Below are 72,089 nucleotides of genomic sequence, written 5' to 3'. Positions count from 1 at the left end.
CCCCAAGCAGCCTATGGTATTGGGTTGACCAAAAATTTAGTTTGGTTTTTTTCCATAAGATATTATGGAAAAACCCAAATGAATATTTTGTTATGGCAGCCCAAGCAGAGTAATGCAGAGACACAAAGGACTGATCCACAAGCTCCTCCATTTGCAAGTACCAAGAGAAAACTGAGATTCCATGGGGGAAGAGAAAATATAAAAAGTCAGAAAAGACAATTTCCCTGACTCAAGGAAAGGCTCAAAACTTCTTAGGGTTTGCCAAGTGTCGGGCAAGGTAAATTTTTAAACATCCTTACTTAGACAAATAATAGGATGGTTTCAGAGCCAAGGGAACAAAGAGAAAATCCTAAAGGAATTCAGAGAAGAAAAACAGGTTTTCTACAAGGAACAAAAATGAGATTGGCTTTCAGACTTACAGAAGGTAACTGAATGCTGAGCAGCAAGGAAGTAATAATTTCAAAATTTGAAAGAAAATCATTCTGAGGCTAGAATTATGTACCACACTAACCAAACCAGCATTCTAATGAGATAGCCAAATAAAGACATTTTTTATTTACCCTTCAGTTTGTCAAAAATTGGTAAACCTGATTAAATCCAGCATTATCAAGGTTTCAGAGGAAATGGTACTCTCAAACTCTGTGGAAATGTCCATTGGTACAACCAGTTTTAGAGGGCTACTTAGAAGTCTGTGTCAAATTTTTCCATTTCCAGCTATCTAATCCAGAGAAAAACTGTGCAAATGCATGAGAGGCTTACACTGACAGTGAGGTTGAGAGTGCAGACCCTGGAGTCAGAGTGTTGGGGTTCAAATCCCAGCTCAGTCACTTATTAGTCATGGGGCCTTGGGGGAGATTACTCTACTTGCCTCAGCAGTGAAATCAGGGTGATACTATATGGTACCTATGTCACAGGTATACCTTTCCTTTTCTCCTTTGCCTTTAGCTTCTCTTCTTTTCTCAGCTATTTGTAAGTGTTATGCACCAAGCCTGTATCTCAAAACTGACCGAGAGAGCGAATAAGTCCACCACAGTAATGCAAAGGCAAGAAGGGAATTTTATTTCTACCGCGCTAGGGCTCAAGCCTCATCCGACGCAGCGGAATCAGTTGAGAGCCCCGAACAAAGGAATATGGTGGATTATATACAGGCAGTTCTTTGTCTCAGTTACAGGAGTAGCTGGCGTTACATGATTGGCTAGGCAGGATGAGCGCATGTCCTGTCTCTTTCTGGTTGGTGTGTACGGGAAGTCTTCCTAATTTGGTGAAGGAATGCTGTTTTTTCCCAGCTAACAGGAAACATGACTCAGGTCCCTGGTGCTATGCACCTCACTGAGCCGTCCGGCCTGCCTGACAATAAGGCCTCCTCAGACAACCATTTTGCCTTTTTGCATTTCTTTTTCTTGGGGATGGTCTTGATCACTGCCTCCTGTACAATGTCACAAACTTCCATCTATAGTTCTTCAGGACTCTATAAGATCTACTCCCTTGAATCTATTTGTCACTTCCACTGTATAATCATAAGGGATTTGATTTAGGTCATACCTGAATGATCTAGTGGTTTTCCCTACTTTTTTCAATTTCAGTCTGAATTTTGCAATAAGGAGTTCATGATCTGAGCCACAGTCAGCTCCCGGTCTTGTTTTTTGCCGACTGTATAGAGCTTCTCCATCTTTGGTGCAAAGAATATAATCAATCTGATTTCAGTCCTGATGGTGATATACATGTGTAGAGTCATCTCTTGTGTTGTTGGGAGAGAGTGCTATGACCAGTGCCTTCTCTTGACAAAACTCTGTTAGCATTTGAACAGCTTCATTCTGTACTCTAAGGCCAAACTCGCCTCCAGGTATATCTTGACTTCCTACTTTTGCATTCCAGTCCCCTATGATGAAAAAGACATTTATTTTGGTGTTACTTCTAGAAGGTCTTGTAGGTCATCATAGAACCGTTCAACTTCAGCTTCTTCAGAGTTAGTGGTTGGGGCATAGACTTGAATTACTGTGATATTGAACGGTTTGCCTTGAAAGTGAACAGAGATCATTCTGTCTTTTTTAAGATTGCCCCCAAGTACTGCATTTCAGACTCTTTTGTTGAATATGAGGGCTACTCCATTTCTTCTAAGGGAGTCTTACCCACAGTAGTAGATATAATGGTCATCTGAATTAAATTTGCCCATTCCAGTACATTTTAGTTCACTGATTCCTAAAATGTTGATGTTCACTCTTGCTATCTCCTGTTTAACCTCTTCTAATTTGCCTTGGAAATAGGTAAAGGAGTACCTATATCTACAATAAGTACAAATAGGAAAAGGAGTAAGTCAAGGCTGTATATTGTCACCCTGCTTATTTAACTTATATGCAGAGTACATCATGAGAAACATTGGGCTGGAGGAAGCACAAGCTGGAATCAAGATTGCCGGGAGAAATATCAATAACCTCAGATATGCAGATGACACCACCCTTATGGCAGAAAGTGAAGAAGAACTAAAAAGCCCCTTGATGAAAATGAAAGAGGAGAGTGAAAAAGTTAGCTTAAAGCTCAACATTCAGAAAACGAAGATCATGGCATTTAGTCCCATCACTTCATGGCAAATAGATGTGGAAACCATGGCAACAGTGGAAACAGTGGCTGACTTTATTTTTCTGGGCTCCAAAATCACTGTGGATGGTGACTGTAGCCATGAAATTAAAAGATGCTTGCTCCTTGGAAGGAAAGTTATGACCAACCTAGACAGCATATTAAAGAGCAGAGAGACATTACTTTGTCAACATAGGTCTGTCTAGTCAAGGTGATGGTTTTTCCAGTAGTCATGTATGGATGTGAGAGTTGGACTATAAAGAAAACTGAGCACTGAAGAACTGATACTTTTGAACTGTGGTATTGGAGAAGACTCTTGAGAGTCCCTTGGACTGCAAGGAGATCCAACCAGTCCATCCTAAAAGAGATCAGTCCTGGGTGTTCATTGGAGGGACTGATGTTGAAGCTGAAACTCCAATATTTTGGCCACTTGATGCGAACAGCTGACTCATTTGAAAAGACCCTGATGCTGGGAAAGATTGAGGCAGGAGGAGAAGGGGATGCCAGAGGATGAGATGGTTGGATGGCATCACCAACACAATGGACATGGGTTTCAGTGGACTCTGGGAGTTGGTGATAGACAGGGAGGCCTGGCATGCTGCAGTTCATGAGGTCGCAAAGAGTCGGACACTACTGAGTGACTAATCTGAACTGAACTGAATTTACCTTAATTCATGGACCTAACATTCCAGGTTCCTATGCAATATTGTTCTTTACAGCATTGGACTTTACTTCCATCACCAGTCACATCCACAACTGGTCGATGTTTTTACTTTGGCTCTGTCTCTTCATTCTTTCTGGAGTTATTTCTCCGCTCTTCTCTAGTAGCATATGGGGCACCTAACAACCTGGAGAGTTCATCATTCAGTGTCATAGTCCTCAGTGATAGATGCAAAAAAATAGAGGAAAATAATAAAGTAGGAAAGACTAGAGATCTCTTAAAGAAAATTAGAGATACTAAGGGAACATTTCATGCAACAGTGGGTTCGATGAAGGACAGAAATGGTATGGACCTAACAGAAGCAGAAGATATTAAGAAGAAGTGGCAAGAATACACAGAAGAACTACACAAAAAAATCTTAATGACCCAGATAACCACGATGGTGGGATCACTCACCTACAGCCAGACATTCTGGAGTCTGAAGTCAAGGAAGGGCCTTAGGAAGCATCACTATGAACAAAGCTAGTACAGGTGATGGAATTCCAGCTGAACTATTTCAAATTCTAAAAGACAATGCTGTGAAAGTGCTGCACTCTATATGCCAGCAAATTCGAAAAACTCAGCAGTGGCCACAGGACTAGAAAATGTCAGTTTTCATTCCAATCCCAAAGAAAGGCAATGCCAAAGAGTGTTCAAACTACCACACAATTGCACTCATCTCACATACTACCAAGTAACGGTCAAAATTCTCCAAGCTAGACTTCAATAGTACATGAACCATGAACTTCCAGATATTAAATTTGGATTTAGACAAAGCAGAGGAACCAGAGATCCAATTGCCAACATCCGTTGGATCATGGGAAAAGCAAAAGAGTTCCAGAAAAACATCTACTTTATTGACTACGCCAAAGCCTTTGACTGTGTGGATCACAACAAACTGTGGAAAATTCTTATTTTTTAAAATATAAATATGTTTATTTTAATTGGAGGTTAATTAATTTACAATATTATATTGGTTTTGCCACACATCAACATGAATCCACCACAGGTATACACGTGTTCCCCATCCTGAAACCCCCTCCCTCCTCCCTCCCCGTACCATACCTCTGGGTCATCCCAGTGCAGCAGCCCCAAGCATCCTGTATCCTGCATCAAACCCGGACTGGAGATTCATTTCGTATATAATACTATACATGTTTCAGTGCCATTCTCCCAAATCATCCCACCCTCTCCATCTCCCTCTGAGTCCAAAAGACTGTTCTATACATCTGTGTCTCTTTTGCTGTCTCACATACAGGGTTATTGTTACCATCTTTCTAAATTCCATATATATGCATTAGTATACTGTATTGGTGTTTTTCTTTCTGGCTTACTTCACTCTGTATAGTAGGCTCCAGTTTCATCCACCTCATTAGAACTGATTCAAATGAATTCTTTTTAACGGCTGAGTAATACTCCATTGTGTATATGTACCACAGCTTTCTTATCCATTCATCTGCTGATGGACATCTGGGTTGCTTCCATGTCCTGGCTATTATAAACAGTGCTGCGATGAACATTGGGGTACATGTGTCTCTTTAAACTCTGATTTCCTCATTGTGTATGCCCAGCAGTGGGATTGCTGTGTCATAAGGCAGTTCTAGTTCCAGTTTTTTAAGGAATCTCCGCACTGTTCTCCATAGTGGCTGTACTAGTTTGCATTCACACCAACAGTGTAGGAGGGTTCCCTTTTCTCCACATCCTCTCCAGCATTTATTGCTTGTAGACTTTTGGATCACAGCCATTCTGACTGGTGTGAAATGGTACCTCATTGTGGTCTTGATTTGCATTTCTCTGATAATGAGTGATGCTGAGCATCTTTTCATGTGTTTGTTAGCCATCTGTATGTCTTCTTTGGAGAAATGTCTATTTAGTTCTTTGGCCCAGTTTTTGATTGGGTCGTTTATTTTTCTGGAATTGAGCTGCAGGAGTTGCTTCTATATTTTTGAGATGAGTTGTTTGTCATTTGCTTCATTTGCTATTATATTCTCCCATTCTGAAGGCTGTCTTTTCACCTTGCTTATAGTTTCCTTTGTTGTGCAGAAGCTTTTAAGTTTAATAAGGTCCCATTTGTTTATTTTTGCTTTTATTTCCAGTATTCTGGGAGGTGGGTCATAGAGGATCCTGCTGTGATGTATGTCAGAGAGTGTTTTGCCTATGTTCTCCCCTAGGAGTTTTATCGTTTCTGGTCTTACGTTTAGATCTTTAATCCATTTTGAGTTTATTTTTGTGTATGGTGTTCGAAAGTGATCTAGTTTCATTCTTTTACAACTGGTTGACCAGTTTTCCCAGCACCACTTGTTAAAGAGATTGTCTTTAATCCATTGTATATTCTTGCCTCCTTTGTCAAAGATAAGGTGTCCATAGGTCTGTAGATTTATCTCTGGGCTTTCTATTTTGTTCCATTGATCTATATTTCTGTCTTTGTGCCACTACCATACTGTGTTGATGACTGTGGCTTTGTAGCAGAGCCTGAAGTCAGGCAGGTTGATTCTTCCAGTTCCATTCTTCTTTCTCAAGCTTGCTTTGGCTATTCGAGGTTTTTTGTATTTTCATACAAATTGTGAAATTATTTGTTCTAGCTCTGTGAAAAATACCACTGGTAGCTTGATAGGGAGTGCACTGAATCTGTAGATTGCTTTGGGTAGTATACTCATTTTCACTATATTGATTCTTCTGATCGATGAACATGGTATATTTCTCCATCTATTAGTGTCCTCTTTGATTTCTTTCACCAGTCTTTTATAGTTTTCTATATATAGGTCTTTAGTTTCTTTAGGTAGATATATTCCTAAGTATTTTATTCTTTTCATTGCAATGGTGAATGGAATTGTTTCCTTAATTTCTCTTTCTATTTTCTTGTTATTAGTGTATAGGAATGCAAGGGATTTCTGAGTGTTGATTTTATGTCCTGCAACTTTACTATATTCATTGATTAGCTCTAGTAATTTTCTGGTGGAGTCTTTAGGGTTTTCTATGTAGAGGATCCTGTCATCTGCAAACAGTGAGAGTTTTACTTCTTTTCCAATTTGGATTCCTTTTATTTCTTTTTCTGCTCTGATTGCTGTGGCCAAAACTTCCAGAACTATGTTGAATAGTAGTGGTGAAAGTGGGCGCCCTTGTCTTGTTCCTGACTTTAGAGGAAATGCTTTCAATTTTTCACCATTGAGGGTAATGTTTGCTGTGGGTTTGTCATATACAACTTTTATCATGTTGAGGTATGTTCCTTCTATTCCTACTTTCTGGAGAGTTTTTATCATAAATGGATGTTGAATTTTGTCAAAGGCTTTCTCTGCATCTCTTGAGATAATCATATGGCTTCTATTTCTCAGTTTGTTAATGTGGTGTATTACATTGATTGATTTGTGGATATTGAAGAATCCTTGCATCCCTGGGATAAAGCCCACTTGGTCATGGTGTATGATCTTTTTAATGTGTTGTTGGATTCTGACTGCTAGAATTTTGTTAAGGATTTTTGCATCTATGTTCATCAGTGATATTGGCCTGTAGTTTTCTTTTTTTTTTGTGGCATCTTTGTCAGGTTTTGGTATTTGGGTGATGGTGGCCTCATAGAATGAGTTTGGAAGTTGACCTTCCTCTGCAATTTTCTGGAAGAGTTTCAGTAGGATAAGTGTTAGCTCTTCTCGAAATTTTTGGTAGAATTCAGCTGTGAAGCCGTCTGGACCTGGGCTTTTGTTTGCTGGAAGATTTCTGATTACAGTTTCAATTTCCGTGCTTGTGATGGGTCTGTTAAGATTTTCTATTTCTTCCTGGTTCAGTTTTGGAAAGTTGGACTTTTCTAAGAATTTGTCCATTTCTTCCACGTTGTCCATTTTATTGGCATATAATTGCTGATAGTAGTCTCTTATGATCCTCTGTATTTCTGTGTTGTCTGTTGTGATCTCTCCATTTTCATTTCTAATTTTATTGATTTGATTTTTCTCCCTTTGTTTCTTGATGATTCTGGCTGATGGTTTGTCCATTTTATTTATCCTTTCAAAGAACTGGCTTTTGGCTTTGTTGATTTTTGCTATGATCTCTTTTGTTTCTTTTGCATTTATTTCTGCCCTAATTTTTAAGATTTCTTTCCTTCTACTAACCCTGGGGTTCTCCATTTCTTCCTTTTCTAGTTGCTTTAGGTGTAGAGTTAGGTTATTTATTTGACTTTTTTCTTGTTTCTTGAGGTATGCCTTTATTGCTATGAACTTTCCCCTTAGCACTGCTTTTATAGTGTCCCACACATTTTGGGTTTTTGTGTTTTCATTTTCATTCGTTTCTATGCATATTTTGATTTCTTCTGTGATTTGTTGGTTATTCAGCAGCGTGTTGTTCAGCCTCCATATGTTGGAATTTTTAATAGTTTTTCTCCTGTAATTGAGATCTAATCTTACTGCACTGTGGTCAGAAAAGATGCTTGGAATGATTTCAATTTTTTTTAATTTACCAAGGCTAGATTTATGGCTCAGGATGTGATCTATCCTGGAGAAGGTTCCGTGTACGCTTGAGAAAAAGGTGAAATTCATTGTTTTGGGGCGAAATGTTCTATAGATATCAGTTAGGTCTAACTGGTCTATTGTATCATTTAAAGTTTGTGTTTCCACCTAGATGTCCATCAGCAGATGAATGGATAAGAAAGCTGTGGTACATGTACACAATGGAGTATTACTCAGCCATTAAAAAGAATACATTTGAATCAGTTCTGATGAGATGGATGAAACTGGAGCCGATTATACAGAGTGAAGTAAGCCAGAAAGAAAAACACCAATGCAGTATACTAACATATATATATGGAATTTAGAAAGATGGCAATGACGACCCTGTATGCAAGACAGCAAAAAAGACACAGATGTGTATAATGGACTTTTGGACTCAGAGGGAGAGGGTGGGATGATTTGGGATTATGGCATTGAAACATGTGTACTATCATGTAAGAATCGAATCGCCAGTCTATGTCCAATGCAGGATACAGCATGCTTGGGGCTGGTGCATGGTGATGACCCAGAGAGATGTTGTGGGGAGGGAGGTGGGAGGGGGGTTCATGTTTGGGAACGCATGTACACCCATGGTGGATTCATCTCAAAGTATGGCAAAACCAATACAGTATTGTAAAGTAAAATAAAGTAAAAATTAAAAAAAATAAAATAAAATAAAAAAATAAAAAGAAATAAAGTTTGTGTTTCCTTGTTAATTTTCTGTTTAGTTGATCTATCCATAGGTGTGAGTGGGGTATTAAAGTCTCCCACTATTATTGTTATTGTTAATTTCCCCTTTCATACTTGTTAGCATTTGTCTTACATATTGCGTTGCTCCTATGTTGGGTGCATATATATTTATAATTGTTATATCTTCTTCTTGGATTGATCATTATGTAGTGTCCTTCTTTGTCTCTTTCCACAGTCTTTGTTTTAAAGCCTATTTTATCTGATATGAGTATTGCTACTCCTGCTTTCTTTTGGTCTCTATTTGCATGGAAAGTCTTTTTCCAGGCCTTCACTTTTAGTCTGTATGTGTCCCCTGTTTTGAGGTGTGTCTCTTTTAGACAACATATATAAGAGATGAGAATACCAGAGCACCCGATCTGCCTCCCGAGAAATCTGTATGCAGGTCAAGAAGCAACAGTTAGAACCAGACACAGAACAATGGATTTGTGAAAACTGGGAAAGGAGTATGTCAAGGCTGCATATTGTCACCTTGCTTATTTAACTTTTATGCAGAGTACATCATGTGAAATGCTGGGCTGGATGAAGCGCAAGCTGGAATCAAGATTGCTGGGAGAAATATCAACACCACCCTTATGGCAGAAAGCGAAGAGGAACTACAGAACCTCTTAATGAAAGTGAAAGAGGAGAGTGAAAAAGTTGGCTCAGAACTAACATTCAGAAAACTAAGATCATGGCATCCAGTCCCATCACTTCATGGCATATAGATGGAGAAACAATGGAAACAGCGAGGGACTTTATTTTCTTGGGCTCCAAAATCACCGCAGATGCTGACTGTAGCCATGAGACTCTTGCTCCCTGGAAGAAAAGCTATGACCAACCTAGACAGCATATTAAAAAGCAGAGACACTACTTTGCAAGAAAGGTCCATCTAGTCAAAGGTATGGTTTTTCCAGTAATCATATATGGATGTGAGAGTTGGAGCATAAAGAAAGCTGAGCACTGAACTGATTTCACAAGAATTGTTGTTGCTGCTATTTCCATTTGATTCATTTTGTTTTTAAGAATTGAATGAATTACTATGTGCAAAGTGCTTGGAACAGATCCTGGTACTGTCACCACCCCTTACCAGTGGCTCAGTCAGTTCAGTTGCGCAGTCATGTCTAACTCTTCAATCCTTGGACTGCAGCACACCAGGCTTCCCTGCTCATTACCAACTCCCAGAGTTTGCTCAAACACATGTCTACTGAGTCAGTGATGCCATCCAACCATCTCATCCTCTGTCATCCCCTTCTCCTCCTGCCAGTGGCTGCCTGAAACCTAATCCTGATATACTATGCTTTTTCCCTTATATACCTATGATAATATTTAATTTATAAATTGGACACAGTAAGAGATTAACAATAGCTAATAATAAAATAAAACAATGTTACAATAGAGAGTTGACTTTTGAAAAATATGGGCATTAGAGATACTGATCCCCACTACAGTCAAAAATCTGCATACAAGTTTACAGTTAGCCCTGCCAGTCTATGATTCTGCATCAAGACTCAACAGATTGTGTCCACAGATTGTGGAATACTGTAGTGTGTATTTACTGGGAAAGATAATACATGTATAAGTAGATCTGCACAGTTCAAACCTGTGTCATTAAGGGTCCACTGTTCTAAGATAAAAGTTATGTGAATGTTGTCTTTCTCTTCCAAAGTAGTTTTTGTTGTACAAATTTAATGCCCTTTTTGTCTTAACTAAACACTGTGGCCGTAACTTTTGCAGTTTGAGGTTCAGCAGTGAAACTAGCACGCGTTTATTTTTCCTTCACAATTTCATGGCTAGACGATCCATTCTTACTGTATATCTTAGCAACCTCAGTATACAATTTTTTTCTTTCCTTTTGAGTCAAGAACTTTTACGTTTTCATATAGAGGAAGCATTTAATGGCTTTTCTTTGGCATATCCGAATTGCCAGCATCACTATTCTTGCCCTTTTAAACCATATTAAATAAAATGAGGGTGATTTGAACACAAGCGCTTTGATACTGTGACAATCTGATAACCGAGATGGCTACTAAGTGACTAAAGGGCAGGATACATCAGACAAAAGGATGACTCACATCCCAGGTGGGACAGTTAGAAATTTCACTGTGCTCCCCAGAACAGTGAGCAAGTTATTAATTTCCAAGGGGAGAGAGGGAGTAGGAGAAATTGGGAGATTGGGATTGACATATATACCCTATGGACAGTATGTATAAAATTGATAACTGATGAGAACATATTGTATAGCACAGGGAACTCTACTGAATGCACTGTGATGACCTGAACTGGAAAAAGTCCAAAGGGAGGGGATATATGGCTGATTCGTTTTGCAGTACAGTAGAAGTTTACACAATGTTGTAAAGCAACTATAGTCCAATAAAAATTAATTTTAAAAATAAAACATGAATTGCTTATTTCTGGAATTTTCCATTTAATATTACAAATCATGGTTGACCATGGCTAACTGAAGCTGCAGATAAGGGGGACTACTATACAGACAAAGCACTCAATAAGTGAATACTATTATTATAAAGTGTATGCATGGATATTAGATGTCAGGAAAGGATATCAGGTATTAGATTGCTTCCAATTTTCAGCTCCTGGGGTATTTGCAGTGACACAAAATTGGATGACCTAATAGGGTTTCCCTGGTGGCTCAGATGGTAAACAATCTGCCTGCGATGCAGGAGACCTGAGTTAGATCTCTGGGTGGGGAAGATCCCCTGGAGAAGGGAATGGCAACCCACTCCGGTATCCTTGCCTGGAGAATTCCATGGACAGAAGAGCATTGTGTGCTATAGTCTATGCAGTCACAAAGAATCAGACACGATTCAGTGACTAACATGTTCACTTTTACAATATCTATTAATAAGACAATGGTACAGCCACAGTATGGACTACTACACAGCTGTGAATAAAAAGGTGATAGAACACCATCTCCAGGGGCAGAGCTGGCTCTGCAACCACCATCCCTGTCTGCTCCCCATGGACACCATCAACACCTCCCCTTTACAGGAAATTGACTTCCTTTCCCCGAGCTTGTTTTCTTTTGGTTTGTTTGCAATTATATTTGTTTCCTTTTTTTAAAAAAAGGTGATAGAATTATACTGATTTTATGTGTAGCACAGAAAGGTCCCAAAGACATATTGTTAAATGGAGGTGAAGGAGAGAAAGCAGCTTATAATATGTAATGGATACAGATTATCTCACTAAAATGTGTATGCTAGGTCATTATTTTAGTCATGTCCAACTCTTTGCATCCTTGTGAACTGTAGCCTGCCAGACTCCTCTATCCATGGGATTCTCCAGGCAAGAATACTTTAGTGGGTTGCCATTTCCTACTGCAGACTCATGCGTGTTATATTGGATGTGTTCAGTGACATACCACAGGGGGGCAAAGCAGGAGGAACTGTGCCCTGGATGTAGGCAGTAAGTGGATACTTCAGCTGAAGATAACAAGAAATGATAATTTTAAACAATAACTTGAAAATAATAATGTGTGTGTGTGTTAGTCATTCAGTTGTGTCCCACTGTTTGCGACTCTGTGGATTGTAGCCTGCCAGGTTCCTCTGTCCATGGGATTCTCCAGGCAAGAATACTGCAATGAGCTGCCATTTGCTTTTCCAGGGTATCTTCCTGACCCGGGTTCAAACCCGGGTCTCCTGCATTGCAGGCAGATTCTTTACCATCTGTGCCACCAGCGAAGCCCCGAAAATAATGATAAATAATAGTAAAATCTACTTGGTATGCTTTTTATTATTGCCAAGAACTGTGGAAATAAACAATGTCAGTGATAAAATGCTACTCTCTGCCAGGAGAACCTCCTTCTCCCCCAACCTGTAACCCTGTATGCTCCTGTATCTCCCTAAATTCTTAGAAAAACTTAGAGCAGGAATTTACTTACAGTACTTACTAAGTAGGAGGATAATTTACACAAGGAAGTGGAGTGGAGTAGGGGTGTGTAAGATTTTTTTACCTTTTAATTGTTTCTAAATTTTTTTTGCAAAAAAATATATTTATTTATGATTACTGGCATGTGCCATTAAAACATTTTTAATTTGTAAAAGAAATAACATGGTAGGCCAAAGGACTTTTTCTAGGAAGTCAGAAAAATGGAATATAATGATGGTAGCATATAACCATTTTACCAAATATTTCAGTTCATGGACTATGGGGTTAAGTACAATGATTGCATTTTCAGAACTAAAAATCAGAAGCCAGAATCTGCAAAAGAATTTTTGGTGGAACTTCTGAGTAGGAGAGGCAGCCTGGGACATTCAATCTGGATGCCAAAATAATAGAATTTTCAAGACAGTCTAATGGTTTATTATCTCAAATAGACTGCTTGAACTGGGCCTGTCTATAAATCCCCAATCCCACTCTGTTTTTGGATCCTGTTGGAGCTGAACTCCTGACGTGATACCAGCTTAAAACCTAGCATTCAGCCTGCCTTACCCTAATTCTCCTAAATCCCAGGCCTCACAGACCTTGCTCCCCCTGAGAACTGCCAAGAGCCCTGACAGAGCATTGCTAATGCCTGAGCAGCAGGCCTACTATCTGCCCTCACCTAAGAGGGTAGCTGTTTTCCAGACTCTTTGCCCCACCTCTTTCCCTACTGGCCTCCTGGACACCCAGCTTGATCTCCTTCCGAAGCCCTACTCTCCCAACTATCCCTCCAACTTCCCTGTCCCCCTTTGCGTGCAACTGAGCCAGTCTGGCATGAGCTACTGACAGCAATCCCACTGGGGCTCCTGCAGACAGTCACAGGCACACGGGCCGCTGAGGCCGTGGAAATGAGATCGCTAAGTACAGAAAGGAGGAGGGGGAAAGACCCAGAGAAACAGGCAATAGTGCCAAGAGAGCAGGCTGAGTGGAAAAGAGAAGTTAGAGCAGGACTCTCAGAACATCTGGGCTTCCCTGGTGGCTCAGCTGGTGAAGAATCCACATGAAATGTGGGAGACTTGGGTTCGATCCCTGGGTTGGGAAGATCCCTTGGAGAAGGGAAAGGCTCCCCACTCCAGTATTCTGGCCTGGAGAATCCCATGGACTGTATAGTCCATGGGGTCACAAAGAGTCGGACACGACTGAGTGACTTCCACTTCACTTCACAGAACATCTTGGAGGTCAGTAAAGAAGTGGGAGAGAGGTGAGAGCTGCATGCAGACAGCAGTTTCAGTTCTAAGCGTGAACAATGGTGTCAAGGCAAGTGCATGGATTCATCACTGAGAAGGACAAAAGGGAAAGGTTCCAGGGGACCCCCAGAGGGCTGTGCTAGGGAACAGGGTAAGAACACGTATCAGGGAGACCTGTTCCCTATCCAGGCTGCGTGATTTCGAGACAGTTCTTTAATCTCCTGAGATTCACCTGAAAGTTGGGAGTCCTTTTTTTTGGCTGCACTGGGTCTTCATTTTCATGCATGGGCTCTTTGTTGCCACGTGTGGGCCTTCTCTAGTTGCAACATATGGGCTCTTGAGTGCGTGGGCTCAGTAGTTTTGGCTGGGGGCTTAGTTGCCCTGTGGTGGATGAGAGCTTGGCTCCATGACCAGGGATCGACCCTGTCTCCCCTGCATTGGAGGATGTGATGAAAAAGTCTCTCAATCCTGTCCAACTCTTTGTGACCCCATGGACTCTGCAGTCCATGAAATTCTCTAGGCCAGAATACTGGAGTGGGTAGCTGTTCCCTTCTCCAGGGGATCTTCCTAACCCAGGGATCAAACCCAGGTCTCCCTCATTGCAGGCAGATTCTTTACCAACTGAGCCACAAGTGGATTCTTTATCACTGGACCACCAGGCAAGTCCTGGGGGTCCTTTTAAATATGAAATAATTTCAGGTAAGTAAAGCTCTTGGGCCACCATCCAGTAAATCTGGATTTCATTCTCCTTCCCTCAGCATCTCACTACCCACTCCAGCCCCAGTTTTGAGCAGTGGACACAAAAAACAATCACTATTTAAGATAGATAGTGTGATAGCGGAAGAGAAGTGATTGTGATAATAGGTTATATTTGTCACTTATATTTATATAACATAGCAATGTTATATTTAATAACTTTAAGGAAGTCTCATGAGGTTTAGCTTTATAGTTACTTAAGCTATATATTTTTGTTTTATTCTATGCATAGTTCGTCCTATGCATAGGGCTTCCCTGGTAGCTCAGCTGGTAAAGAATCCACTTGCAATACAGGAGACCCCAGTTCCATTCCTGGGTCAAGAAGATTGGCTGGAGACAGAATAGGCTATATACTCCAGTATTCTTGGGCTTCCCATGTGGCTCAGCTGGTAAAGAATCTACCTGCAATGCGGGAGACCTGGGTTCGATCCCTGGGTTAGGAAGATCCCCTAGAGAAGGGAACCGCTACCCACTCCAGTATTCTGGCCTGGAGAACTCCATGGACTGTATGGTCCTGGGGGTCACAAAGAGTCTGATGTGACTGAACGACTTTCACTATGGATAGTTGTGCATGTTGTATGTGTATCATATTTCATAATACAAGACATGAAGAAATCAAGGGAGCATGAAGATGAGTCACAGTTCTAGATTTATGTAAAGAAATGAGTTGAAAAATGAATCATGTTTCAATCTTCTGTATGTTGTATGTTAGTTGCTCAGTCACATCCGACTGTTTGCAACCCCATGGACTGTAGCCTGCCAGACTCCTCTGTCCATGGAATTCTCCAGGCAAGAATACTGGAGTGGGTTGCCATTCCCTTTTCCAGGGAATCTTTCTGACCCAGGGATCAAATCCAGGTCTCCTGCATTGTGGTCAGATTCTTTACCGTCTGAGTCACTAGGGAAACCCAGCACAAGTGGGCGAGGGGGGGTAGGGGTGGGGGTGGGGGAAGACAGTTACTATGGATGGAGGGCATTTTATTTGCAGCTTCTATTCTAAACCCTGTGCAGCATTAACTCCATCCTCACAACTACTCTATGAAGTAGATACTATTAATTTTAATTTATATGTGAGAAAATTAAGGCTGAAAAAATTTAAGTGATTTTCCCAAGAGATATACCTAATAAGAAGCAAAACTAAAATAAAAATTGAGCTGTAATTGCAAAACCCCTGCTCTTTAACACTGCATCAGCTACCTTCCAGTAGAAAGGCAGATAACAGAGAGAAGGTTAAACAAGGAGAGGTCCCATCAGAGGCCTCCAGGGAGATAAGCAGGAGGGCTTCTGTTGTCCTGTGTCCCTGTGTGGAGGATTCCTAGAGTCCTCCCATTTGATAGTGGAATCTGGGGAAACGCTACTGCTGAGATGAAGTCATTACCCCCGCCCCTTCTGCCACAGATGGGTGATAGCATCTGAGCGGAAGTCAAGCACATATGTACCTAGAGCAGATAAAGCTGTAGACAGAGGTATTGCTTCATGTTGTGAAAGGATCTTGCAATAAGAGGTGGGGCAATAAGTCCAAAGGGAAGGGTGATGAGTTGGCAGGCAGTCTAGAATAAGCTGACTCAAAGTTTGCCTATGTGAGTACTGCTCTGTCCACTCTAATTCCAAACGTTCCATCCTGGCTCTCTAGGCTTTGCCTAGAGAAACCTTGTGGTGAAGGAGATGCCGCCCAAATAATGTCAACTACTTGACGAGTAATGTCTATCTTGTAATGCCAAAGATATGCGGGGTTCTGTTGTGGCTGTTGCTAACTTTGGCTGCATCGAGTCTTTGTTGTGGTGTGCATGGGCTTCCTTAGCGGTGCATGTGGGCTTTCTCTAGCTGTGGTGCAAGAGCTTAGCTGCTCCACGGCATGTGGGAGCTTAGCTCCCTGGCCAGGGGTTGAACTTGCATCCCCTGGCACTGGAAGGCGGATTCTTAACCACTGGACCACCAGGGAAGTCCCTGAGGTTTTTATTAAGGCTATAATCATTACCACCACTTCATTTACTCACTCATATAATATGTTATGAGTTACATAATATGACATATTTATATGTATACCCAGGCAATATTTATAGAGAACCTCCCATGCTCCAGGCCCTGTGCTACATGTAAGAGGTCCCTAGGAGCTTAAGGGTAGTTGAGAAATGGTAGCTAGCAGGCTCTTTCAGCACAGCTAGGTAAAAGTTCTGCTATCAGTGAGGGCCTGCCACGTGCTACATCAACCTTCCCTGCAAGCAGGTGATTGTGCCCTTAGGGAGCAAAGAAATGCCTCCAATAACATGCAAGCCAGAAAGGGGCTTTGAGAAGCAGTCCAGCTCCCTCCATGATTAGAGAAGGAAGCCATGGACTTGAGCTACAAAAAGGATAAACTGAAAATTAAGACTACTAATGGTCAATTGGGAAGGGAACTTGGGGGAGCATTGATAAACATATATATATGGCTGAGTCCCTTTGCTGTTTATCCGAAACTATCACAATATTGTTAACTGGCTATACCTCGATTCATTTTATAACACAAAATAAAAAGTTTTTAAAAATAAAGAAAAAAATATATTTGGAGCTGAAGTATATACACATAGAAAAGACTACATATGATATCAGCTGAGTGGCACTATCACAAATGTTCCAGGAGTTTAAGGGAGGCAAGTGTCACTGTGAGTCAAGAAGTCTTCCTGGAAGAGGTAGGACATAAGCTGGGCTTTCCTGGAAAAAGAAAGGATGTGTGTGTGTGTGTGTGTGTGTGTGTGTGTGTGTGTGTGAAGGGGAGAAGCCAGGTTACAGATATTGATTGATTATTCCTTCAGTTTGTCTAATTTTCTTTTATCTGGTTTATTATCCACCCGAAGTCCTTCAGATCTGCAATTTTTTTGTTTGTTCTTTTGTTTGAGAAGATGATGCCACCAGATATGATATGATGAGTTGCACAGGCTTTGGAGTCTGACAGACTTGAAGTCACACTCAGGCTCTGCCATTTTCTGACTGTGTGACCTCAGTTTCCTCATCTGTTAAGGGGGAATTGTAATAGAGTTGTTATGAGTATTAAATGAAATAATACACGTAAAGCATGTAGCATAGGGCCAGACACTCAGGAAACACCTGGCATAGTTGTTTAAATGTTGTAATTATTACTCACCTGCGTGGACTGTTTGACAAATACAGTGCATTCATTCACTTTCCATTAATTATTTCATAAAACATTTAGTCATAGGGCCAGGCACCATACTAGATATTGAACATAACCATGTACCAGACAGACATTTTCCCTGCCTGCTCAGTGCAGTCTAGAGGGATGTCAGACATATGAACACATGCTTGAACACAATGTGAGTTGCACTGTTAATAGTGCATGGTGAGCAGTAGCTCCTGATGATCCGTTCTGGGTAGGCTAGGAATTTGAAAGGCCAGACCAGGGCCCATAGGGCCTGACTTCACCCTGTTGCAACTGCCCTGGAGACCGAGCTGAAAGAAGCCCTCACTAGCAAGGTTAGTACCACTTCTTGACAGCTCTGTGCTCCTGCATGTCCCACCCTTATGAATTCCCCTCCTGCATTGTACCATGGTTAGTTTTTGTGACCAGCAGAAAATGCCAGAAGTGATAGCATGGCACTTCTAAGGTTCGGTTATAACCTCCCTCTCATACACGCTTTCTCTCTCGGATGACTTGGTTTAGGGGAAGTCGTGTCTTGAGCAGATTCGTGGAGAAGCTCACATGGCAAGGAAGTGAAGCCTCCTACCAACAGCCACATGAGTGAGCTTGGAGGTGGATTCTCCAGCCACAAATGAGTTTTCAGAGATGACGTCTGTGGCCAACAGTTTGACCCTATGAAAGGCCCTGAGCCAGAACCAGACAGCGAAGCCATTCCCAGGTTCCTTATTCTTAGTATACAGATGAGATAAATGCTTGCTGCAAGCTACTAAGTTTCAAGGTAACATGATTTGCAGCAATAGATGACTAATACAGTGCCCCTCCTCTGGCACTTACCACACTGTGTTGTAATTACCTGTTTACATGTCTGTCTCTTCCTCAGGCTGTGAGCTTAATGGAGATCATGTCTTATTTTCTTTGTACCCTCATCACCTGGCACATGTCTGGCCCATAGCAGATGGTAAAAAAAACTGAGTTGGATGAATAACTTGCATTTGTATGTAGTATATTAGAATTGACAAAGGATTGATATCAAGTGATAACTTGTAATGGAAACTAATCCAAGGGGGGGGGAATATACATATATATATATATATATATATATATGAACTGAATCACTTTTCTATATACCTGAAACTAACACAATATTGTAAATCAACTATATTTCAATTTAAAAAAAGGAAATGACAAACATTGGTGCACTCATTCTCTCATATAGTCTTCATGACAACTCTAGAAGGTAAGTATTAATATCATCCCCATTCAGTGACCTCCCTGGTAGGTCAATGGTTAAGAATCTGCCTTTCAATGCAGGGGATGTAGGTTCAATCCCTGGTTGGAAAGCTAAGCACTGGAAAATTAATCCTGCGCACTGCAACTTCTGAGCCTGAGCACTCTAGAGCCCGTGGGCCACAAGAGAGAAGCCCACGCAGCTCAGTGCAGAACCTGAGTGCCGCAACAAAGACCCAGCTTAGCCGAAAATAAATGCATAACACATACACCCAAGACGACACACTAAGAGTGCCTGGTGCCTACTGAGCGTTTAATAAACATTGTTTTTTTTTTTTTTTAAATACTATCCCCATTCCATAGGTAGGGAAATTATGGCTTAGTGCTTTGCTTGATTACTCAAGCAATTAATTACTAAAATCAGGATTCAGATCCAAGCTCATCCAATTCTTAGTCTGTTTCCTCCTCTACACCAAATGGCTCTTCATTTAGCTTGAGGGGTGGGTGAGGGGTGGGAGAAAAATTAATCTGGAGAATGGAGTGCTGTTCAGCCAAGGATGGAACTTCACAGAAGGGACAGCGGACAAGAACACAGCTCGTTTACGAACAGACCTGCTCTCTGTGGGCCGTCCCTACACCGCAAGTTCAACATTTCATTTAGTCCTCAGAAAAATCCTAAGTTAGAAAATCAATTCTTTTCTGCCCACTTTACAGATGAGAAAACTAAGGCAAGAGCTTACATATGTTAGGTCATAAAAGCTGGGACTCAAGAAAATGTATTCAGATTCCTAGTTCAAGCTGCTTGTTGTAAAACTCCAACTTCCTCCTTTCCCCAGCACTGGACAAATGGGTTTGGAGTCCAAATAGAATTCCTGATTCCAGGCAGGGTCACACGGGGTGAGATTTTATAGTGTCAGACTGGACTCACTGGATCCTACATGTGCAGCCGTGTCCCACCTCACCCCCACGCTGAGCTCCATCACGAATTCTCAGGCCCAAGGTCAAAGGCCTCACAGTATCCCTTTTGCCAACAAAAGGAAACATGCTGTTGTGCTTAGAGACAGTTTCAGTTTGCGCATATTTAAAACGGGAAAAGAATGACAGTGATGATGAAATGAGTTGATGTGTGTAAAATGGTTGGCCTGTAATAGGTATTCACAAGCATGTAAATACTCTGCTCTGCCCTGGCTCACTCCTGTATCTTTAGAGACATTTTAAAGATTATGAAACACATCTTCCTGTGAGACTCTCTTCGCCCCCTAAGCTGAAGGCTCAGCAGTGGCAGCGGAAAGTGGAGGGAACACAGGGCACTTTTGAGGATTCTGTGCAGAGTCGCCAGTGTGGAGGAAGCTTGCAGTGGGTTTCTGCTTTGTGTCTGCTGTGCAGTGGGGCTGGAAATCGTCCATCCTCCGGGGCAGGTATCATGCTGAGAAGGAGAAGCCGCAGCTGTTGTGGGCTCCCCTAACGGAATATGGCTCAGGGCACTGACGCCTCGCTGGGCTGGGTAAACTTGGCTTGTTTGCTTCCATCCAAGAGACCTTTCACCTCCAGGGCTTAGGGACCAGAAAAACATTGCAGAAGCCAACAATTTCCCATTCTCCAGGGAACCAGGGAACAGAGAGTTTCTGGGCTGGACATCAAGGGCAAACCCATGAACTGTGAGAGGGCCTTTGGTCTGAAGGCTCCATCTGATCCCTGGAAAGGGAGGGCTGGTTCCCTGTGCAAGAAGACACCATTTCCTGCTGGGAGGGGATCTGGGCTTTGTCCCCACGTGTGCTTGCACTGAGATGTAGCTGTCTAGGCTTTCATGGGTGAGTTGTGGGGTTGGCCAGACTCCAGCAGTGAGCCTGACTCTTGCAGTCCTCGTCAATGCAGCTCAGAGCAATGAAACGACCAAGTGAACACCCCGGTGCAGGCCTGGGAGGAAGTAGGTGATATCGTAGAAAGGCCATGGGCTTTGGAAGGGCCTCAGATGGTAAAGAATCTGCCTTCAATGTGGGAGACCTGGGTTCAACCCCTGGGTCTGTTAGGGGAAACACCCTGACTGAAACTGCCCACCCTGGCCGGGCACCGTCATAGCGGTTTGTGTGAGTTGTTTTTTGACAGGAGGTGCTGGTAAGGAACAATGAACTAATAAGCTACCACCAATGGGAAGAGTTCAAGAAAGGCCAAAAGGAGGCGCCATGTGTCCGGCCACCTCCCAGAATCCTCCTTGCTGGCATCCATCTTGGCTGAACAATGTGCGCGCCACCAGGAAGGACCCTGAGTCAGAATGATTGGCCATGCGCGCCACCAGGAAGGACCCTGAGTCAGAATGATTGGCCAAAGACAAGCCAGAAACTAATCCTATCACCATAAGACCCAAGACCATGAGTCATGTGGCACAGCAGTCCTCCTGGGTTCCCTCACCCTCCCGCTCTCCACCCAGGTGCCCCTTCTCAGTAAGGCCTCTTGCTTTGTCTGCATCTGTGTCTCCTCGGACAGTTCATTTCTGAGTGTTAGACAAGAGCCCACTCTCGGGCCCTGAAAGGGGTCCCCCTTCCTGCAACAGGTCGGAAAGATCCCCTGGAGAAGAAAATGGCAACCCACTCCAGTATTCTTGACTGGAGAACCCCATGGACAGAGGAGCCTGGTGGGCTACCATGGGGGTCTCAAAGAACTGGACGTGATGGCGTGACTAACACTTCACTTCACACGGGCTTTGAAATTCGAGGGACTTCAGTTTTGATCCTAGCTCTGTGACCTACTAACCAGGACTCAGGAAAGATCCTTAACCTTTTGGGCCTCAGTTTCTTTATATGTAAAGTAATAGTAATGTCTCCTTTGTAGGGTGGAGATAAGGATTAAATTAAATTGTCCCACGTAAAAGGTAAAACATAACACCTGCTGTCTGATCAGTGCTCAGCAGACTATTTAAAGATTAGGTTTCTTGGGGAGATGGAGCAGAGGGGAGTAGCAGTCACAGTTAGGAAGACAGGACAAGTGAAATGCAATAGAGTGCATATTTTTGTTTTCTAACAACATATATTGGAGAACCTCTTCAGTGCTAGCAACAAAAGAGAAGATGTAAAAGTTATGACTCTTGACCTAGAGGAACTCAGTTTTGCAACTGAGATGGATGAGTAAGCAAATCATTTCTATCAGGGTTATAAGGAGTCTGAGATAAACAAATGAAAATGCCATGGAAGAAGGTGTTTATGTTGTCTGGAGTTGAAAAAGGCCTTGCTGAGGAAGCAACTCTTGGGCTCCGTTGGCTGAGTCTTAGAAGATGAACAAACAGGAACTCACCAGGTGAAGTGAGAATGGAAAGTTACTGCTGATATCAGAGACAGCGAATAGAAAAGACACAGGGGCACAAAAGAGCTTGATTAGGGCAATGGGGCTTCCCTAGTAGCTCAGTTGGTAAAGAATCTGCCTGCAGTGCAGGAGACTCAGGTTTGATCCCTGGGTTGGGAAGATCCTCTGGAGAAAGAAGTGGCAACCCACTCCAGTATTCTTGCCTGGGAAATCTAATGGACAGAGGATCCTGGCGGGCTATAGTCCATGGGGTCTCAAGAGTTGCACACGACTTAGTGACTAAACCACTAACCAAGAAAAGTGGGAACCGTGGAGTTAACTGGATATAAGCATATGGATAAAGGACCATCAGTCTTGAGAGATATTGAAAAGACCTTTCTCACGTGCTAAGGAGTTGAGGCTTTGCTCTGGACTTTGCTTTGGAGACTAAGGGGTTGAGACTTTGCTCTGGAAGGCAACAAGGTTTTTACAATATGATTAATTTGTTTTCAGGAAACGGTGGAGGAGGGAGCGCTAAGGGGGAAGACTGGAGGCTGGAGGCTGGAAGCACGTGCAGATAAGAAGCCCATCTGTGTGACATGATTAGGAAGTTGGTGGGGGGTCAGGAAGAGAGGCTAGACCTCCTGGCTCCTGGTTCAAGCTTTTTTGATGAGACTGCTCCTCCCAGTACATCTTTGAAACCTGCTTACTAAGCAGACCTTGACTTCAAATTACAGTGCTCATACGAACAGGAAAATAAAGCCCAAAAAATTGCAACTAGGTTTGAATTGACTGAAGCACCTGCTTTTCATCTTTGGTTTCAGTTCAGTCGCTCAGTCATGTCCAACTCTTTGAGACCCATGGACTGCAACATTCCCTGTCCATCACCAATTCCTGGAGATTGCTCAAACTCATGTGCATCCAGTCAATGATGCCATCCAACCATCTCATCCCCTTCTCCTCCTGCCTTCAATCCTCAGGGTCTTTTCCAATGAGTCAGTCCTTCACATCAGGTGGCGACAGTATTGGAGCTTCAGCTTCAGCATCAGTCCTTCCAATGAATATTCAGGACTGATTTCCTTTAGGATGGACTGGTTTGATCTCCTTGCAGTCTGCCACTGGATTAAAATATGTTCAGCATTTTTCTGAGCATCTCCACCATGAGGTATGTATTCCCAAGAAGAATACAAATCCTTGATGATTTGGGCCAATCATTCATCCACTTAGTCCATTTACCCACCTGCCAATGCAGGTATGATCCCTGCATCAGGAAGATTCTCCTGGAGGATGGCATGGCAACCCACTCCAGTATTCTGGAGAATCCTATGGACAGAGGAACCTGGTGTTGGTCCATGGGGTTGCAAAGAGTTGGATATGACTGAAGTGACTTAGCATGCACATGTTCTAATCTGAGGCTGTGTTCCCGGGGTTGTGGAGATGGAAGGCAACCTTGTCCCTAAGAGAGCTCACAGTTTAGTGGAGGGGGGAGACAAAGGTAAACAGACAGGACAGTCCATTGTGATGAGCACCATTCTGATGGGAGGGAGTGCTAATTGCTCTGGGAGCTTGAAGCAGGCACTCTTATAGACTAAGCCACCAGGGGAGGAGACCCTGGTGCCAAGTCTTGAATGGCAAAGAAGAGGCCACAGAGGTGCTTCAGTAGATAGAAGAACACATGTAGTTTGGGGTTATGGTACAGTGATAAGAATTTGAAAACTCAACAGTCTTCCTAGTCCTGAAACCAACCGCATGGTTTGCCCATTTTAACTACATTGTTGTCATTGTTTGGTCACTAAATTGTGTCCAGCTCTTTTTGATAGCATGGACTGTAGCCCACCAGGCTCCTCTACCCATAGGATATCCCAGGCAAGAATGCTGGAATGGGTTGCCATTATTTGACTACATAAACCACACTAATTCTTTTTTTTAATATAAATTTATTTATTTTAATTGGAGGTTAATTACTTTACGATATTGTATTGGTTTTGCCATGTATCAATATGAATCCACCACAGGTATACACTTGTTCCCCATCCTGAACCTCCCTCCCTCCTCCCTCCCTGTACCATCCCTCTGGGTCTTCCCAGTGCACCAGCCCCAAGCATCCTGTATCATGCATTGAACCTGGACTGGTGATTCGTTGCATATATAATATTATACATGTTTCAACGCCATTCTCCCAAATCATCCCACCCTCTCCCACAGAGTCCAAAAGACTGTTCTATACATCTGTGTCTCTTTTGCTGTCTCGTATACAAGATTATCATTACCATCTTTCTAAATTTCATATATATGCGTTAGTGTGAAAGTAAAAGAGGAGAGTGAAAAAGTTGGCTTAAAGCTCAACATTCAGAAAATGAAGATCATGGCATCCAGTCCCATCACTCCATGGGAAATAGATGGATAAACAGTGGAAACAGTGTCAGACTTTATTTTTTTGGGCTCCAAAATCACGGCAGATGGTGATTGCAGCCATGAAATTAAAAGCCGCTTACTCCTTGGAAGAAAAGTTATGACCAGCCTAGATAGCACATTCAAAAGCAGAGACATTACATTGCCGACTAAGGTCCGTCTAGTCAAGGCTATGGTTTTTCCAGTAGTCCTGTATGGATGTGAGAGTTGGACTGTGAAGAAGGTTGAGCGCCGAAGAATTGATGTTTTTGAACTGTGGTGTTGGAGAAGACTCTTGAGAGTCCTTTGAACTGCAAGGAGATCCAACCAGTCCATTCTGAAGGAGATCAACCCTGGGATTTCTTTGGAAGGAATGATGCTGAAGCTGAAACTCCAGTACTTTGGGCACCTCATGTGAAGAGTTGACTCACTGAAAAAGACTTTGATGCTGGGAGGGATTGGGGGCAGGAGAAGAAGGGGACGACCGAGGATAAGATGGCGAGATGGCATCACTGACTCGGTGAACGTGAGTCTGAGTGAACTCCGGGAGTTGGTGATGGACAGGGAGGCTTGGTGTGCTGCAATTCATGGGGTCGCAGAGTCAGACACGACTGAGCGACTGAACTGAACTGAACTGAACTGAAACTGTATTGGTGTTTTTCTTTCTGGCTTACTTCACTCTGTATAGTTGGCTCCAGTTTCATCCACCTCATTAGACCTGATTCAAATGTATTCTTTTTAATGGCTGAGTAATACTGCATTGTGTATATGTACCACAGCTTTCTTATCCATTCATCTGCTGATGGACATCTACATTGCTTCCATGTCCTGGCTATTATAAACAGTGCTACGATGAACATTGGGGTACACATGTCTCTTTCAATTCTTGTTTCCTTGGTGTGTATGCCCAGAAGTGGGATTGCTGTGTCATAAGGCAGTTCTAGTTCCAGTTTTTAAGGAATCTCCACACTGTTCTCCATAGTGGCTGTACTAGTTTGCATTCACACCAACAGTGTAGGAGGGTTCCCTTTTCTCCACATCCTCTCCAGCATTTATTGCTTGTAGACTTTTGGATCACAGCCATTCTGACTGGTGTGAAATGGTACCTCATTGTGGTCTTGATTTGCATTTCTCTGATAATGAGTGATGCTGAGCATCTTTTCATGTGTTTGTTAGCCATCTGTATGTCTTCTTTGGAGAAATGTCTATTTAGTTCTTTGGCCCAGTTTTTGATTGGGTCGTTTATTTTTCTGGAATTGAGCTGCAGGAGTTGCTTCTATATTTTTGAGATGAGTTGTTTGTCATTTGCTTCATTTGCTATTATATTCTCCCATTCTGAAGGCTGTCTTTTCACCTTGCTTATAGTTTCCTTTGTTGTGCAGAAGCTTTTAAGTTTAATAAGGTCCCATTTGTTTATTTTTGCTTTTATTTCCAGTATTCTGGGAGGTGGGTCATAGAGGATCCTGCTGTGATGTATGTCAGAGAGTGTTTTGCCTATGTTCTCCCCTAGGAGTTTTATCGTTTCTGGTCTTACGTTTAGATCTTTAATCCATTTTGAGTTTATTTTTGTGTATGGTGTTCGAAAGTGATCTAGTTTCATTCTTTTACAACTGGTTGACCAGTTTTCCCAGCACCACTTGTTAAAGAGATTGTCTTTAATCCATTGTATATTCTTGCCTCCTTTGTCAAAGATAAGGTGTCCATAGGTCTGTAGACTTATCTCTGGGCTTTCTATTTTGTTCCATTGATCTATATTTCTGTCTTTGTGCCACTACCATACTGTGTTGATGACTGTGGCTTTGTAGCAGAGCCTGAAGTCAGGCAGGTTGATTCTTCCAGTTCCATTCTTCTTTCTCAAGCTTGCTTTGGCTATTCGAGGTTTTTTGTTTCCATACAAATTGTGAAATTATTTGTGGTAGTTCTGTGAAAAATACCACTGGTAGCTTGATAGGGATTGCATGGAATCTGTAGATTGCTTTGGGTAGTATACTCATTTTCACTATATTGATTCTTCTGATCGATGAACATGGTATATTTCTCCATCTATTAGTGTCCTCTTTGATTTCTTTCACCAGTCTTTTATAGTTTCCTATATATAGGTCTTTAGTATCTTTAGGTAGATATATTCCTAAGTGTTTTATTCTTTTCATTGCAATGGTGAATGGAATTGTTTCCTTAATTTCTTTTTCTACTTTCTCATTATTCGTGTATAGGAATGCAAGGGATTTCTGAGTGTTGATTTTATATCCTGCAACTTTACTATATTCATTAGTTAGCTTTAGTAATTTTCTGGTGGAGTCTTTAGGGTTTTCTATGTAGAGGATCATGTCATCTGCAAACAGTGAGAGTTTTACTTCTTCTTTTCCAATTTGGATTCCTTTTATTTCTTTTTCTGCTCTGATTGCTATGGCCAAAACTTCCAGAACTATGTTGAATAGTAGTGGTGAAAGTGGCCGCCCTTGTCTTGTTTCTGACTTTAGGGGAAATGCTTTCAATCTTTCACCATTGAGGATAATGTTTGCTGTGGGTTTGTCATATACAGCTTTTATTATGTTGAGATATGTTCCTTCTATTCCTGCTTTCTGGAGAGTTTTTAAAATCATAAATGGATGTTGAATTTTGTCAAAGGCTTTCTCTGCATCTCTTGAGATAATCATATGGCTTCTATTTCTCAGTTTGTTAATGTGGTGTATTACATTGATTGATTTGTGGATATTGAAGAATCCTTGCATCCCTGGGATAAAGCCCACTTGGTCATGGTGTATGATCTTTTGAACACGCTGTTAGATTCTGATTGCTAGAATATTGTTAAGGATTTTTGCATCTATGTTCATCAGTGATATTGGCCTGTAGTTTTCTTTTTTTGTGGCATCTTTGTCAGGTTTTGGTATTCGGGTGATGGTGGCCTCATAGAATGAGTTTGGAAGTTGACCTTCCTCTGCAATTTTCTGGAAGAGTTTCAGTAGGATAGGTGTTAGCTCTTCTCGAAATTTATGGTAGAATTCAGCTGTGAAGCCGTCTGGACCTGGGCTTTTGTTTGCTGGAAGGTTTCTGATTACAGTTTCAATTTCCGTGCTTCTGATGGGTCTGTTAAGATTTTCTATTTCTTCCTGGTTCAGTTTTGGAAAGTTGGACTTTTCTAAGAATTTGTCCATTTCTTCCACGTTGTCCATTTTATTGGCATATAATTGCTGATAGTAGTCTCTTATGATCCTCTGTATTTCTGTGTTGTCTGTTGTGATCTCTCCATTTTCATTTCTAATTTTATTGATTTGATTTTTCTCCCTTTGTTTCTTGATGATTCCGGCTGATGGTTTGTCCATTTTATTTATCCTTTCAAAGAACTGGCTTTTGGCTTTGTTGATTTTTGCTATGGTCTCTTTTGTTTCTTTTGCATTTATTTCTGCCCTAATTTTTAAGATTTCTTTCCTTCTACTAACTCTGGGGTTCTTCATTTCCTTTCCTAGTTGCTTTAGGTGTAGAGTTAGGTTATTTATTTGACTTTTTTCTTGTTTCTTGAGGTATGCCTGTATTGAACTTTCCCCTCAGCACTGCTTTTACAGTGTCCCACACGTTTTGGGGTTTGGGTTGTGTTTTCATTTTCATTCGTTTCTATGCGTATTTTGATTTCTTCTGTGATTTGTTGGTTATTCAGCAGCGTGCTGTTCAGCCTCCATATGTTGGAATTTTTAATAGTTTTTCTCCTGTAATTGAGATCTAATCTTACTGCACTGTGGTCAGAAAAGATGCTTGGAATGATTTCAATTTTTTTTAATTTACCAAGGCTAGATTTATGGCCCAGGATGTGATCTATCCTGGAGAAGGTTCCGTGTGCACTTGAGAAAAAGGTGAAATTCATTATTTTGGGGTGAAATGTCCTATAGATATCAATTAGGTCTAACTGGTCTATTGTATCATTTAAAGTTTGTGTTTCCTTGTTAATTTTCTGTTTAGTTGATCTATCCATAGGTGTGAGTGGGGTATTAAAGTCTTCCACTATTATTGTGTTAGTTAATTTCCGTTTCATACTTGTTAGCATTTGTCTCACATATTGCGGTGCTCCTGTGTTGGGTGCATATATATTTATAATTGTTATATCTTCTTCTTGGATTGATCCTTTGATCATTATGTAGTGTCCTTCTTTGTCTCTTTCCACAGCCTTTGTTTTAAAGTCTATTTTATCTGATATGAGTATTGCTACTCCTGCTTTCTTTTGATCTCTCTTTGCATGGAATATCTTTTTCCAGCCCTTCACGTTCAGTCTGTATGTGTCCCCTGTTTTTAGGTGGGTCTTTTGTAGGCAACATATATAGAGGTCTTGTTTTTGTATCCATTCAGCCAGTCTTTGTCTTTTGGTTGGGGAATTCAACCCAGTTACATTTAAGGTAATTACTGATAAGTATGATCCTGTTGCCATTTACTTTATTGTTTTGGGTTCGAGTTTATATATCCTTTTTGTGTTTCCTGTCTAGAGAATATCCTTTAGCATTTGTTGGAGAGCTGGTTTGGTGGAGCTGAATTTTCTCAGCTTTTGCTTGTGTGTAAAGCTTTTGATTTCTCCTTCATATTTGAATGAGATCCTTGCTGGGTACAGTAATCTGGGCTGTAGGTTAGTTTCCTTCATCACTTTAAGTATGTCCTGCCATTCCCTGCTGGCCTGAAGAGTTTCTATTGAAAGATCAGCTGTTATCCTTACGGGAATCCCCTTGTGTGTTATTTGTTGTTTTTCCCTTGCTGCTTTTAATATTTGTTCCTTGTGTTTGATCTTTGTTAATTCGATTAATATGTGTCTTGGGGTGTTTCACCTTGAGTATATCCTGTTTGGGACTCTCTGGGTTTCTTGGACTTGGGTGATTATTTCCTTCCCCATTTTAGGGAAGTTTTCAACTATTATCTCCTCAAGTATTTTCTCATGGTCTTTCTTTTGGTCTACTTCTTCTGGGACTTCTATGATTCAAATGTTGGGGCGGTTAACACTGTCCTGGAGGTCTCTGAGATTGTCCTCATTTCTTTTAATTCGTTTTTCTTTTTCCCTCTCTGATTCATTTATTTCTACCATTCTATCTTCTACTTCACTAATCCTATCTTCTGCCTCTGTTATTCTACAATTTGTTGCCTCCAGAGTGTTTTTTATATCATTTATTGCATTATTCATTATATATTGACTCTTTTTTATTTCTTCTAGGTCCTTGTTAAACCTTTCTTGCATCTTCTCAATCCTTGTCTCCAGGCTATTTATCTGTGATTCCATTTTGATTTCAAGATTTTGGATCATTTTCACTATCATTATTCAGAATTCTTTATCAGGTAGATTCCCTATCTCTTCCTCTTTTGTTTGGTTTGGTGGGCATTTCTCCTGTTCCTTTACCTGCTGGATATTCCTCTGTCTCTTCATCTTTTTTATATCGCTGAGTTTGGGGTGGCCTTTCTGTATTCTAGCAGTTTATGGAGTTCTCTTTATTGTGGAGTTTCCTCGCTGTGGGTGGGGTTGTACAGGTGGCTTGTCAAGGTATCTGGGTTAGGGAAGCTTGTGTTGGTGTTCTGGTGGGTGGAGCTGATTTCTTCTCTCTGGAGTGCAATGAAGTGTCCAGTAATGAGTTATGAGATGTCAATGGTTTTGGAGTAACTTTGGGCAGCCTGTATATTGGAGCTCAGGGCTGTGTTCCTGTGTTGCTGGAGAATTTGAGTGGTATGTCTAGCTCTTGAACTTGTGGGTGCTTGGTTTCAGTGTAGGTATGGAGGCGTTTGATTAGCTCCTGTCAATTAATGTTCCCTGGAATCAGGAGTTCTCTGGTGTTCTCAGGATTTGGACTTAAGCCTCCTGCTTCTGGTTTTCAGTCTTATTTTTACAGTAGTTTCAAGACCTCCTTCTATACAGCACCATTGATAAAACATCTAGGTTAAAGATGAAGAGTTTCTCCATAGTGAGGGACACCCAGAGAAATTCACAGAGTTACATGGAGAAGAGAAGAGGGAGGAGGGCGTTAGAGGTAACCTGAATGAGATGAGGTGGAATCAATAGAGGAGAGAGCAAGCTAACCAGTAATCACTTCCTTATGTGCACTCCACAAGTGGACTGCTCAGAGACATTCACAGAGTTATACAGAGAAGAGAAGAGGGAGGAAGGAGACAGAGGTGGCCAGGAGGATAAAAGGGAAGAAGCAAAAGGAGAGAGACAGATTCAGCCAGTAATCAGTTCCTGTTCTCCACCATCTGGAACACACAGAGATTCACAGAGTTCGGTAGAGAAGAGAGGGTGTAGGGAGGAGACAGAGGCGGCCTGGTGGAGAAAAAGGAGAGTCCAAAGGGGGAGAGAGCAGTCAAGACAGTAATCTCGCTCCCAAGTAAAAATGGGTACTGAAGATTGGATTCTTAAAGGTACAAAATTAATAACAAATACCAAAAAGCAAAGATTGAAAATCTAGAGTAGAGTTTGGAATTTCAAAAATATAATATTAAAGAAAAGAAGAAAAAAAATGAAAAAAGTTACAAAAATTGTAAAATATATATATATAAAGTTTGCTTTAAAAAATAAGGTCTTTTTTTTGCAAAGTAATTATAGGTTATAAAAATGAAAATTAGAGGAGTAATAGAGGACTTAAAAATTTAAAAAAATTTAAAGAAAGAATGATTGTAAAAATAGCAAAAATATATCTAGGACTTTCTCTGGTGTTGTTGTGGGTAGTGTGGGGTCAGTTCATTTTTGGATAGTTCCTTGGTCCAGCTTATATTTCTTAAGATCTATAGGCCCCTTCCTATGTAGTTGGTACGAACAACAGGGTTTTAATCCATTGCACCTGTCACTTCCAAGGCGGTTCCCTCTGTTTTAGCTTCTTCTGTTTGCTGGTCTCTTCAGTGTCTGATTTCCGCCCTGAGACAAAGGGGGTGGTGGTAGACACTTTTTTTAGGCTCACTTGTTCAGTCGCGCTGTGGGGAGGGAGGGACGCCGCAAACAAAGAACACTGGCATGTGCTCGCAGTGCCTCAGCCACACTGGGCCTGCCCCCGCTCATAGCGCGTGTGCCCTCCCTGCCCACACTGCTCAGGCTCCAGGTTGCTCCGGCTCCAGGTTGCTCTGCTGGAACCGTCCAAAGCCGGCCCTGGGCTGCATGCACCTCCCAGGTCTAGGCCGCTCAGGTTCAGGCACTTGGGTAGTCCTCAGAGGCACAGACTCGTTTGGGCCTGCGTTTTGTGCCCTTCCCAGGTCCAAGCAGTTTGGGTAATGAGGTGTTTGGCGAGCGCGGTTGCTACGACTTATCGCCTCCCCCATCCCTGCCACTCAGTTTTCTGGGTGTACAACCAGCGCACCTTCTCAGACGGATGTTGACTGTCCAGAACCCCAAGAAGTCTTAGTTAGCAAAGAAGCCTGCTTGCAGTTTGGTAGATAATGTCTCTCTGGATCTGTGATTGCCCCCTTCTGGCTCTGGCTGCCTGTCCCCAGAGGGGGATGGTCTGCAGTCGGCTAGTTCTGTTCAGCGCTTTGTTCTGTGCTTGGTCCTGGCAGTGTCTTAGGGCTTTTCACGTGGTAGCTATCCCACAGTCTGGTTTGCTAGCCAAGTCAGTTTGCTCAGATTGCCCTCGGGGCATTCAGGCCAGATCCTTACTCTAAGCAACGCAGCCTGAGCCTCCTTGCCCAGCCCCCACTTGCTGGTGGCGGGTGCAGGCATCTGCGCTGCTTCTCTGCTGGGGGAGTTACCATTGGGCTCGTAATCTGTGGGCTTTAATTATTTATTTATTTTTACTCCCTGTTATGTCAATGGCAACCCACTCCAGTACTCTTGCCTGGAAAATCCCATGGACGAAGGAGCCTGGTGGGCTACAGTCCATGGGGTTGCTAAGAGTCGGGCACGACTGAGAGACTTCACTTTCACTTTTCACTTTCACACATTGGAGAAGGAAATGGCAACCCACTCCAGTGTTCTTGCCTGGAGAATCCCAGGCACAGGGGAGCCTGGTGGGCTGCCGTCTATGGGGTCGAACAGAGTCAGACACGACTGAAGCGACTTAGCATGTTGCCCTCTGTGCTTGCAAGGCTCGCCACAGACTCGGCAGTGAGAGTGTTTCCTGGTGTTTGGAAACTTCTCTCTTTTTAAGACTCCCTTCCTGGGACAGAGCTCCGTCCCTAACTCTTTTGTCTCTTTTTTTGTCTTTTATATTTTTTCCTACCTCCTTTTGAAGACAGTGGGCTGCTTTTCTGGGTGCCTGATGTCCTCTGCCAGCATTCAGAAGTTGTTTTGTGGAATTTACTCAGTGTTTAAATGTTCTTTTGATGAATTTGTTGGGGAGAAAGTGGTCTCCCCGTCCTCTTCCTCCGCCATCTTCTAAATGTCCTCCACACTAATTCTTTTAAAAAATATTTATTTATTTGGCTGTGCCAGGTCTTAGTTGTGGCACATGAGATCTTTGATCTTCACTGCAACCTGCAGTATCTTAGTTGTGGTGATTGGGATCTAGTTCCCTGACCAGGGATCAAACCCAAGCCTCCTACCTTGAATGCTCAGAGTCTTAGCCACTGGACCACCAGGGAAATCACATTAATTCTGATTTAACTTATGAACTTCCCTCTGGCACCTACCGTGCAAAACTAAGCCGGTGCCTACTTTCACCCAAATCACCAAATAGGCCGACTCTGCTCGGCCTTGTCTGACCTCTTTCAGCACCTGTCTTAGGCCATCTCCACCTCAGTGCATTAAGCTGTTCCTCCAACAACTAAGGGCTCACTGCAGGGCCCCCTGGTCAGTGGCCCAGGTTCCCAGTGGCTGTACATTCTCTCTCAGTTTCCTATCAAGTCTTAGTGTGTTATTTGTGTCAAGTCACTTCAGTTCTGTGATACTCTGTGCTACACTATTGTAGCCTGCCAGGCTCCTCTGTCCATGGGATTCTCCAGGCAAGAATATTGGAGCGGGTTGCCGTGTCCTCCTCCAAGGGATCTTCCCGACCCAGGGATGGAACCCATATCTCTTACATCTACCTGTATTGGCAGGCGGGCTCTTTACCACTAGTGCCACCTGGGAAGCCCATCAAGTCTTAGCTTGTGGGTCAAGTTTTGCCCAGTTTTCAGATGACTTTACATTGAGAACCTAGGGATCTACTGTCCATTCCACTTTGTTGGTATCCACTAGCCAGCTTAAAGCATCGACCCTGTCAGAGAGGTCTGTACTCAGCATTTTCTTTCCTCCCCTAACTTGCCCTCTGTGAAGTCCATGACTTCATCTTTCTTCCACTTGTGGTTTTCTGTGACTTCCCATTCTCTGGAGTCACCTCCCTCCCCTCCAGCAGTCCCAAAGGTGAAGTTTTAACCATCTGACAAAGGCTCAGAGTTTTAACCATCTCCTTATTTTGATCTTCCCACAAAATGAAAAGCTTTGAGTCCTTCTCACTTTTCTCTCCAGGGTTCCTGCACACAGTGGCACTAATTAACATTTGATGAATGAATGAATGAGCAAAGGGATGGATGGAAGCATCTGAATCAAACTTCTGCCAAGGGAATACCACTCTGGAGGTAGGAATGTCAAGCATTAGAGGTGGGTTGGAGGACCACATTTTGAGACCTTCAGCACCCCTCTATGCTACAGGCCAGTGCCTACGTTGCCTGTGTCTAAGGTTACTTATGAGAAAAGAAGTGCTGCTCCTGAGACCAGGGAAAATGCAGCCTCTTATCCCTTCATTTCTTTGAGCCTTACTTGGCCTAATTTCCTCAGGCCCATTCCTGTGGGCCTGTGCTACTTTGTAGGGCTCTTATTCATGAACAAGGAACTATTAATGACACCCCCGGAGCTGATATTATACTTGACCTGAATTATGTTTGAACATTAATGCTGTGAAGTTTCACAGAAGAGAACTAAATGGAAGTTAATACTCACTTAAAAAGAAAATGAGTAGTCCCTGGTTTATTATTAGAAAAATCTTGGCCTCTGGTCTGAATTTTTTTTTTTTTTGGTATTAAGATCCAAAAATATTAAAAGGTCGGACTGACTAGCCGTGTAAAGCATATGATGAGAGTCCCCAGCCAAAGCCAAATATGAGAGAAGTCAAACAGTGTATAGAAAACAAAGAAATGAATCACAGCATTGGGTAAACTGCTGGTTGGCAAGAATCAATGAACACAGACCAAAACATGTCTCTGTAAAGATGGAAAAAATATCTGTGGAAAATATCTCAGAAATAGATCTCAATTTGACCTGAAATCTTGAGTATGATTGAACTTTGTCCTGCGGGGACAAAACATCATTTCCCTTTAGTACATATTTGTTCACTAATTTGTCCATAGATAGAGACTGCACCCTGCAGAGTGAACCGTGGCGGCCTTGGTCACTGTCGTGCATGGCCAGCTGGGGTCAGGCTGACCTACAGCCATGGGAAGAAAAGACGATAGAATCTGGTGCTGGGAGCAGTGGAACAGGGGCAGGACTGGGAGCTGGGAGCCCTGGGTCAAATAGCTGTACACCACAGCAGCGCTCCTTAAAAAGCCTTGTCCTAACCGCATGCACTAGCATGCCACTGACACTAGACTGTTTAGTCTAAGGTCCAATTTAACATTTAATTACCATAAGCTTCCTTAATTCATGGAATCACTTATTTCATGGTTCAAGTCATCTTGTTAATACTAGGGATAAAAAGGGAGGAAGGATTTGAGCTGAAGTTTTCTAACACCTGTCAGATAACTAGTTCTGTATGCTAAGTTCTAGGCATAAAAGGAGCTCCCCCTAAAATGAACAGGCACAAATCCTCGTGTTCTCAGTGAGTGTAGTGTCTAGGAGGAAGCATGAGACAGGAATATTCTATCTGTAAAATAAGATAGAAGAGGACTTCCCTGGTGGTACAGTGCATAGGAATCTGCCTGCCAGTGCAGAGGATACAGGATAGACCTCTGGTCAGGGAAGATTTCACATGCTGCAGAGCAACTAAAGCCCATGGGCCACAACTATGTGGCCTGAGCTCTAGAGCCTGAAAGCTACAACTCCTGAAGTCCACACACCTACAGCCTGTGCTTAGCAACTAGAGAAGTCACCACAATGAGAAGCCTGTGCTCTGCAATGAAGAGCAGCCCCCACTCACCACAACTAGAGAAAGCCCATGCACAGCAATGAATACCCAGCACAGCCAAAAATAAATTTAAAAAAAAAGATAGAAGGAAAGAAGCAATGATAGCTAGCATTTATTAAACACTCACTATGGGCAAGATGCTATTACAAATGCTTTACATTTAAAGACTCAGGTAAATCTAATGAAAACCTGATGAGGTTGGTACTACCATTAGCTCCATTTTACAGATGAGAAAACTGAGGTGTGGAAAGGTTTGCAGCTTGCCTAAAATCACAGCTGAGGGGTCAATAGTGATTTGAATTCAAGTGGTGTAATTGCAGATTCTAACTGGACTATTCTTGCCTGCCTGGGATCACCTGAAAGATACATTCCAGAAGCTTCTGGGAGCTCAGCTGAGGGGCATATTCCATGCACCCAAGGAGAACGATTACCCACACTTTGTGGGAGAAGTGACCTTTGTGCTAAGCCTCAAAGGATGGGGAGAGTTTGGATATATACATGTTGACAGTCCAAGTGGGGGAATAATTCAGGGAAAAGGAGAGAAGTGTTTCCAGATTGAGAACAGCCTCAATAAAACATTGAGCAGGATTCAAGGAAATAGTCAAGCTAAGTCTGGGTATTAGAATGTGCCAAAACAAAGTAGTGAGGGGTACTTCCCTGGTGGTTCAGTGGTTAAAACTCCGCATTCCCAATACAGGAGGCCATGGTGGCTCAGATAGTAAAGAATCCGCCTGCAAAGCAAGAGACCTGGGTTAGATTCCTGGGTCAGGAAGATACCCTGGAGACAGGAATGGCAACCCACTCCATGGGTCACAAAGAGTCAGACATGACTGAGTGACTAACACAGAGATTCAGTCCCTAGTGAGGGAACTGAATCCCTATGTTGCAACTAAGAGTTTGCATGCTACAACTAAAGATCCTGCAGCTGCAACGAAGACCTGGTGCAGCCAAATTAACTAATTAATTTTTTAAAAACAGTGGGGAAAGTGCGAGGGGTTGAGCCAGAGCTGGACTTGAAAAGTTTGCTTATAAAATTGATTTTTCTAACCTACTCCCAATGCTTTGCCAAGCTGATTAATTTATCACCAAAAGCCACTCTCAGAGAAAACCTTTGATATTACACATGAACAGATGAGAAAGTTAAAAAAAGAAAGAAAGCTTTCCCCTAAGGACTAGAAAGTACAAGGGGACTCAACCTCTGGTTCCAGTTTTCTGTTTCTCAGCTATGAACATCCTTCCAGATGTTCTAAATCAGTTTTACATTATCAGATCATTAGATAGATAAAGGCACACGCACGTGGTGGTGGCTTAGTTGCTAAGTCACGTCCAACTCTTTCAACTGCATGGGCTGTAACCTGCCAGGCTCCTCTGTCCATGGGATTCTCCAAGCAAGAATACTGGAGCGGGTTGCCATTTCCTTCTCCAGGGGATCTTCCTGACCTAGGGATAGAACCTGCGTCTCCTGCATTGGCAGGTGGGTTCTTTACTGCTGAGCCTCCAGGGAAGCCCACACATCACATCTTGGATGGTAAACAGATTTTGGGCAAAGACCCTTAGTAATCATGAAAGATTCTAGAGCTTCTTTAGAAATAACTGGGGCTTAACTTACTGTCATAGCCACACAAGTAATATGTAATTTGAGTGTAAAATAAATTCATGTATTTATTTTAGAGTTGGTAAGGCCTTTAGAAATCATGCCCACTTATTTTGCAGAGGAAGCAAACAGATCTGAAAAGGTTAAATGGACTCATTTTAAGTCAATTCACCAAATCAATAGCACACTCACTTGTTGAACACATTTTTGGAACGTAGAACAAATACTTTTATTGCACATTTATAACATCTGCATGTAGACATGTGTCCAAAGTTCTCCTGTCCCACCATTCATTCATGAGTTTTTGAAATTTGGTTAAAACAAAATATTCAAATAAGAGGCTTTAAAAATGTTGAACGCAGAATGTTTTATGGTTACAAAAGTGATCTTTTTCTTTTAGTACACCAAGTTACAAAATAATTCAATAGTTATATTAAAGTTAGCAATAGCTGACTTGGGACTTCGCTGGTGGTCCAGTGGTTAAGAATCTGCCTTCCAATGTAGGAGATGCAGGCTTGATCCCTGATTGGAGAACTAAAATCCTCCTGGCCTTCAAAGTCAGATTCCCTGGGGATTCCCTTTTCCCGATCCCCAGGCTGGGCAGCCTGAGGAGGGGCCCAGAACCCCTGCAACAGTGCGAGAACTTCTGGTGTTATTGCAGTCCAGCGTGTGGGTCACCCACCTGGTGGGGGTAGGCTTTGGTTGCACTGTGATTGTTCCTCTCCTACTATCTCACTGTAGCTCCTTCCCTGTCCTTGGACGTGGGGTATCTTTTTTTGGGTGGGTTCCAGTGTCCCCTTGGCGATGGTTGTTCAACGGCTAGCTGTGACTTTGGTGGTCTCTCAGGAGAAGAGGAGCTTCTACTACTACTGAGCCATCTTGAACAAATCCCCCCTGGTTGGAGAACTAAGATCTCACATGCCGCAGGGCAGCTAAGCCCATGCTCTACAGCCTGTGCCCTGCAGCTCGAGAAGAGCTGACCCAACACAACTACAGAAGCCTTGCTGCAACAAGGGCCCACATGGCCCAGCATCCCCCATGCCACAGCGAAGACTCTGATTGCCACAGCCAAGACCTGAGACAGCCAAATAACCCAATATTTTTAAAAACCCAGCTGACGCTGCTTGCGCACTTGCTCTGAGCACTTAAAATGCTTTATCTTATATCATCAGGACAATGGCCGTTAAAAAAGTAGTACTGCTGTTCCCATGTCATAGTTGGGATAACGTCAAGGGATTTAGTAATGGGCTCAAGATTACACAGCTAGTGAGTACCAGTCAGTACTCAGACCCCAGGATTTCCTGACTCCAAATTCTGTGCTATGAACTACTCTAAATAGGGGCTTCCCAAGTGACTTAGAGGTAAAGACTCCGCTTGCCAATGCAGGAGATGCAGGTTCAGTCTCTGAGTCAGAAAGATCCCCTGGAGAAGGAAATGGCAATCTACCCCAGTATTCTTGCCTGGAGAATCCCATGGACAGAGGAGCCTGGCGGGCTACAGTCCACGGGGTCACAAAGAGTTGGACACCTCTTAGGGACTAAACAACAACAACAATAACTATTATAATACTTGAACTCTGTATGCAGCAGTGGATGGAACTTAACCTGCCTACCAGGAAATGTTTATTATCCAGACAAAGTATAGACACTAGAAGGCTTAATCTTCAAGAATTTTTGCCCTTCACTGAAAGCCTGCAGGTAGAAAACACTTCTTTATTTTATTTTATTTTTTTTATTTTTTTTTGGCCTCACTGCATGGCTTGTGAGCTCTTAGTTCCCTGACCAGGGATTGAACCTGTGCCCCCTGCAGTGGAAGTATGAGTCTTAATCAATACATCTCCAGGGAAGTTCCCTAGAAAACCCTTTTAATAGGACTTTCTGTGTCACAACCAACCATCTTTGCAGCACTTTGCTGGGGAAACCGATGCCCCAGTTTATTACACAGTCAGGATGCCAGTGGCGGTTGTGACTGTCAACAGCCTGTGGCCTACCCAGTGCCAAGGCCATCAAAGAGCCGCCCTGCCACGAGTGAAGCCAGGGACCCTGGGCAGGAGACTAGAGGCTTGAGAAGCTGTGCTCTGGTGGCACGGGGCCCAGCCTTCGGCCCCTCCTCCCAGCCCCACCACGGCCTTTGGTGCGTCTGCTTCTTCTCTGCCCCTGCCACCGCCCTTCATCGGCAACCAGCTCTTGCCATGCATACTAAGTCACTTCAGTCATGTTGGACTTTTTGCGACCCCATGGCCTGCAGCCCACCAGGTTCCTCTGTCCGTGCGGTTTCCCGTGCAAGAATACTGAAGTGGACTGCCATGCCCTCCTCCAGGGGATCTTCCCAACCCAGGGATCAAACCCAGGTCTCCTGTATTGGTAGGTGGGTTCTTTACCACTAGTGCACCCTGGGAAGCCCCGTCTCTTGCCAGGATTACTAGAAAAGGCCCATATATCCTCATGCAGTGAACTGGACACTTTCAATCCATTCTCCCCTCTGCAACCAGAATGAACTCTCTCAAATCATTGAAATGATCGTACCAATCCTCTACTCTGAAATCTTTGATAGCTTCGTGTTGCCTGCAAAGGAGAACTCATACTCTCAAGCATGGCATTCGATGCCTGTCATGATTTGGCCCTTCCTGACCCTCTGAGACTCAAAAAATATTACTAAGTGCTCTTCTGCTTGGGTATCCTGTTAGCAAACATTCTCTACACTTAGTTATTCAACAGTCAGATCTTCTGTGTACCCACAATGTGTTGAATTCTAATAATCACTATTTTTTTTTCTTTTACAGTTAGGAACATAGAATCTAAAGACCTGAGTTTAGGACCAGTTCTGACCCTTTCTCTCTATGTGGATTTGGGCAAGTCTTTTCCTTCTCTGGACCTCAGTTTTGCTATATGTACAAAAGAAGGTGGATCTAAGTGATCTTTAAGGTCAAAACAGCCCATGTCTACCTATTCTGGTCCTTGATATTAGATTCTCCTTGAAAGAACAACCAAGAATATTTGCCCTTAATCAGCCCAAGGTGTGTGTCCTGTAGCTGATTCTTATGCTTAGCAACTTGTAGACATGCTTGGTTTTGTTTTGTTTCTTTTTTTTTTATGAGAAACTTAATTCTATTTATTTACTTGACTGCCTGGGTCTCAGTTGCATCATGTGAAATCTTCGGTTGAGGCATGCAGGCTTAGTTGCCCTGTGGCTTGTGGGATCTTAGTTCCCTGACCTGGGTTGGAACCCATGTCCCCTACATTGTAAGGCAGATTCTTAACCACTAGACCAGCAGGGAAAGGAAATCCTTGGAGACAGCCTTTCTTTACCCTCTCACCACTTCAGCACTGTCTCTTGGACTCTCCTGACTGGAGCTGCCCTGAATCTCAACACTAACATTTACATCTTCAATGTAATAGAACCTGAAGCTGAGCCAGCCAATGGAGTGCTTAGAGCCTTCAGCTGTGATCTCATCTTCTGACCAAGATTTTTCTTGGCCTGTGATTGCTCAGCCCCAACCAAGACGGCGGGGGCGGTGGGTGGGGGGGGCTGGGGGAGGACGGGAGGCGGGGGGCAGGTGACAGGGGAGGGGGGTGGAAGCCCCTACTCCAGGAAGTGCTGGCGCTGATTCAGTGTGTTGTAGGTCTATATTGGAGCAGAAGTGTGTGGACCAGCAGGGACCATGTAAGCCCCAGTAGGAAAGACAGAGAAAAAAATCCAGGCAATCCCCAAGGGGAAAGAGACTTCCAGATATGCTGTGAGGGAGAAGTCCTTTGTTGAGAACCTTCTGTGTATCAAGTGCTTTTAATCTGAATTTCAGTTTTGCAAGGCAGGTATTATTATCCTACTTTCAAAACTCAGATTAAGTAAGTTTTCCAGAATCCCATGACTAGTAAGTAGCTGTGGAATGCAAACCTAGGCCTTGAGAGACTTGCATTCTTTCACACATTCTGAGAAGTATCGGGGAGGAACTTAGGAAGTCTTGAGAGTAAAACCCGAGGCTCAGGGAACACTCACTGGATGGCTATTCCAAGTAAACAGGCAAAATACTGATGGGAAAATATTGAATCTGAAATTCCCAGCATTAACTATGAAAATTCTCCAAGCCAGGTTTCAACAGTACGTGAGCCATGAACTTTCAGGTGTTCAAGCTGGATTTAGATAAGGCAGAGGAACCAGAGATCAAGTTGCCAACATCCTTTGGATCATCGAAAAAGCAAGAAAGTTCCAGAAAAACATCTACTTTTGCTTTACTGACTACACCAAAGCCTTTGACTGTGTGGATCATAAAAACTGTGGAAAATTCTTCAAGAAATGGGAATACCAGACTACCTGACCTGTCTCCTGAGAAAACTTTATGCAGGTCAGGAAACAAGTTAGAACTGGACATGGAACAACAGACTGGTTCCAAATTTGAAAAGGAGTACGTCAAGGCTGTATATTGTCACTGTGCTTATTTAACTTATATGCAGAGTACATCATGAGAAACACTGGGCTGGAAGAAGCACAAGCTGGAATCCAGATTGTCGGGAGAAATATCAATAACCTCAGGTATGCAGATGGCACCACCCTTATGGCAGAAAGTCAAGAGGAACTAAACAGCCTCTTGATGAAAGTGAAAGTGGAGAGCAAAAAAGTTGGCTTAAAACTCAAGATTCAGAAAACTAAGACCATGGCACCCAGTCCCATCACTTCATGGCAAATAGATGCAAAAACAGTGGAAACAGTGACAGACTATTTTGGGGGGGCTCCAAAAATCATGGCAGATGATGATTGCAGCCATGAAATTAAAAGATGCTTGCTCATTGGAAGAAAAGCTATGACCAACCTAGACAGCATATTAAAAAGCAGAGACATTACTCTGCCAACAAAGGTCTGTCTAGTCAAAGCTTATGGTTTTTCCAGTAGACATGTATGGATGTGAGAGTTGGACTATAAAGAAAGCTGCGCACCAAAGAATTGATGCTTTTGAACTGTGATGTGGAGAAAACTCTTGAGAGTCCCTTGGACTGAAAGAAGATCCAACCAGTCCATCCTAAAGGAAATCAGTCTTGAATATTCATTGGAAAGACTGATGCTGAAACTTAAGCTCAAATACTTTGGCCACCTGATGCAAAGAACTGTCTCATTGGAAAAGACCCTGATGCTGGGAAAGACTGAAGGCGGGAGCAGAAGGGGATGACAGAGGATGAGATGGTTGGAAGGCATCGCTGACTCAATGGACATGAGTTTGAGTAAACTCTGGGTGTTGGTGATGGACAGGGAGGCCTGGCATGCTGCAGTCCATGGGTTGCAAAGAGTCATACACGACTGAGCAACTGAACTGAACTGAACTATGAAAAAGGGCTTCCCTGGTAGCTTATCAGTAAAGAACCCACCTGCCAATGCAGGAAACGAAGGTTCTATCCCTTCAGGAAGATCCCCTGAGGAAGGAAATGGCAACCCACTCCAGTATTCTTGCCTGGAGAATTCCATGGACAGAGGAGCCTGATGGGTTACCATCTATGGAGTTGCAAAGAGCTTGACATGACTTGGCAACTAAGCAGCAACAAACTATGAGGACCAGTAGAATGGCAATCACCATACTAAATAGCTTCAGGTCCTTTGTGGGGGGAGGTGGACAAAATGATGCTGGTAATTCCATGAACACGAGTGTGACTCAGAAGCTGGGTGTGGCCTCAGGCATCTGGTTGCCACATCTGTCTGGGCAGGCTAATCTGTGGCTGGAGCCCCCGTCTGCCCGGCGGGTGCTCGGCACTCTAATCTCCTGGCTTCACGGCCAGCTTGACATTTCTGCTGAGTCTGACTCACTCACTCCCAGCCTTAATTGTTCTGTGCCAGTGCAGACTTCTTTTACTGTTGGCCTACTTAGAAACACAGGAAGTTAGTGTTGGAAGGGAACTACGTCAGAAGTCACCTAGCATAACCCCCTTCACGTCACAAATGAGAGAAGGGGCCCCAGGCGAGGATTGGTGATGCCTGAACTCTGGTGAGCTTAAACGTGAGACACGGCGGGACCTCAGCCACACAGACTTGTGGGGCAGATGGAGGACGCTGGGGTGCAGCAACCCTGAAGCTGGCAATGAGCATTCTGCCGCAGGATGTGGGGGGCCGTGCGGCGGGGGGCATGGGGAGTGCATCCAGCACTCTGGAAGGACGGGCTGGGATGGAGAAGCAGAGTGTCGGGATCCTAGCCAAGCCGTCTGGAGTTCAGGGCGGTGTTTCCGTTCCAGCTTGGGAAACATGAGGTTTGGAGAGGAGAGTTAGGTTTGAAGGTTAGTTGTCAGGATTCGACCCATAAGTGCAGGAGTGTGAGAGTGTGAGATGAAAGTCGTAATAAAGAGGCTTTCGGGGTTATGAGTGGTCGAGTGGTCCAGTGATTACGAGTCCACCTTGCAGTGTAGGGGACCCCGGTCCAATCCCTGGTCTGGGAAGACCCCACCTGCCAAGAGCCCGTGAGCCACAACTACTGAGTCCGTGCACCGCAAGTACTGAGCCTGTGCACTGGAAGTACTGAAGCCTGCATGCTCCCCAGCTTGTGCCCCACAACAAGAGAGGCCTCCACAGTGAGAAGCCTGAAGAAAGCTTGAGGGCAGCAATGAAGATCCAGCACAGCCAGGAATAAAAATAATAAATTAAAAAAGATTTTTTTTCAAGAAAAAGAGGCTGTCAGGGCATGCAGAGTTCACCAAAAGCTCAATCGAGTTCTGATTAGAGTCAGCACACCCTGTCCCCATGGGGGGTTGTGGCTGATGCTGTTCTCACCCTTTCAAGCAGGCTCTAGCGTGAAGCTGGAGGGGGCAAGTGACTCCAGGTACCGCTGGGGAGCCAGGGAAGATAGCCCCGAAGTGTTCTATCCGTTCTGCCTCCCAGATGTCTCTGGAACATCCCTCTCCTCCGTTTCTGCTGTCAGCATCCTGAGCCCTGGTAATCGCCCATCTGAATTATTACAGCAGAGTTTTGGTTCATGTCTTATGAACCAAAAGAGGTGGTTCATCCTCTGCCTCTAATAAGGATTCTTACTGTCACCAGAGCAATGTTTTTATGATGCATGAGGATGTCATTTTCTTTCTGTAAGTACTGGGTGGCTTACTGTTTTCTTGCAGCCTTTGTCAATCTGGAGAGTCAAGCCCCACAGAGAAAAGGGCTGTTCTCTCTAGGATGGTATAAAGCTAGTATTATTCTAGGCATAAAGGGGGTATCTTGATTTGTGCAATGGATATCTGGAGTCAAATGGGCTTAAAAATTTCAAAAGTCTAAGCCTGACTTTCCAGGTCCCACGCAACCTCAGCCCGAGCTTCCCCGAGCCTCATCTCCTGCCCTCCCTGCCATGCCTCCTGTACTCTGGCCACACCAAACTCTACCCATTTCTTTCTCATGCCACTTTGCATTTCATGGTTTAATGTTCTTCCTTCTACCTGGCCTCCCTATTGACCTTGTAAAATCTTAATTATCCTTCAAGGCCTAGCTCAGATGTTACCCTCCTCTTTCTTTGAATTGGTGCCTCTATAATTGTCAAAGGTTGATCAAATTATTCTTTCCTCTATGTATCCATATTATTTGGTATGTGTGCCACTGTACAGAACATCATTCCCAGTTGGAGGTTTCCTTATCTCTGTGTGACCAACAAACCCTCGAGTTTCTGAGCAGTAGGTAGCATCCCCCTCCCATCCCCTCCTCCAACCTGAATAGATGTTTATCGAACTGAATGGTCCATAGCTCCCTAGAAATTAAAAAGCAGTGGTAATTCTGGAACACAGGGGCCCTTGACTCTTAGTCCACCATTATTTGGGTTTCTGGGGCTTCCCTGGTGACTCAGCAGTAAAGAATGTAGGAGACGCAAGATCAATCCCTGGATGGGGAAGATCCCCTGGAGGAGGGCATGGTAACCCACTCCAGTATTCTTGCCGGGAAAATCCCATGGACAGAGGAGCCTGGTGGGCTACGGCCCGGTGGGGTCGCAAAGAGTTGGACACTGAAGCAACTGAGCACAAGCATGCTTTGGGTTTCTACACCTGACAACAACTAGATCAGACATTAAATATGCGGGTGCGCGTGGTGATAACATGGCCTGGGAGGAACCTTCCTGAGTAATTACTGACAGAGCGAGGGAGTAAGGGCTGGTAGGCCCCACTGGGAAGGGAGAATGGAGACAGAAGTCAGGATGAGGAGTTAAGCCCCATCAGGAGTATGCATGGGATTGACTTTATCATTTTTCCAGGAAATAAGAAAAGAAAAAGAAGGAGATATAGATGGTGATGGGGTTAAATGAAGAACACCTACATCAAGAACTGATGTTCGAAATGACTCATCAAAGCTAAAATGTGATAACAAAGGAAACATACATTTGCATGTTGCAGAATACCGTCACATATCTGATCTCACTGAATTATCAGAATAACCCTGTGGCCAAGATGATGGATAAGGGTGTGTGTGTGTGTGTGTGTGTGTGTGTGTGTGTGTCTGCGTGTACACTCTGTTGTTGCACTCCTCCCTTCAACTGAAGATGACTAAGGTTCAGAGAGGAGAAGTGATGTGTCCGCTGCTCCTAAGGGAAGCTGCTAGAACCAGAAGGTGGGCCTACGGGTCTCTGGGTCCAGAGCCACATTCCCTTTATTTAAGACCAAGGAGCCATCTCCTCTGGTCTAAAAGCTGAAGGTCTTTGTCAAATCAAATCAGATAACATATAGAGGTTTTTCTGAGTCATGACTCAGAGGGACTCTCCATAAACTCAAGACTTCTTAGGCTGTTTTAAAAGGAAGATAGAAACCTATGAGTCAGCTGACTTGCTGGCTGATACAGAGCAGTTCTCGGTTTGAACTGGGCAACAGTTTGACTTGACTGCAGAATCTGGGGCAGGAGACAAGAGCTGGGGGTGGTTTGTTTTGACCTGCCTGTGGTGGCAGGAGGCATATAGGGCAGCGGATGAGGGCCCTGCTCCCACTGTTCTTGTCCATCGGCTTCAAATGGAGCAAGAGAGAGAGTCAGGAAAATGGAGTGAAAGAGTTGAAATCACACGAGACTTCTCAGCTGTCCTCACCACCTCGGTTTTATCCATGAACCTCTGAACCTGTGAGACCGCAGAACAGAAGTACCACTGACCCGGCTCCCCAGACATCCCTTCTGCGGTCATTTAGTGTCCCTGTTATACATGTCCTATGGCCCCAGCAAAGTGATGGAGACCTTCAGGGGCACCCGATTGGTTTAAATAACTTCTTACCCCACTATGTAGTGTTCTGAATATATAAGACAAGTCTCAGGGGACTTCCCTGGTGGTCCACTGTGTGCTAGGTGCTACTATGTGTGGGCCCTGTGCTAGGCGCTAGGTTGTTGCTGTTTAGTTGCTAAGTCATATCTGACTCTTTATGACCCCCCAGACTGTAGCCCACCAGGCTCCTCTGTCCATGGGATTTCCCAAGCAAGAATGCTAGACCAGGTTGCCATTTCCTCCTTCAGGGGATCTTCCTGGCCCAGGGATTAAACCCATGTCTCCTGCGTGGCAGGCGGATTCTTTAACACAGAGCCACCAGGGAAGCAGGTGCTAGGTATCTGGAGGTAAACAAGAGTCTGCCCACCTTCACGATAGTTAGAGTTCAGATGAGGTAGACTGGTGTGGCTGAAAGACAGCCCAGAGACTGTTTAATTCAACTGCCTCATTTTAACAGTGAGAAAATGAAAGACCCAGAGAAGGGTGGTATCTTGCTGAAGGTCACACGACTAGTCCAAGGCGAAGCCAGATAAAGAAAACAGTTCTCCTTTTCAATTAAGATCTTGATCTGGAGTTATTCTGGAGGCCAAGAAAAGCATTATCTCTCTTCCCTTCTGTCCCAACTCAGCAAATCTCTTTCTTGGCTTCTTGATTATTGGAGAAAGTGAATGTTTTCCTACCCTGTCATTTCTGGAACTAAGAAGGTCTGTTAGCAATAAACCAGAGTTCCCTCATTCTCTGGAATTCTTTCTTCTATGTCCTTTGCAAACCCCGCTCTCCACCGAGGCTCTTAGTCTTGTAACTGGAGCCCCAGGACCAGGGGAAACAGGCTGCTTGAGTTTTACTTTTTTTCACAAGAAGCAGAATATATTAACTCCATCTCAGAAAACACCATGAAGTTCCATTTCGCTGGTGTCTAAAAGATTCATTATGGAAGGAATACCAATATTATATGTATTAGTGTTCTCTAGAGAAACAGAACCAACAGAGGAATGAGAGACAGAGAAAGACAGAAAGAGATTTATTTTAAGGAACTTGCTCCTGTAACTATGAAGGCTGGTAAGCCCAAGCTCTGCAGGGTAGGCCAGCACACTGGAGACCCAGGGAAGAGCCAGTATTGTTGTTCAAATCCAAAGGCCATCTACTGGCAAAACTCCCTGCTGCTTGGGAGAGGTCAGTCTTTGTTCTAATCAGGGCTTCCAAGGATTGAATGAGGCCCACTCCCATTATGGAGACAATCTTCTTTACTTTAAATGTTAATCTCATTATCATGAGGTAGCATGTTCATGCCCTCATAGAAACATCCAGAATAACATTTGAGCAAATATCTGGGCACCACGGCCCAGGCAAATTGACACATAAAGTTAACCATCAGGGCAAGTTCAAGAGGAAAGGGACAGACATATACCTAGAGCTGATTCATGTTGATGTTTGGCAGAAACCAACACATTATTGTAGAGCAATTATCCTTCAATTAAAAATAAATTTAATTATTAAAAAACTCACCATCACAATAATATAAGCTGAAATTTTTACCACCCCCAGAGTCATATCAGAATTCTGAAGTCATCACGTGGGTGTCAGTTGCTGGGGAACCACTAGATACAAAGTCCTAGAGATCAGCATCAAGGGAGAAGGACGCCTGGGGAGACTAAAAGGCATCAGTGGACAGAAAGGTGATTCTCAAAGACCAGTCAGAAGAAGGTTTCATTTTGGCAAACCTGGAGGCTCCCTAGCCCTCATCCTTTTTTTTATACTGTGTCATAGATGAAGAGGAGGAAAATTCAGAAATAAAGACCAGATAGGAAGACATTGCCTTGCTCTTCCTTTTCAGATACGCCGGTGGACCAGAGTTAGGGCTGAGATCCTTCCTCTGCTGATTCCTCCTTATATAGAGGACTGAGAGACACTTGGCTTTGCGCTCAGAGTGAGCTTGCAGCTGTAGAAGAAGGTCTGTTGAGGCTTCGTGAAGCTGCAGCAGCCTCCCTGCACATGTCCCACGAAGGGCTTGGAACAGGGAGAATTGTATACATTCTCCTAGTACCCACTGTGCCAGCCACTGCTCCAGATGCTGGCTACACCACAGTGGACAGAAGCCACCGAAATCCTTGCTTTCCCGGAGTTTGCATTCTACCTGTGAGACAGATAGTACACACTACACATAAGTGCAATGCAACCTAGAATATGCTAATGACAAGGGCTAAAGACAAAAACAAAGCAGGGAAGGGACTAGGAAATGTAGGGGAATGGATGTTCCCATTTCAAATGGCTAAAGAAAGCCTCACTGAGAAAATGATATTTGAGTAAAAGCCGTGGACATCGCTGGTGGTCCAGTGGTTAAGACTCAGCACTTCCACTGCAGGGCATCCCAGGTCAGGAACCAAGATCCCACATGCCACGCAGCATGGCCAAAAAAAAAAAAGACCAGACGCAAGTGAAAAAGTGAGGAAAAGTGAGGACTGCAGACATCTAGGGAAAGAGCATTTCAGGCAGGCAGAAGACCATTGTGGGTTGAATAGTTACCCAACAGATACATTGAAGTTGTATTTCCTGGTAGCTATAAAATTTGCCCTTGTTTGGAAACAGAGGCTTTGTAGAGTAAACAAATTCAGATGAGGTCAGTAGGGTGGGTTCCAATCCAATAGGTATGACTGGCGTTCTTATAAGAGGACACAAAGACACAGATACAGAGGGGGAAGGCCAGGTGAAGACTGCATCAGAGACTGGAGAAAGGCAGCTGCAAGCCAAGGGCTGCCAAGTACTCCTGACCGCCCTCAGAAACCAGGAAGAGGCAAGGAGACATTCTCCTCTATAGGATTCAGACGGTGCACAGCCCGGCCAGCACCTCGACTTTGAACTTCTGGCCGTCAGAACTCTGAGACAATGCATTTCTGAGGTTTTGAGCCACCCAGTTGGGGTACTTTGTTAACAGCCATCCTGGGAAATGAATACAGCTGTGAAGTAGAAATGTGCCAGGTGTGTTGAAGGGATATGGAAGCCAGTGTAGCAGGGGTGGGAGTAATAGGAGGTCAGAGAGGTTACATCACAGATGTAACAGCACTTTATGGTCAGAGAAGTCATGTGACCTTATTCTTCCACGGGTTCACACACACTGTATTTATGGCGCAAAGGAAATGCACAGGAGAACCTGGATTATATTAGGTAGAAGAAATCATCCTAAGGAGTTGTGAAAAAGTTCCCAAATTGTACAAATACTGATACTTATGATTAAACCTTTCATTTGTCCTTTATGTCTATTTTCATCTATAGTGCAAATGCACAGTTAATTTTAAAAGGATGAAATTTTTATTTTCAAAACAGATCATTAGGTGGCAAAGCATGAACTCTCTTAACTTCTTATCGCTAGTTGATGACACCAGTGACCAGCTGGGTTGTTCAGACCATAATCACATGACCCCACAGTGCCAAATGTTGGCCTCAGTTGCCCCCTCTGCCACCTTGCAGGTTTAGTGTCTGCAGCCACTATATCTGGTCTCTCTGTATTTCTCGGAGATCAGTGACCCAGCTTTCTCCTGGGTCAGATGTCCCCTTCTGAACCAGGGCCCAGATCAGGGCTGAGAACTGGGTCATTTTGAATGGAAAACTGCCCTCCATCTTGGACTGTGGGTAGGGAGTTTATTTTCTAAAAAAGAGGATACGAGAGTGGGAAAGATGTAAAGGGCATCTCTAGCACCAAAATCTTTAACTATGGGACTTCTCACGTGGGTCCTGGGACTAAGACTGTGCTCCCGACACAGAGGGCCCAGGTTTGATTCTGGGTCAGGGAACTGAAATCCACATGCTGCAACTAAGACTTGGCATAGTCAAATAATAAATGAATATTAAAAAAAAATCCTCGCCTGTGGTATTAGAGAAGAAATCTTCAACTTGAAGCCAGTGATCAGCTTTGAGCTCCCCCTCTGCCATATTATTTGTATGATTAATTGTAATAATTTGTATGATTATTATAATTACTAATAAATTAACTATAATAATTATAAATTATATTTTGTATATAATATAAATTAATTATAATAAGCATAGTGATGATTATAAATTAATTATTAATTTGTATGATTATTTGTATGTTTTAATTGTATGAACTTGAATGGAGTCAATTAAACTTCTAAGTCGGTTTCCTTAACTGAAAATAAGAGGGAATACCCCTACTTCACATGTTTGTTTTCATTTACTTATTTTTCAAATAATTCTACATTTTTTGAGATGAGCACTAAGTTAAGCACCAGAAATACAGAGATTAAAGTTATAGCCTCTGCTGCAGAGATGTCCACAGACTAGTGAAGGAGGCAGGTAAGAAAACAAATTCCTCTTTTGATTAAAATAGCCAGAGTTGGCTTCTGGTATTTGCAACCAGGAACCCTGACTGATACAACTGGTGGGCCCAGAGTAGGTGGTCCCGGATCCTGGGAAGCCAAAGGCCAGCAAGTAATTTCTCCTTGATGCAAAGCCAAGACAGAGATACAGCGCTGCCTTCAGTCTGCTGTCCTTTTAGCTTTCCACCTCCACATTTCATCCTCACAACAGCTCTACCTGTAGGTAGGTGGGCTAAGCGAAAAAACAAGGTTTTAAGATAAGGAAGGTCAGAGAGACTAAATGGCTTCCCTGATGTCCCCAAACTAGTGACAGAACCCAGACTACAATCTAAATTTCTTAGTTTCCACACAGAGGCTCTTTTACCCTGATTAACACTGAATGAGCAACTTATACTGAGTTTTTAAAACTTCATTCACAAATACATGTTAAAGATCTGTTAGGGGCCAGTCATTGATTAGGACAATGGGCACTCTTTATCCTAGGCTCAATATTATGTTCTCTGAAAAGTACTATAAGGATCAGTAGGAAGGAATTCCTTGGTGGTCCTGTGGTTAGGGCTCAGCATGTTCATTCCTGGGGCCTGGGTTCAATCCCTGGTCAGGGAACTAAGATCATTCAAGTTGCACAGTGAGGCCAGAAAGAAAAAAAAAAGTATTCCTAAATATATTCAGTTCAGTTCAATCGCTCTGTCGTGTCCGACTCTTCGCGACTCCATGGACTGCAGCACGCCAGGCCTCCCTGTCCATCACCAACTCCCATAGTTGACCCAAATTCATGTCCATTGAGTTGGTGATGCCATCCAACCATCTCATCCTCTGTCATCCCCCTCTCCTCCGGCCCTCAATCTTTCCAGCATCAGGGTCTTTTCAAATGAGTCAGTTCTCCACATCAGGTAGCCAAAGTATTGGAGTTTCAGCTTCAGCATCAGTCCTTCCAATGAACACTCAGGACTGATCTCCTTTAGGATGAACTGGTTGGATCTCCTTGCAGTCCAAGGGACTCCCAAAAGTCTTCTCCAACAACACAGTTCATTAGGAATATGTTTATTAACTATACTTTACTTTTAGGAAGCAGTATGATAGACATGAGTTTGGGTAAACTCTGGAGGTTGGTGATGGACAGGGAGGCCTGGTGTGCTTTGATTCATGGGGTCGCAAAGAGTCAGACATGACTGAGTGACTGAACTGAACTGAACTGATGTTGTTAAAACCTGAGTCAGACTGCTTGGGACCACCCCCATTTCCCCCACTTACTACCTGTGTATAGCACATAGAGCTTCCATGTCTACATCCTGAAATTGCCTAAGGAGAACACCTGTGACTCCCTGCTTAAAGGGTGCACTTGTCCCTTTTGCAGGAGAAGCTAGGAAGAGTGGCTATTTTAATCAGAAAAGGAATTCATTTAAGAGATATCAAGAAGAAGATCACAGAACTGGCAGGAAGGCTAGAGAGTCAAACTTCAGAAATGGACATGAAGCAAAGGAGACCACCTCAAAAGACAGAAAGACCACATCACAGAAACAACTCAGTGCCCAGGCTGCCGCCGCTCCCACTGAGCAGAGGACTCCAGTGCTGCCACAGCATGCATTCTAGGCTGTGCCCAGGACTTAGGCCACTGGCTTCAAATTCAGGGTCTTGGCAGGCACATAAGCAGGACCCAACTCAGATCATACGCTTGTACACCAGCTGCCAGCCATTCAGGAGAGCAACTGTCTGACCTCCTTTCCAGCTGCCATAAGGGGAAGACATACTCTGCCTCCCATGAGACCCATGTTTCCTGCAGTGCCAATTCCCCCAGACATAGAAAGCGGGCTCAGATGCTAGAAAGCCAATAAAAAATGGAACCCCTGACAAATGTACTATACTAGAATTCTTAAAAGGCCCATCCAACTCAGGATGTGGGGGAAGTGAGGATGTGCACGTACTGAGTCATGTCTGACTCTTCAAGACTCCATGGACTGTAGCCTGCCAGGCTCCTCTGTCCATGGGATTTTCCAGGCAAGAATACTGGAGTGGGTTGCCATGGCCTCCTCCAGGGGATCTTCCTGATCCAGGGATCAAAGTCAAGTCACCTGCGTCTCCTGCCTTGGCAGGCCAGTTCTTTACCAGTTCTTTACTGAGGCACTTGGGAAGCCCTGGTTCAAAATTGGAAAGCTAAAGCTAAGAGGTCATGAATTACTGAGTAGCAACAGTGACTTGAGACTTTATTTACCAGGAACTGTTCAAGGCACTGGGTACAAAGATGACAAAGACACAGATGCTGGCCTCAAGGTGCTCCTGTCGGGGAGGGAAGAAAGATAAACAAAATACCAAAATAAAATGTGATAAGGAAAGGCCATAACTGATAGGCGACAAAGCAGAAAGGGAACCCAAGAATAAAGGATTGAAGCTGGGGACCGTGGGGGTGGTCAGGAAAGCTTTCACAGAGAAGACGGGTTGAAGGAAGGAAGGGGAGAGGAGGAAAGAGCATTCGAGGCAAAGCCACGTCTGGTATGATTTAATCTTCTTCGTCAGCCAAAATCTGGTCCTGGCATTTCCTGCTCAGTTCTTCCCCACTGCCACCAACCACAGCACACATGTTACGATGATTAAGGTCTAAAATTAGTATTGGTACCAGCCGAGTGGTATTAGAGCACGTTTTGCTTCTGCTGGTCTCCCCCCAAGCTCCAGTGCATAATGCTATTGACACATGCTTACTGCTGCTGCTGTTGTCCTTAGATGCAACCAACCACATGCTCAGTCAGGCCTGGCTTTTAAATAATCGGCCAGCCATTGACTAATGGTAAGGCCTCTCCATGCCTTGATTTCCTGGAAAGTAAAATGGGAATCAAGCTTACTTGCCTCCCTAAGTCTGGATGGGAGGGGAGTTTGGGATACATGTATATGTATGGCTGAGTCCCTTCCCTGTTCACCTGAAACTACACAATACTTGTTCATTAATTGGCTATACCTCAAAACAAAAGTTAAAAAGAAAAAAAAACTTGCCTTCCAAATAAACAAACTCATAGAAAAAGAGATCAGATGGTGGGTTACCAGAGGAGAGAGGAGGAGAGAAGGGAATTGGAGGACAGTGGACCAAAGGTACAGGCTTTCAGTTATAAATAAGTACTGGGGTAATATAGCACATGGCAAGAGCTTTTGAAAATATTTTTTTATTTATTTGGCTTCCCCAGGTCTCAGTTGCAGCATGAGGAATCTTTAGTTGGGGCACGTGGTTTCTAGTTCCCTGTCCAAGGAACAAAACTGAGCCCCCTTCATTGGGACTGTGGAGTCCTAGCCTCTGGACCACCAGGGAAGTCCCACAACATGATTAATATATCTAAAACACTGCTCTATGTTATAGATGAAAGTTGGTAAGACACTGAATCCTAGGTGTTCTCATCACAAGGGAAAAATATCTTTTTCTTTAGTTTTGTATATATATGAGATGATGGATGCTCACTAAATTTACTGTGGTAATCATATCATGGAAGAAAAAGCTATGACCAACCTAAACAGCATATTAAAAAGCAGAGACATTACTTTGCCGACAAAGGTCCATCTAGTCAAAGCTATGGTTTTTCTAGTAGTCATGTATGGATGGGAGAGTTGGACCATAAAGAAAGCTGAGCACTGAAGAATTGATGCTTTTGAACTGTGGTGTTGGAGAAGACCCTTGAGAGTCCCTTGGACTGCACGGAGATCAAACCAGTCTATCCTAAAGGAAATCAGTCCTGAATATTCATTGGAAGGACTGATGCTGAAGCTGAAACTCCAAAACTCTGGCCACCTAATGCGAAGAACTGACTCATTGGAAAAGACCCTGATGCTGGGAAAGTTTGAAGGCAGGAGGAGAAGGGGATGACAGAGGATGAGATGGTTGGATGGCATCACTGACTCGATGGACATGAGTTTGAGCAAGCTCCGGGAGTTGATGATGGACAGGGAGGCCTGGCGTGCTGCAGTCCATGGGGTTGCAAAGAGTCTGACACGACTGAGTGACTGAACTGAACTGAACTGAATCATATCATGATATATATAATTCAAATCATTAAGCTATACACCTTAAACTAGACAGTGCTAAATGTCAAGTCTGTCTCAATAAAACTGGAAGAAAAAAACTACTTGCCCTCCAGGACTGTTGGGGGGATTAACTGACGTAATGTTTGCAAAGTGCCACGCCTCAGCTGTTAGCCATGATTGCTGGGTTGAGGCCCTTCCCTGCAAGTCTGGTGAAGACGAGAATACCTCTGTGCTCTTTTCCTTTGACCTAAAGGGTTTTGTAGAGAGGCTGAGGAGACCACAAGAAGGAAACATCTTTCACCAACAGATAAATGGATAAAGAAGGCATGATATATACACACAGTGGAATATTACATAGCCATAAAAAGGAATGAAACTGGGTTATTTGCAAGACATGGATGGACTTAAGAGATTGTCAAACAGATGGACTTAGAGAGTGTCAAACAGAGTAGCGTTTAATCAGAAAGAGAACAAATACTGTATGTTAATGTGTATATACATAGAGTCTAGAAAAATGGTGTAGATAATCTTATTTGGAAAGCAGAAATAGAGACACAGACATAAAGAACAAATACTTGGATACGAAGGAGGAAAGGGATAGTGGTGGGAAGGATTGGGAGATTAGAACTGACACATAAACACTATTGACACTATAGATAACTAATATAACATACTGAGAACATACTCTATAGCACAGCGAGCTCTGCTTACTGCCCTCTGGTGACCTGAACGGGGAGAGAGTCCAAAAGGGAGGGCATATATATGTAAATATGTGGGTGATTCATTTTGCTGTACAGAAACTAATACAACATTGTCAGGCAGCTATACTCCAACAAAAATTTATTTTAAAAAGAGAGAGAGAATTGTCTTCTGAGAAAGAAGGAGATGGTTTGTGCCAACAATGTAAGGAAACTGAGGTGAGAGGGGAGTGACATGAAGTTTATTATGAGCTCTGAGCCCCTTTCAAAGCTTGACTTCATGGAGGGACTACAAGTCTGGTTCCTGGAGCTGAAGAAGGTTTTCCAGTCCCACAAGAATGATTTCTAAAGCAGTCCTCCTGGCACTAAGAATGTTTGCCTCTGCCCGTTATGAGGAGGAAATGACTTACCCAGATGCAGGCCCGGTCAGGCTCAAGGTCAGGCGGCAGAGCTCGGAAGGGTGCAGGACAGCAAGCCCACCCATTGACCAGCCATCTTCACACACTGTTCCCACACAGTCACCCTAACAGGTTGAATAACACTGGCGGAGTAACATGGTGTCCTTTCAGGATAATAAGCAGGATATCTGAGGGGAATTTGCTACAGGCTGAAGTGGCTTAACAAATGGGGCGTCTCCAGATGTGAAAACGCCATGTGGCTTGAACAGACACCAAATTATGTGAAGTATGAATTCAGACCCCCTTTCTGAAATTCCTGGTGTACCATTTATGAGTCTATTCTTACTAATAAACAATGCTGTTCTAGTTCAGCCTTGGATTTCTAGGTAAATTCTGATCATTCACTACACAACTCTAACACTGAGTACTTAGCATACGCCAGGCACTGAGAGAAGGTTACTGGATTTTTACTCTGGTTCTGAAGGAAGGAGAGGAGATCAGTTTGTAAAAATTCAGAGGTCTTCCCCCTTCAAACAGTATTTGTGAGGGAAGTGTGAATGTCCCCACACTCGCACTAGGGAAAAAACAATGTCATGCAGACTGGCTTAGTTCCGTGTTCAGCGGGCTTCTTGGCTCGTTTGGGGGCAGGCTGAGGAATGGGACCGTTGCTATGGCAACTTGGCATGAACACACCTTTGTATTAGCTCCATTGTGTTGCCCCCAGATTACCTTTACAACCAGTGTACATTTTCAGAACGTGGAAAGCTTTTCTTAATGTCTGCACAGCGAGATATAAAGCATTATCCAGGGCAGATAGACAAAAGGAGTGCCCTTCGTTTATGAGACTGAGGCTCTGCTGACGCTGCTTCTTCAGGCACAAGTATAGAATCAGGATCTAAACTCTTGGTTTCTTTTAGGGAAGATTTCACTTTCAAATCCGTCTTACAGCCTATCTTACTTTTCACTGCCATGTTTTTTAACCTCATCCTTAAGCAAATCAAAAAAGCAGAAAAATGAACCTCCTTAACATTTATGCCTCAGAATAACCATGCGGGTAAGGACCTAATATCTCCCTTGCACAAACGGATTTTCCATAATATGTCCACAGTCACATGGTTAGAAACGGTGAGACGAGGAGTAGAACTATGCCTTTAGGTTCCAGATCTGGTGTCTTTCTGTGAAATCTCTACTGACTCCCAGTCGCTTGCAGCCTTCATTGTTTTACAAAAACACAGACATATACAAAAAAAGAAAAAAGGTGTTGCTTTGCTTTTTTAAAAATGGCTTTATTGAAGTATTATATATATAGTTCATAAAATTCACCCATTACAAACATACAGCTCAACGATTTTTAAGATCTTTCTGCAATAGCTTTATTGAGATAAAATCATATGCCATATAATTCACCCACTTAAAATGCAAAATTGAATGGTTTTTAGTATATTCACAGAGTTGTGCAGCCATCACTACAATCCATTCTAGAACACTTTTATCACTTCAGAAAGAAACCTGTGCCTTTCAGCCAACCATCATCTCTCAGTCCTCCCCTCTCCACCCCATCCCCCAAGGAACCACTAATCTACTTTCTATCTCCATTGATTTACCAGTCCTAGAGTTTTCATATTAATGGTATCATATAATACATGATCATTGTGACTAGCCTCTCTCACTTACTGTAATGTTGTCAAGGTTCATCCATGCTGAAGAATGGAACAGTACTTCATTGCTTTTTATAGCCAAAAAGGATTCCATTGTGTGGATATATTCCACCTTTTATTTATCCATTCTTTAATCTATGGACATTTGCATTGTTTCTACCTCTTGGCCATTACGAATAATATTGCTGTGAATATTCATGTACATATTTTTGAGTGCACATAAGTTTTCTTTTTTCTAGAAATGAAATTGCTGTGTCAACTTTCATGCCTATCTCTCTAGGAATGATTTTAAATTTCTATCAACAATATGCCAGGGTTCTAGTTTCACCACACCCTCACCTTCATTTGGTGTGCTTTCCTTTTTTCACTTAACATTATTTCTTACACATATTTCCATACGCACTGTGATTGTCAGTTTTAATGCTTACATAGTGTTCCAAAGCAGTTAGACACTGTTTAAGCATTATGTTAAAGCTGAGGGTTAGTACTGTTTCCAGTTTTACTGTAAGTAGTGGGAGGAGGATCTGTACCACTTACTACTTTTTTCCTTTAGTTTATATCCTTCAGATATGCTCTGAAGTGGAACAAAGGGCACACATAGCTCTTTGTCATTGCTTCCCAGGTTACTCTGCAAAGATTGACTGTGGTAATAATGCCACCTGCAAATCTTATGCCTTCCCACTTCCCCCTCATCTCTGCCAACATAACACTTTATGGCTTTATTCACAGTACCCTTGATCTTAAGACAAAAAGCCAAGAAGCGATTTTATTGCTTTATTCATGTGTATTAATAATACAATATATAATAGAGTCTTAAGTTCAATTTGCATTTCTTTTGTTGTTGGTTAAGCTTAAAATTTTTTAACAGCCTTCAGTCAGTTTGAGTCTTAGATCTAAAGAGGTCAGGCAGTGTAGGAACATCTATCGTCAGAGCAAAGGGTCGCAGAAGGAGCTGGGTTTGGAAACATGGGTCCAGCTATGTTTGATTGGGGGTGGGGGTTTCAGGAGCTCAGCGGTAGTTGAAGACAATGCTACCAGGGTGCTATGCTGACTTAGGCAGCTCCTTTTTCAAACTCCCCTTCCATTTGGCATCTCTTCTGGTTCTGGTCCTCCTTCTGTGACCTTTCCTTCTCACTCCTCTTTGAGAGTTTCTTTGCCTTTACTTGCCTCTTAGAGATTGGTATTCCCCAAGATTTCATTCATGGGATTCTTTTTCCACTTAGTACTCTGAACAAGCTCATCCACTCCCGTAGCGGGAATGACTACGTAAACACTGACCACTCCCCAGCATTTATCTCTAGCCAAGGCTCCTCTCCTATGACATCCAGATACAGTAAGTCCTCCGCACACAAACCTTCAAGTTGTGAAAGATACAAATGTGTATTTGCATGTTCAGTCACCTAAGTTAGTTCTATTGGAGGAGGTACTGTTAATTTTCGAGGCACAAGACCCAAACTTAAATTAGTGCAAAGAAGGTAGCAGCCGTTCAGAATGCAGTCCAGTGGTACTGTGTCATCTATGACGAGGAAAAAAAAAGAGCTACCACCCAGAATCACTGGATCTTTTGTTCAAGAGGGTAGATAGAATTGAACCCAGCAAAGAACCTGTGCTATCAACGTCAGGCATGAGTGAAATTGCAGCCTACCCTCCATCTCTGTTGCTGATGATCCCTCAGCTCTACCAACTTCCACCTCCTCTTCCTCCTCCAGTCAGTAACTCTTCTTGCCTGTTCACCCGATGCCAGCCCCTGTGTGCCTGCTGTTGTGCCATACTACTGTGCTTTTCAAGGTACTGTACTAAAAGATTAAAACATGTTATCTTTCAGACTTCCCTGGTGGTGCAGTGGATAAGAATCGGCCTGCCAGCGCAGGGGACATGGGTTCAGTCCCTGATCCGGGAAGATTTCACAAGCAATGGAGCAGAGAAGTCCACGTGCCGCAACTACTGAGCCGACATTCTAGAGCTGGAGAGCTGCAACTTCCGAGCCCGCGTGCTACAACTCCTGAAGCTCCTGCACCTAGAGGTTGTGCTGCTCAACAAGAGAAGCCGCTGCAATGAGAGGCCCGTGCCCGGCAGGGGAGGGCAGCCCCTGCCCACCACAACTGCAGAAAGCCCACACAGAGCCATGCAGACCCAGCACAGCCAAAAATTAATAGTTAGCTTTAAAAATGTTTTTGTTCTTTTTGTGTTTGTTTTGCTGTGTCTTACTTGTATGAAAAGTACTACAGACTTATTACAGTACATTACTGTACTTATTACAGTACATTACTAGATAGCCAGTTGTGTTAGTTGGGTACGTAGTCTTTGTAAGCCTAATTTTGCTGGACTTACGCACAAATTGGACTTACAAATTTGCCTTTGGAAGGGAGCTCTTTCGTATGTGGGGGACTTCCTGTACATATGTCTAACTTTCTATTGTACATCTCCATCTGAAAGTCCCCTCCGCATCTCAACTCCAGTATTTCCCCTTCCAACCAACTCCTTCTCTTCTCACCTCTTTGGTGATGGTGGCAACATCTGCACCAAGTCAGAAACCTGGAAGTCACTCCTTTCCCACCCTACATATCCCTACATGTCTCTCAACTGAACCTTCTTAACTTGAAACCTATTGCATTAATTTCATTCGCGTTTCCATTATTTCTCCCAGTAACTGTGGCCTTTAATAATGTCTATTAGATAGGGTTTTATTGGTCATAACTATGTCATTTGAAGAAGGGAAAGGAAAAAAGGTTTTACCGAATGGATACACACGCATGGAATGAAAGGAAGAACTGAGCAATCACGGGAAAGGCGGCTCCAGGGCTGTTGCAGGGCCCTTGAAAGCAAGGAGGTTGCCCAGGGACCGTCTCTCAAACAACTGCTATGAATGTGACTTGGTTCCAAAAATGCTTAACCTCTGCCTCTTTCAGTTCAAAGTACTAAATTTCTGGGAGAGTCTGGAGACCAGTGAAGATCCAGAGGGTGGAGGGACTGAGTCATGTGAGAGAAAAACAGTTGCTGGAGGATAGTCTTCATGTATCGGAGGCAATCATCAGAGGAAAGAGAGGGTGTGAGATGGACAGTCTTTCCAGAAGTTGTCTACTACATTGCCACAATCTCAGGACTGTTCCTCCTGCTCTAGCCTTCCCCTTCACCACCTTCCCCCCCCCCACCCCCCCCCCAACATATGCCAGAATGATCCTCCACAATACAAGTCCAGGAGAAAAGAGAAGTAGTGGGGAAAGTGTGGGCCCGAAATCCTCACTCAGCTCTTACTAAATCTGGGACTTTGAGCAAAAAACACTCTCATCTGTTTGAGTCCTTGCTATTTGCCAATGCTGTGTAGGGACTTCGTATCTGTTATTTCTACTCCCTGTATAGTCCTTCAAGGTGAATACTATAATTATTGTGCAGGGGAGCGCAACCTTAGATGGCAGAGTGGAAAGCCTGTGAGCTCCCCTCCTCTCATGGACATACCAAAATCACCACTAACCGTAGGACAATCATCAATGAAAAAGAGTGGAACCTACCAGAAAAGATCTTTTACAATTAAAGTCATAAAGAAAGCACCACAGTGAGGAGGGTCGGAGCCAGGGACTCGTGCTATAATCAAATCCTTTATCCCTCAGGTGGATAACCCCACAAAGCAGAAAGTAAATATATTGAGGAGAATCCTCCCACCAGAGTGAGAGTTCTGAGCCTCAGCCCATAGGTCTGGTACTGGAAAGATGAGCCCACAGAATATTTGACTTTGAAGGCCAGTGGGACTTAATTGCAGGAGCCCCACAGGACTGGGGGAAGTAAATTATTATTATTTTTCACCCTATCTTGAGGGATTTTGCAGGAGTTCTATAGGGGGTAAGCCAGGGAGAGCTGGAATCAGGGGCCCCTTGCCTTAGACTTGTCAGTAAGCATTATGGCTCATGCTGGACTGTAAAGTTCTTAGAGAGATGAGAATACCAGACCGCCTTACCTGTCTCTTGAGAAACCTGTATGCAGGTCAAAAAGCAGCAGTTAGAACCCTGTCTGGAACAACTGATTGGTTCAAGATCAAGAAAGGAGTATGACAGGGCTGCCTCCTGTCACCCTGATTGTTTAACCTAGATGCTGACCATATCATGAGAAACGCCGGGCTGGATGAATTACAAGCTGGAATCAGAACAGGCAGGAGAAACAACAGCTAGATGGATGATACCTCTCTCATGGCAGAAAGCGAAGAGGAACTAAAGAACTTCTTGATGAGGGTGAAGGAGAGGAACGGAAAAGTTGACTTAAAACTAAATATTAAAAAATCTAAAATCATGGCATCCGGCCCCATTACTGTATGACAAATAGAAAGGGGAAAGGTGAAAGTAGTGACAGATTTCCTCTTCTTGGGCTCCAAAATCACTCCTGATGGTGACTGCAGCCATGAAATCAGGAGACAATTGCTAATCTTGGCAGGAAAGTGATGCCAAAACCTAGACAGTGTATTGAGAAGCAGACACATTACTCTGCCAACAAAGGTCTGTATAGTCAAAGGTATGGTCTTCCCAGTGGTCACATACAGTTGCGAGAGCTGGACCATAAAGAAAGCACAATGCCAAAGAATTGCTGCCTCTGAACTGTGGTGCTGGAGAAGAATCCTGAAAGTCACTTGGACAAGAAGAAGATCAAACCAGTCAATCTTAAGGGAGATCAACCCTGAATATACATTGGAAGAACTGATGCTAAAGCTGAAGCTCCAGTATTCTGGCTGTCTGATGAGAACAGACGACTCATTGGAAAAGTCCTTGATGCTGGGAAAGATTAAGGGCAGAAGGAGAAGAGGGTGTTAGAGGATGAGATGGCTGGACGGCATCACCGATGCAATGAACGTGATGTTGGGCAAACTCCAGGAGATGGTGAGGGACAGGGAGGCCTGGCGTGCTGCAGTCCATGGGGTCACAAAGAATCGGACACGATTGGGTGACTGAACAACAAAAACAACCTTTCAGGCAAACCCCAAGCCTCACAGACATGTCCCCATTCAGCCCTCCACCCGCAATCCAGTCAGTCACAGTACTGCAGCAGCTCGCCCCAAGGGCTAATCTGGGTGTGGGGCATCCAGCACCCTCTTGCCCTGTGGAGGCACAGGGGCAGCTTGTAGCCTGGTTTGGGTAGTCAAGGCTGCACACACAGTCTCCTGCACTCCATGACCAAGGGCAAAAGCTGTTGTTTGATAGGAGCCTGGACATCTTAGAGAGTCTCCTGAAGAGACGGAGGTGCAGGGGATCAACGGCAGCTCAGGCACGTGGACATCGGTGGCAGACATATTCTTAGGGAGACATTCAGCCATGCATGCTGATAGCTAGGCTCATTAGTACCAAAATCTAGCACCACCCAACAGGCTACAAGCAGCAGTGTTGTGATGCCTCGGGCCAAACAATTAACTGGGCAGGGACACAACCCAATCCATCATCAGACAGGCTGCCTCAAAGACTCGGATTCCGTAGCTGCCTCTGAATGTGCCCTTCCACACGGCTCCACCCACCAGCAGACACACTCCAGCCCCTCCACCAGGAAGCCTACACAAGCCTCTAGACCAGCGTCACCCACCAGGGGGCAGACACCAGAAGCAAGAAAACCATGTTCCTTCAATGCAGGCCAGATGCTCCCTTGGGACCAGCTGGGCCCTGCTCCTGCCAATGCAACGTTTGGGACACCTCCTCCGACCTCATACCCACCCAGTGATCTGAAACAAGCTCTGGAATCCCTGGCCCCTGCAGCTAGACTCAGGACTCAGCTCTGCCCCCCAGGGTGTGCATGCGTGCCTTGTTTGTTCAGTCACTAGGTCATATCTGACTCTTTACGACCCCATAGACTTCAGCACACCAGGCTTCCCTGTCCCCCACCGTCTCCCAGAGTTTGCCCAAGTTCATGTCCGTTGAGTCGGTGATGCTGTCCAACCATCTCATCCTCTGCCACCCTCTCCTCCTTTTGTTTTTAATCTTTCGCAGCTTCGGGGTCCCAGCATTAGCGCACATACATGCTCAGTCATGTCTGACTCTTTGCAACCTCATGGACTGTAGCCTGCCAGACTCCTCTGTCTGTGGGATTCTCCAGGCAAGAATACTGGACTGTGTTGCCATTTCCTTCTCCAGGGGATCTTCCCAACCCAGGGATGGGCAATAGCTCCAGAGTCTTTGGGACCCTGACTCCACCACCAGTGAGCCGACGCTAGTCCAGAGTTCACAAGGCTTCCAGAACCAACCACCTCATGGCCAGGACCCACCAAACAGTGGCCATCACCATCCACACAAGATAGGATCTGACAACCAACCAGACTAGCAGCCAACCAAGCCTCCCAGACCACCCACATAGTTAGCCCACCACAACGGAAGGACCCACACAACTCTCTTAGGGGGACCTCCTAGAGCATGTGGCTTGGGTGGCCAGAGGGGACTGCACAGGTGGGATGCGTCAGACACCGCCTACAAAGGGCCACTTCTCCAATGCAACTACCTTACTACACACATAAAAATAAAAGAGCAACTCACGCAAAATGAAGCAGCAGAGGAATATGTTCCTGTTGAAGGAACAAGAAAAAAACACAAAGAAGGACTAAGTGAAGTGGAATGGACAGAAGCAATTTACCTGAGAAGGAGCTCAGAGTAATGACAATAAAGATGATGTAAAATGAAAATGTGGGATGAAAGCGAAATTAACTCGGTCGTGTCTGACTTTCTGCAACCCCATGAGCTACACAGTCCATGGGATTCTCCTGGTCAGAATACTGCAGTGGGTAGCCATTCCCTTCTCCAGGGGATCTTCCCAACCCAGGGATCGGACCCAGGTCTCCTGCATTGCAGGTGGCTGCTTTACCAGCTGAGCCACAAGGGGAGCCCAATAGAGGAGCATAGCATGGCCCCTTGTCAAGTAATTATTAGAAGTTTCAAGTCAGCACCAGCAGAGCATTAAAGCAAGTGCAGATTGCTCCTAAGTGTGGGGTTTGTGTAACTGCATAGGTTAAATATCCATGAAGTTGGTCCTAAAGTTAGGGTTAAGGGACATGTGATATTTTGCACAGAATAGATACTCTTTAAATTATAGTTGTACTAATTATATTAGCTTCTTTTTACTGCTGTAAGAAATTACTAAAAAATTAGTAACTTAAAGCAACACAAATTTACTATCTCGCAATTCTGGAGTTCAGGAATCCAAAAGGAGTTTTACAGGCCTAAAACGAAAATGTCAGTTAGGGTCACATTCCTTCTGGCAGCTGTAAAGGAGAATCCACTTTCCTTTCTTTTCAAGTCACCTGAGGCTACTTGCATTCCTTAGCTCATGGCCCCTTCTTCTACCTCCAAATTCAATCTCTCTCTCTCTCTCTCTCTCTCTCTCTCTCTCTCTCTGACTTTTGTTTCCCTTGGCATACTTCCTTCTCTGACTTTGACTCACATGCCTTCCTCTCACAAGGACTCTTTTGATTACATTGGACCCACCCTGATTATCCAGGAAATCTCTACATCTCAAGATCTTTACTCAATCACAATGGTAAAGTGATTTTGCCATATAAGGTAGCACATTCACAGGTTCCAGGAATTAGGATGACAACATCTTTGGGAAACCACTATTCAGCCTATAATAATCATATTTCGTCATTGCTGCATTGTTCTTTTATTGAAGTATAGTTGGATTTACAAAGTTATGTTAATTTCTGCTATACCAGCAAAGTGATTCAACTTTTATACACACACACACACACACACACACACACAAATATATGTAGGGGCTTAGGAGCTTTCCTGGTGTCTTAGATGGTAAAGAATCTGCCTGCAACTCAGGCTACCCATGTTCCATCCTTGGGTCAGGAAGATCCCATGAAGAAGGAATGGCTACCCACTCCAGTATTCTTGCCTGGAGAATTCCATGGACAGAGGAGCCTGGCGGGCTACAGTCCATGGGGTCACAAAGAGTCGAACACTCCTGAGTGACTAACGCACCACACTATATATATGGCAACCCACTCCAGTACTCTTGCCTGGGAAATCCCACTGACAGAAGGGCCTGGCAGGCTACAATCGATGGGGTCGCAAAGAATCAGACACAGCTGAGCGAATAAGCGCACATGGCACACATATATATTATATAATATAATTTTTCATTTTCTTTCCCATTATAGTTTATCATAGGATATTGAATGTAATTTCCTGTGCTATACAGTAAGATCTAGTTATTTATCCATCCTATACATAATAGCTTGCATCTGATACTCCCAAACTCCTAACCCTTCCCTCCCCTACCCCTCTTTCCCTTTGGCAATCACAAGTCTGTTCTCCATGTGTGTAGTCTGTTGTTGTTTCATAGACAAGTTCACTGGTGTCGTATTTAGATTTCACTTGTAAGTGACATCATATTGTATTTGTCTTCCTCTTTCTGACTTACTTCACTTAGTACAATAGTCTTTGTTGCTGCTGCTGCTGCTGCTAAGTCGCTTCAGTCATGTCCGACTCTGGGCAACCCCGTCGATGGCAGCCCACCAGGCACCCCCGTCCCTGGGATTCTCCAGGCAAGAACCCTGGAGTGGGGTGCCATTTCCTTCTCCAATGCATGAAAGTGAAAAGTGAAAATGCAGTCGCTCAGTTGTGTCCGACTCCTAGAGACTGCATGGACTGCAGCCCATCAGGCTCCTCCATCCATGGGATTTTCCAGGCGAGAGCACTGGAATGGGATGCCATTGCCTTCTCCAACAATAGTCTTTAGGTCCATATGTATTACTACAAATGTGGTGTTATTTCATTCTTTTGAAGACCGAGTAACATTCCATTGTATAAATACACCACTTCTTCCTTATCCACTCATCTCTTCATCGGCATTTAGGCTGCTTCCTTGTCTTGGTTATTGTAGATAGCGCTGCTATGAGCATAGGGGTGCATGTAGATTTTTAAGTTATAGCTTTGTCTGGATATATGCCCATGAGTGGAAGTGTTAGATTATACGGCAACTCTATTTTAGCTTTTTAGGACCCTCCATACTGTTTTCCATAGAGGCTACAATTTGTGTTCTCATCAACAGTGTAGGAGGGTTTCATTTTCTCCACACCCTCTCTAGCATTTGTTATTTGTAGACTTTGTAATGCTGGCCACTCTGACTGGAGTGAGGTGGTATCTGATTGTAGCTTTTTAAGTTTTTAATTGGAGGATAATTGCTTTACGGTGTTGCATGAATCAGCCATAAGTATACATACGTCCCCTCCTTCTAGGGCTTCCCTCCCACCCTGCACCCCCATCTCACCCCTCTAGGTTGTCACAGAGCACCAGGCATGCATATGTATGGAATCTTTAGAATGGTACTGATGAACTTCTCTGCAGGGCAGTAACAGAGACACAGACACAGAGAATGGGCCTGTGGACACAGTCGGGGAAGGAGAGGATGGGACCAGCTGGGAAGGTAGCATTGAAATATACACATTGCCGTATGCAAAACAGATGGCTAGTGACTGCAGCTTTGATTTGCATTTCTCCAGTAATTTGTTACTCTCCTTTTTTTAAGGGCTTTTAACAATTTTATTTATTTTAATTGGAAGATAATTACTTTACAATATTGTGATGGTTTTTGCCTATATCAACATGAATCAGCCATAGGTATACATGTGTCTCCCCCATCCTGAACCCCCCTCCCCAGCTCATCCCTCTAGATTGTCCCAGAGCACTGGCTTTGGGTACCCTGCTTCATGCATCAAACTCACACTGGTTATCTATTTTACGTGTGGTAATGTACATGTTTCAATGCTGTTCTTTTAAATCATCCTACCCTCTCCTTCTCTCACTGAGTTCAGAAGTCCTTCAGCAATTTCAGGATAAAGTCCAAACACTTGCAGGACATGACAGCTCGCTGTCATCTGACCTGTGCTTGTCTTTCTAGCTTCACTCCTATTACTCCCCAGTGTGCAGGGAACACTCAAGGAACACTGAAGCACTTGTAATTCTTCAGTTGCAATCTGCTCTTATTTGCTAACCAGTCTCTTTTCTACTGTTATTTCTGCAGAAAATACACTCTACTATTTCCCCCCTTCAATAAACTTCTTTCCTTTCAATTCTTTTTATTTATTACTTTTTTTTAACACTTAGCCCAGATTTTCTCCTTGGGAAATCTTCAATTTACCACTTACCAGTGACCTTGAGTAAGTTCCTTCACTTCTCTAAGTCTCAGTTTTCGTATCTAAAGAATGAGAATAATAAAATATTACTTACATTATTATAAGGATCAGATGACATAACTGACAGAAAGCTCTTAGCAGACTGCCTGTCAGGTTTAAGTGCTCACGAATAAGTTATCTACAATTGTCATCATAAAGATTTCTCCCAGTGGGATTTAAGAGCTTTCTCGTCTGTCTTCTATTAGCAACCGGTACATGGAAGGCAGTAGTCTTTCCCTTTACTGCCTGTTGATTTGTAAGTCTTTTCTGCTGTACTGACCATTCCTTGAGATCAAGGATAAATCATTTATTTCCATATCCCTAGTGTCTAGCACAGGATTTGTACCTGTAGATGAGTATTTATTGAGGCAAAATAGGAAAATAATAATTATTATTATTAGGAAGACACTGTGCTAAATCATTTCAGCTGTGTCTAACTCTGTGTGACCCTACAGGCTGCAGCCTGCCAGGCTCTTCTCTCCATTGGATCTCCCAGGCAAGAATACTGGATGGGTTGCCATTTCCTCCTCCAGGGGATCTTCTTGACCCAGGGATCAAACCCGAGTCTCTTTCGTCTGGCTGGATTGGCAGGTGGGTTCTTTACCACTAGCGCCACCTGGGAAGCCCTATTTAGGAGGACACATGCTAATTCTACTGCCAGAATATTTCTGTAAAGTGTTCATTCCATGTTTATCTTCCTGAAGTAGCAGTCTAAAAAGATTTCATTTGGCTACCGTCAATTTATTTTTGTTTATGTATTTATTATTTGCAGCTGTGTTGGGTCTGATTGCTGCACTCAGACTGTCTCTAGCTGCGGTGCGCGGGCTTCTCTTGGCAGTGGCGTCTCTTGTTACAAAGCCCGGCTCTGGAGCATGGGCTCAGTAGTGGTGGCACATGGACTTGGTTGCCCTGCGGCATGTGCACCAGGCATAGAACCGGTGTCCCCTGCATTGGCTCAGACGGTTAAATAATCTTCCTGTGATGCAGGAGACCTGGGTGATTTCCCTGGGTTGGGAAGATTCCCTGGGGAAGAAAATGGCAACCCACTCCCGTATTCTTGCCTGGAGAAGCCCATGGACAGAGGAGCCTGGCAGGCTACAGTCCATGGGGTTGCAAAGAGTCAGACATGACTGAGTGACTAATGCTTTCACTGCGTTGGCAGGTGGATTCTTAACCACTGGACCACCAGGGAAGAACAGTCTACCTTCAGTTCAAATAAAAGTGCAGCCTTAACAAAACTGAACCGGTTATACCAAATTTCCATTTGTCTTCCTTTGCTCTAGCCACTTCCTCCTGGTCAAAATCATCTCTTTCTGTGTCATAATCCCATCAGTTTTTTTTAAGATTGGTGACAGTCTTTTTCCGAAAATTTGCATTATTGCAAGCTCCCCAGAAAGCTGTGAGCATTACCCATGACAAAGGAGACCCATCCTTCCTTCTGCCTTCTTCCTGCAGCTCTTTGAGTCAGCAGGGTTTCTGGAATCTTAGCACAAGGTCAGTACGTGGCCTCTCTCCCTGATGGTTACAGCCATGCCAGAGTTAGACAAGGGATTAGAATATCCCAGGCACAGATCCAGGCATTATTATAAAGAATGAAGTGCTCTGTGAGCTCACATTTGAGGAGGGGATTTGGCTTGGAGAAGACTCTTGAGATTCTTGAGAATCCCTTGGACTGCAAGGAAATCAAACCAGTCAATCCTAAAGGAAATCAGTCCCAAATATTCATTGGAAGGACTGATGCTGAAACTGAAGCTCCAATACTTTGGCCACCTGATGCCAGCAACTGACTCATCAGAAAAGACCCTGATGCTGGGAAAGACTGAAGGCAGGAGGAGAAGGGGAGACAGAGGATGAGACGGTTGGATGGCATCACCGACTCGATGGACATGAGTTTGAGTAAACTCCGGGAGTTGGTGATGGACAGGGAGGACTGGCCTGCTGCAATCCACGAGGTCACAAAGAGTGAGACACGACTGAGTGACTGAACTGTGTGTGGCTGTCTAATATATTCATGAAATCATGCTCTTGACAGGCTTCACAGAGCTCTGAGGCCTATCCTTTCACATAGCAGAGAGAAGCTGCCCAGTTCAGTGGAAAGAGTGCTGACTTTAGAGTCAGGACTTGACTTTGAGTCCAGTTTTACCACTACCTGGCTGGCTATTCTATGGCAAATCACCAATATGAGATCACTTTGCAATACACACAAATATAGAATTATTATGTTGTATTCTTGAAACCAATGTACTGTTGTATGTCACGATGCCTTAATTTTTATAAACCAGGCTTTCCTATGACTGATGTCCTCTTTTAGGGTCACCTTCTCTAGCTGGACAGGAGATTTGAGACTTGAGGTTGACTCTCTCTGATGAGAGTCTCTTTTCCTTCCTTCCCTTTATTCCCTCTTTTCTAGGAGTTGAGTAAGGAACCCTTGCTGTGCTAAGTCACTTCAGTCATGTGTGACTCTTTGCAACCCTATGGACTGTAGCCTGCCAGGCTCCTCTGTCCCCAGGGATGCTCCAGGCAATAATTCTGGAGTGGGTTGCTATGCCCTTCTCCAGGGGAATCTTCCTGACCCAGGAATCAAACCCGCATCTCATGTTTCCTGCATTGGCAGGTGGGTTCTTTACCACTAGCACCATCTGGGAAGCCCAAGGAACCTATAATTCTCTGATTATCTGTAATTCAATCAACAAGTTTGTACTTTGGCATCACCTTAAAAGTCTCCCGACTCTAGTCTTCTAAGGTTCTGACCTTAAATTATTGTCTTACTTTTTCTCCCATGTTCTGTTTATATTCATGGTTGATTCCCAATTGTTCCACAACTAATTGATTTAATGACTTAGCTCTATAATTCAAACTTACTCTGAAACTCCGGCTCAGAAACCTAAAAATAAGGGCCTGTCCTCTAATATAGATTGAGCTCAACATTCCTAAACTACTTGTTATCTAATCATAGATGTGTGATTTATACACATCAAAGTAAAAGATTGGATAGAACTAAACTCTAAAATACATCAGTTGGTGAAGAGAAAACAGTAAGGTGTAGTGGAAAGAAAACTAAGGCTAGGAGACATGCGATCCAGTTCTGTCATTACTTAGCTGTAGCTTCGGCCAAGTCTCTGAACCTCAACCGTGGAACTGGATTCTATATGATTTAGAACTTAGAAGTCTGTCACTAAGAGCCATGTGGCTGAAGAAAGAGAACTGCTTGGGTAGCATTTGTTGGGTGAGCCTTCAGGGGAGAAATAAAAAGAAACTTAAGATGACTCCTACATTAGAAAAAACTCTGATGCTGGGAGGGATTGGGGGCAGGAGGAGAAGGGGACGAGCGAGGATGAGATGGCTGGATGGCATCACTGACTCGATGGACGTGAGTCTGAGTGAACTCTGGGAATTGGTGATGGACAGGGAGGCCTGGCGTGCTGCAGTTCATGGGGTCACAAAGAGTTGGACACGACTGAGCGACTGAACTGAACTGAACTGAACTGAACTTACAGATGGGTGGGGTTTTTGATTGGAAAGATAAACCTGAGCACACGTGTGAGTTGGAGGGAAAATCATTAGTCAAGTAGGGAGGTAGGAATGAGTGGAGTGGTGTATGGCACAACTAACATGCAGACCTGAGCCACTGGGGAAGCTGGATGGGCATGTTATGGGGGACACAAGACTGACGGGTAGGAGAGGATGCTGGAAGAGGGAAGAGTGGTCTGGGAGCAGCGGGCGGGATGGATTGCTAAGAGAATATGTTGGCAGGGGGAGGTTAGATGGTGACAGTGGACAGGTGTTAGTTAAGTAAGCTTGGATCAGAATAGGTGAGGTGTGAGCTGAGCACATTTTTAAATCTGGGAGACATTTTGAGGAAGAAATTAAATAAATAAGAAAAGAAGAGAAAGCAATCCAGGGTTGCCCCCAAGAGTGGAAAGGTATTTCTCTAGGGTAAGGTTGGTGTACTGGGGAGTTTCATAGTTTCATTTTTCGACATGAACATGTCTGAATGAAAGAAAGCTGAGCGCCGAAGAACTGATGCTTTTGAACTGTGGTGCTGGAGAACACTCTTGAGAGTCCCTTGGACTGCAAGGATATCAAACCAGTCCATCCTAAAGGAAATCAGTCCTGAATATTCATTGGAATGACTGATACTGAAGCTGAAACTCCAATACTTTGGCAACCTGATGAGAAGAATTGACTCACTGGAAAAGACCCTGATGCTGGGAAAGATTGAAGGTGGGAGGAGAAGGGGATAACAGAGGATGAGATGGTTGGAAGGCATCATCGACTCAATGGACATGAGTTTGAGTAAGCTCTGAGAGTTGGTGATGGACAGGGAAGCCTGGCGTGCTGCAGTCCATGGGGCTGCAGAGTCAGACACGACTGAGCAACTGAACTGAACTGATGTCCGAATAGTTTCACTGAAAATCCTCTACAGTGAACACATCCTTGTAGGCAGTTAGAAATGGGAATATGATTGTCAGGACCACATACACAGAGTTTTTAAAAGTCATTCACTCTGAGGCAGTAGTTGAAACCATAGGAGTGAATGCTATGTATGAAGAATATTACAAAGAGAGAGACATACAGATAAAGTACTAGAAAACCAAAAGAGTATTATTATAAGCCTTTTACAATTCCCAGAAAGTCTATTTTAGCT

At 43.6% G+C, this 72,089-nt stretch overlaps 1 long non-coding RNA gene across 1 annotated transcript; it reads left to right on the top strand.

Annotated features, from left to right (window-relative positions):
- The first annotated feature begins 19,917 nt into the window (after positions 1 to 19,917).
- LOC138426380 (uncharacterized) lies at positions 19,918 to 61,584 on the top strand. The gene is made up of 4 exons (XR_011251624.1): positions 19,918 to 22,011; positions 22,510 to 23,161; positions 33,779 to 33,888; positions 59,129 to 61,584. It is a non-coding gene; the product is annotated as an uncharacterized lncRNA (long non-coding RNA).
- Positions 61,585 to 72,089: the final 10,505 nt, after the last annotated feature.

This window comes from Ovis canadensis, chromosome 21 (assembly GCF_042477335.2).
Source record: "Ovis canadensis isolate MfBH-ARS-UI-01 breed Bighorn chromosome 21, ARS-UI_OviCan_v2, whole genome shotgun sequence".
NCBI classification, from domain to species: domain Eukaryota; kingdom Metazoa; phylum Chordata; class Mammalia; order Artiodactyla; family Bovidae; genus Ovis; species Ovis canadensis.
This window is presented reverse-complemented; position numbering and strand designations above follow the sequence as displayed.